The sequence below is a fragment of the Oncorhynchus tshawytscha genome, linkage group LG13 (genome assembly GCF_018296145.1).
Source record: "Oncorhynchus tshawytscha isolate Ot180627B linkage group LG13, Otsh_v2.0, whole genome shotgun sequence".
Classification (NCBI taxonomy): domain Eukaryota; kingdom Metazoa; phylum Chordata; class Actinopteri; order Salmoniformes; family Salmonidae; genus Oncorhynchus; species Oncorhynchus tshawytscha.
Window position 1 is genome coordinate 49,679,426 of NC_056441.1, and position 72,089 is coordinate 49,751,514.

The window sequence follows — 72,089 nt, forward strand, 5'->3', positions numbered from 1 at the left end:
TGTCTAACAACTACAACGTTTTATTAGAATGAATCTCAAGGGACAATGGAACCTACCTAAGATGCCACCTATTGAACAACTCCATGCAGACCAACCACTGTTCAAGACCATTTCCTGTGTTTACGATGCTCTTATGTCAGGACTACCACTGCCTGAGCTAGATAAACCCTGACTTAGATGGGGAAAAGATCTGAGTATTAATCTTGATGAGGGACTATGATCCAGTTTAATTTCTTCCATCAGCATTATATCACCCCATCTAGATTGCACAAGTTCAACCCTGATATCTCCTCCCTATGTTTTAGATGTGGCTCAGATGAAGGAACATTCCACTTGGCAGTGTTCAAAACGACAAAGTTTCTGGCAAGGGGTAAGCGATACCATATATGCTCAGTTCATGTGGCTGCATTCCCTTTAAACCCGTAGGTCTGTCTACTGGGTAACTTTACTCATTCCAATCTTAGGCAAAGCCATACTATAAAGCTAACAGAAATATTCCTAGCGATTGCTAAGAAATGTATTGCCTTGAAATGGAAATCGGATTCCCCCTGCCAGTTGCAGTGTGGCTGTCGGAAGTTAATAGTTGTATCCCACTGGAGAAAATCACTTACTGCTTGAGGAATAAGTTAAAGACATTTTACAGAATTTGGCAACCTTTTATTGATTATATGGAGAATCTCCCTCACATCACATTGATTGCATCTCTATATAATCCTCACGTAATGTTTCACACATAATGTATAATATGTAGCCTACGGCAGGTGACCATGTGATCCAATGTCTCATTCATTTTTTATTATTGTTTTTATATACTATATACTGTATTTTTTTTATTACATTTACATTATTGTCTGTTGTCTTGTAAGGTTATTTTCACTTTGTTATATTGTTGTCTAATTTCTTCTCATTTTTATTTTGAATGTTCTTAACTGGAAAATGCAAAAATAAAAATAAAATATATATTTTTTTTAGGCACCTGAGCAGAGTCCCAACATATGTTTTTCAGGGGAAACGGAAGTTAGGTTGAAAACCGGAAACATCTGCTTTCTTCCGTCCCTGCAGTGAGTGCCTCATTGCTGTTGCTCTAAGATGGCAACTCAGTGCGAATGCTCATGTGCCAATTGAATCTCATCAAGGAAACTATCAGTGATTGTATTTTGACTAACATTTCATTAGAAAGCATGGGTCTTAACAAACAAAGAAAGGCATTCAACAACAGAAAACAAACATAGGCACACGGTGAGGGTTTAAGAATTAAATTTTTTGATGTATCAGCTGCTAGCGACTTGAAAGAGTCGGAGCTTAAATTCTTGGAGTTGAGATCTTGGCTATATATTCCCCATGATCCCTGACAAACACATTGCAACACAATCATTATAAGTGAGTAAAATCTAAAGTCTTTATTGAAATACCAGCCATTTGCGATGCTGTACAGTGGAATTGAGAGAAATGTTTGTCATATAGCATAGGCTTTCAACATAGGGACGGCTGGTGGGGAGTAAGAGGTCAAAATATGTGAGATAATTAAAATATTTGAGGAATGTCACAGTTTATTGTAACTGAAAATTCAGAATCCAACTAAATTTTGCAACATAACCTACTGTAACTCATTCTCTTGGCTTGTTTTCCTGAAAACCGGGTATCCCAATTCCAACAACGGTCAAATATGCAACTCACACACACTCATAAGAATATCAAGCAAGTCCTATGAACTGAGACAGTGAATGCTTGTGCGCAAGGTGGCAGTTAGCCATGGATGACTAGACTGTAATGACGGTTTATATAAAACAAGCATTATATTATTAAAGGTCAAATACTGTCGTTTTTATCTCAATATCAAATCATTTCTGGGTAGCAATTAAGTACCTTTTACTGGGATTATTTTTTTTTACCAAAGAGCAATTTCTCAAGTAATAATTTTGCTAGGAATGTCTTGGAGTGATCTGAGTGGGGAGGGGAAAACAGAAAACTAGCTGTTATTGGCAGGAAGGTTTGGAACTCTCTTTCTTATTGGTCCATTAACTAATTTACCACCTGGTGATTTCACCAGGCAGGCCAAAACTCCATCCCACCAAAACTGGCTGAAATTTCAGGTGTTTTTTCCCCCCAAACAGCTCTTACACTAAGAGGACTATCATCATTTTCACAATTTCACAGTATTATTCCAACCTCATAGTGTGGAATTATATATAAAACACAGGAAGTAACGGTTTTGACTGCACTGGGCCTTTAAAGTCATCCATTGTTAGGTAGAAGTAAAGTTTGAATGTTGCATCTCTGGTTATACTATAAATATATACATTACTGTGGCAGTGGAGACAGGTTTAGGACTATGTTTGAGGATAATATTACCTCTAATCTATTACCCAAACTAAACTCAACAATGTTGCATACATACAGTACATCATGTAGGACGTGAACAGTTAATTGATTAGAGAAACCAAAAAATATATAATTAGGAGAATCATCCATTTTAGAGAGGTACATTTTTTCAGACAGTATAAAAACAGGGGAATAGCCTAATAATGTTTTCATACATTGTTATCAGGTAAAATAAGTCATATTTATTTTCTAGTTCTCAAAACTGTAACTAAAACGTAGATGAGAGTGAAAGATAGTCGGAAGAAAAGTGAATAGTTCCGTTCAGTTGAGGAAATTTAATCAACACTTGATTACAATACTGATTCATTCTGTCTTTAAAACCAGACACACTCCAGTGCAACAGTAGAATGTCCTCTGGCTATGCCAAGGCTAAATGATGTGTAAACGTTCTCTGTTTTTGGTTGTTCCGGCAGGTCAGTCCTTTGAATAGTCTGTGTGCCCTCATCAGTACTACCCTACTGTACATAGAGATGCTTGTAGATGTTTGGAGTCCTACTTGCTGAGGTAAAACATTTATGTTTGTTAGATGTCTCTTCTCTGGTCCCATCATGACTTCAACAGAGAAAAGTTATTTATTCCAGTTTTTCCAAGCAGCGATTTATGGTATTGATATATAAAACTGGATGTTGGGCCCACGTGGTACAGTACAATAGCTTTGCACAGAACAGGGTGGGGGCCTTGAGGGTGAGACCTATCGCTCTGACTTGACCTTGTAGCGCAGCACTAGGTAGGTGGCGAATCGGAGAATCACGAAGAAGATCCCCAGAACGATGAAGTCCATGTAGAGCTTGGCGTCCTCCACATCCAACAGTTGGAGGACCTCCTCAGGCTTCTGGAATTTACACACTTTCCCCGGACAATACAGATAGGTACGGTTCATCCCGTATATGGACAGGATCACCCCCTCAAAGCCGTACCTGGGAGGCAACACAGACTAATTGGTCTAAAATCTAGATTCAACCAGATGACAGGGACCTGTATTGTTATTATTTACAGGTCCCTTCAATGCAAAGATGGAAACAACCACAGTGTTCCTGTGCATTGCAACATATTACCCCCTCTCTCTTGTCATATTTTATTGAGATAAGCAGGCATGAAGTGAGTAGTGGAGACACATAGGTACAGTGGCAAGAAAAAGTATGTGAACCCTTAGGAATTACATGGATATCTGCATAAATTTGACATAACATTTTAGCTGATCTTCATCTAAATCACAACAATAGACAAACATAGTGTGATTAAACTAATAACACACAAATTATTGTATTTTTCTTTTCTATATTGAATACATCATTTAAACATTCACAGTTTAGGTTGGGAAAAGCATGTGAACCCCTAGGCTAATAAGTCAGCTAACCAGGAGTCCAATCAATGATGAGATTGGAGATGTTGGTTAGAGCTGCCTTGCCCTATAAAAAAAACACACAATTTGAGTTTGCTATTCACAAGAGGCATTGCCTGATGTGAACCATGTCTTGAACAAAATAGATCTCAGAAGACCTAAGATTAAGATTTTTTGACTTACAGTATATAAAGCTGGAAAGGGTTATAAAAGTATCTCTAAAGGCCTTGATGTTCACTTCGTCCACAGTAAGACAAATTGTCTATAAATGTAGAAAGTTCAGCACTGTTGCAACTCTCCCTAGGAGTGGCTGTCCTGCAAAGATGACTGCAAGAGCACAGCGCAGAATGCTCAATGGTTAAGAAGAATCCTAGAGTGTCAGCTAAAAACTTACAGAAATTTCTGGAAGATGCTAACATCTCTGTTGATGAGTCTACAATATGTAAAACACTAAACAAGAATGGTGTTCATGGAAGGACACCATGGAAGAAGCCACTGCTGTCCAAAAAAAACATTGCTGCACGTCTGAAGTTCGCAAAAGAGCACCTGGATGTTCCACAGCGCTAAAAATATTCTGTTAACAGATGAAACTAAGGTTGTGTTGTTTGGAAGGAAAACACAACACTATGTGTGGAGAAAAAAAGGCACAAAACACAAACATCAAAACCTCATCCCAACTGTAAAGTATGGTGGAGGGAGCATCATGGTTTGGGACTGCTTTGCTGCCTCAGCTTGCTATCATTGACGGAAAAATGAATTCCCAAGTTTATCAAGATAGAGAATGTAAGCCAAGAGAATGTAAGGCTATCTGTCTGCCAATTGAAGCTAAACAGAAGGTAGATAATGCAACAGGACACCAACCCATTAGACAGAAGTAAAGCAACAACAGAATGGCTCGAACAGAAGAAAATACTCCTTCTGAAGTGGCCCAGTCAGAGTCCTGACCTCAACCCGATTGAGATGCTGTGGCACGACCTCAAGAGAGCGGTTCACACCAGACATCACAAGAATATTGTGGAACTGAAACAGTTTTGTAAAGATGAATGGTCAAAAACACCTCCTGACCGTTGAGCAGGTCTGATCTGCAACTATAGAAAACGTTTGTTTGAGGTTATTGCTGACAAAGGAGGGTCAACCAGTTATTAAATCCAAGGGTTCACATACTTTTCCCACCCTGCACTGTGGATTTTTACACTGTGTGTTCAATAAAGATTATTATTATTAGTTTAAACAAACTGTGTTTGTCTATTGTTGTGACTTAGACGATGATCAGATCAAATTTGATGACCAATTTATGCAGAAATCCAGGTAATTCCAAAAGGGTTCACATACTTTTCCTTCCCACTGTAGAAGACGTAAAGCGTTGGACTCTGGGGGTCATGTCATGTGTAGTTCAAGGTCAGCAGGGTTACCACTAGACCCGGCTACAGCACGAGTGGGACATACCTGACATAGGACACATAAGAGCTCCATTGCAGGTACTTGGGAATGGTGTCAAAGTTGACAAAGAAGCCCGAGAAGAGAAGAACAGGAATGGCAGTGACGGGGCCGACAAAAGTGGCCACCTGTGGAAAGACAGACAGGTAGAGGGGCTAATGGTCTGCACACGTTGCAAGTGACCAGACATTTAAATGGTGCTCCTGGACAAAAGTAGATCTGGTTGTTCATGCAAAGGTTGCGCTAGGGTAGTACAGACTAGGAGACACATACCCATGAAGGCTACATGTGCCAGTGCAAAGTGTTAAGAAAATTAGCCAGATGGTGAAACATTAGCATTTAGTTAGTTCCAGCAGGTACCTGGAGGTTGGTGGAGGCAGCACCAACCAGGAGCCCTAGTGACTGGGCTACCAGGGCCGTGCAGATGGACAGGGCCAGGAAGAGCAGGAAGCGGGTGGCCTCCGGAGGCTGATCTGTCATCCAGTACACTATACTGCAGTACATGACGGGGCAGAGGACCTGGGGAAGAGTGGGCCGTACTGTACATTAACACTGGGTGGCACTGCTGTATCTATGTTGTATTATGCTGTTGGGGTTCTCTGAGACACAAAAACTTTCTCTTTCCCACTTACACACACACACTTTGCTGTGTGCCTGCTTTGTTTGGATGACCAACTCACCTGGAATGGAATGTCAGCCATAGTCTTAGCCAGATAGTAAGCCTTCAGGCTGTACCAGTAGTTTAGATGTTCCCTCAGAAAAATTGACATCTCCAGAGGAACTGCAGGTCAGACATTACAAAATGGCAAACAAGAATTAAAACAGCCTGCCTTCTTTAACATACTTACCAATGTCATGGATCCTAGGGGGTCCCTGGGAAACAATGACGTTCGTTGCTGAATGGACTAACCAATGGACTACGCTGACTAAATAAATCAAGGTGACTTGACATTGGTTTTAGTTAGCCTAGCAGAGTTAACAAATGCTTATGTGACCCTTCAGAGTAAGCTAGCTTGTTTAAACCCAGGGTTAATGATATCCCTCGGGCCTAGGCTAAGAACATGCATTGTGAAAAGACTTACAGAGACAGAAAACTTTGGTTACATCTCAAATGGCTTTATTATATTCTATTCTCTATTTAGTGCACTACTTTTGACCAGGGAATAGGGTGCCATTTAAGGACGAAACCATTGACTGCAAACACAGTCCCCCTCACAATTCGGTCAACTCACATGTGAGCACGGTGGGCATCAGAGCTCCGAACATGAGGAAGAGCATGGAGAAGAAGAGGAAGCCGGTGTTGTTGAAGACCTTGCTGGCGTCGTTGCCAATGTTCAAGTAGAGCAAGCCGATCAGTACTCCTATAGAGATGTGTGACATCAGCCTTAGGTGTGTCAACACCTGAAACAGAAACGCTCACAATGACTCACGGCATGCATGCCCCCCTCTCTTATACAATTCACTCATCCTCATGTCACTGATGTATGGATGGGGCGGGTTTATAAGCATGCTCAATGGAGGATCTCACTTAAAAAGTGACTTGTCCACTAATCCATGGCTTGGCTTAAGACTAGCCCCAAAAAGTTGATGTATACATACGTGCTATTGCTACCTGTTAGCGACCCAGCTACCCGAGGAACCAATTGTAACTCTACTCACATACCTGGTCTCGACATATTGTCATCAACGTTCTATTGAAGAGAATGCAAAACTGTGTCCAAGTGCTTGTAGCAAATGAATGGCTCTCAATGGCTCCTGAGTCCTGTGAAAAGAGGCAGACAGGGGGCATGTCAAGACAAAACAGAGTGCGCGCGAGTGGGAGTGCGCGTCAGTGAACGGGGCTTTATTCCTTAGCGATTCTCAGTTGTATGTAGCATTAGTACTCACCTTGAGGCACTTTGTTGGACAAACAGCGGATGTGTCATTTTTGTCACATGACTTCTCCTTCTCCTCTATGGCACACATTCCAGCCTGTGCCGCCTCAAACAGAACAGGATTCCAGTCTCCATACTCCCCCGATGCCACTTCGATGACTGGGACAGAGAAAATCCTGTTAACACTTTCTATGAATACCCTGTTACTAAAACACATTATGCATAGCTAGTAGGGCAATACAACTGTATTTTTAAGGCATTATGAAGAGGGTATTTAACGCAACCCGGCAGAGGTCTGCAATGTGGGGCAAAAGAGAAAGATATTTAACGGATATTAAGTGTGTGCGCTCTGTTCTGAGGTCCCATTGAACTCACTGAAATCTGCCGGGTTGTGGTAGGTGGGGCAGTGGAGCCCCAGGTTCTTCAGATAGGGGATGAGGTATGGGACGGTGCCTTTGTATATGCACTGGCCCTGACTCAGGATGTACAGCTGTGGACGGACGAGACAACACATCAGGTGGAGAGAAAGACACAGCTGGTGCGTGGGTGGGGACCTGGGTTTTTCCTGATCACGTGATGTAAGGGAGTGAGAAACTGGCGGCAGGGAAGTCAGGCACAGGAGAGCAAAACTGGGGAATCAACGGAGCAGTTTTATTCATAAAACCACTGGAAACCAGAACAAACAAATGGTTACAAAACCCGTCGCGCACCAGAGAAAACGTGCATATGCACTTGCAATAAACAATTCCGCACAAAGACATGGGGGGAACAGAGGGTTAAATACACAACATGTAATGAGGGAATTGAGACCAGGTGTGTGGGAAGACAAGACAAAACAAAAGGAAAATGAAGTGGATCGATGATGGCTAGAAGACCGGCGACGCCGACCGCCGCCCGAACAAGGAGAGGAACCGACTTCGGCGGAAGTCTTGACACGTGACCCTACCAGAAAAAAATGCAGGGCTTTTATACAACTAGGGGGGCCTGGAAATGTTGTGGTCTGGTCAGGTTACAGGGTTAGGAAAAAGTCCTCCCTACAACCAGGGGACAACTGCCACAGCTCTGTATGGTCTCTCAGTGTTCATGTGTTGTCTAATCATTTGATGGAAGTGGACATAGAGGCCTGTTTGTACCTTATCAAACATCTCAAAGAGTTTGGCGCTGGGCTGGTGGATGGTGCAGATTATGGTACGTCCCCCAGGGCTAGAGATTTCATAAGAGAAACCACTTGGTAACAGGAGGCACTGTCCAGTCCACTGGAAACAGACATAGATAGGGAGAGAGTTAGGGAAGCAGGACCAGCAGGATTCCGGTAGTTGACAAACAACCTCTATTTCAAATTAATATGGAATGTACAGTATAACACTACGGGGTTATTTGTCCAATTTACTCCGGCCCCAAAACTCAGTCTACTGATGGCTAAATAATTCAATTTAATTCAATTCCAGACAACTTTATTAATCCCTGAGGGGGCAGATAGAAAGGCACTTTCAGTGCATGGCTACATTTCACATATTCTGAGGGGGAAGGGAGATTTAATCTGTGGTGGAGGTCATGTTACATCATCAGTAGTGTCATAACTACTCCCGCTGCCCATCTCCATCGCTCGACATCGCCAGTCTACTAACCAGCGGTCCTGGCGCCATCATTACGCACACCTGGACCTAATCATCGTCTTGATTACTCTCCCTTTATTTAGCCCTCAGTAGCCTCAGTCATTAGGCAGTGCTGGTTTCGTTCACGTTCAGTACCCTTCTCCTGTTTTGTTTATCTCCCTTCTCTTATCATTAAAACATACCTTCTGCACCTGCTTCCTGACTCCAAGCGCATACGTTACAAGTAGAACCAGGAGTTTTTCCTCCAGGCCTTAGATCAAGTAACACTGCCACACTACACCAACAACAAGAATGTACAAGGGCTTATCTTGTCCCATAATTGATGGATCAGGTGGACATGATGACATAGTGAGCCTCTTACCTGGTTGGCTCATCAAAGAACATGACTGGGGGATTGTTGACTAGCTCAAGGGCGATTGCCAGCCGTTTACACTGTCCCCCAGATAGGGAGCTGGTGCGAGTGTGAGCACACTCCTGGAGCCCTAGAGCAGTCAGGATCTCATTCACCTACACACACACACACACACACAGTCTACTATTAGTAGGTAAACACAAATTACAGTCGTATAGTGGGGAGAACAAGTATTTGATAACCTGCAAAATCAGCAGTGTTTCCTACTTGCAAAGCATGTAGAGGTCTGTAATTTTTTATCATAGGTACACTTCAACTGTGAGAGACAGAATCTAAAACAAAAATCCAGAAAATCACATTGTATGATTTAAGTAATTAATTTGCATTTTATTGCATGACATAAGTATTTGATACATCAGAAAAGCAGAACTTAATATTTGGTAGAGAAACCTTTATTTGCAATTACAGAAATCATACATTTCCTGTAGTTCTTGACCAGGTTTGCACACACTGCAGCAGGGATTTTGGCCCACTCCTCAATACAGACCTTCTCCAGATCCTTCAGGTTTCGGGGCTGTCGCTGGACAATACGGACTTTCAGCTCCCTCCAAAGATTTTCTATTAGGTTCAGGTCTGGAGTCTGGCTAGGCCACTCCAAGACCTTGAGATGCTTCTTACGGAGCCACTCCTTAGTTGCCCTGGCTGTGTGTTTCGGGTCGTTGTCATGCTGGAAGACCCAGCCACGACCCATCTTCAATGCTCTTACTGAGGGAAGGAGGTTGTTGGCCAAGATCTCGCGATACATGGCCCCATCCATCCTCCCCTCAATATGGTGCAGTCGTCCTGTCCCTTTTGCAGAAAAGCATCCCCAAAGAATGATGTTTCCACCTCCATGCTTCACGGTTGGGATGTTGTTATTGGGGTTGTACTCATCCTTCTTCTTCCTCCAAACACGGCAAGTGGAGTTTAGACCAAAAAGCTCTATTTTTGTCTCATCAGACCACATCTGGATCATCCAGATGGTCATTGGCAAACTTCAGACGTGCCTGGACATGCGCTGGCTTGAGCAGGGGGACCTTGCGTGCGCTGCAGGATTTTAATCCATGATGGTGTAGAGTGTTACTAATGGTTTTCTTTGAGACTGTGGTCCCAGCTCTCTTCAGGTCATTGACCAGGTCCTGCCGTGTAGTTCTGGGCTGATCCCTCACCTTCCTCATGATCATTGATGCCCCACGAGGTGAGATCTTGCATGGAGCCCCAGACCGAGGGTGATTGACCGTCATCTTGAACTTCTTCCATTTTCTAATTTCCATTTTGTTGCCTTCTCACCAAGCTGCTTGCCTATTGTCCTGTAGCCCATCCCAGCCTTGTGCAAGTCTACAATTTATCCCTGATGTCCTTACACAGCTCTCTGGTCTTGGCCATTGTGGAGAGGTTGGAGTCTGTTTGATTGAGTGTGTGGACAGGTGTCTTTTATACAGGTAACGAGTTCAAACAGGTGCAGTTAATACAGGTAATGAGTGGAGAACAGGAGGGCTTCTTAAAGAAAAATGCAAATGAATTACTTAAAAATCATACAATGTGATTTTCTGGGTTTTTGTTTTAGATTCTGTCTCTCACAGTTGAAATGTACCTATGATAAAAATTACAGACCTCTACATACTTTGTAAGTAGGAAAACCTGCAAAATCGGCAGTGTATCAAATACTTGTTCTCCCCACTGTATGTATAATTTCACACATCTGCAAGTTGTTCATTTCTGTCCAACTCACCAGTTCCTTTTTCACTTCCATAGTTTCACTGAGCTTCAAGTTGGCCGAAACCTGAAACAACATCAAATCCATAGAATACAGTAATTTAGCTAAGTTTTAGCCATGAAAATGTACGATATCCACCGAAAATGTACGATATCCACTATTCACCCTGCAGTACATCAAAAGGATGGCAACAGTTATCTACACCTCACATTAGTCCATCATTTCTGCATAATAACAAACCACAAACATACAACCTATTCTCCCAATAAGAACATGTGTCTGGGTCATGGTCATTAGGCACCAAACGGAAGAAAACGGACTGAAACAGGGAGATTTGTCCAATAATAATTTTTAGTTTTAAGGTGCAACACATTTAAAAATCTTTTCAACTGTGTGCCCTAATGAACACGACCCTGTGCTCTCACCATCATGGCTTCCCGGACAGTGAGGTGCAGCAGCAGCATGTCATCCTGCATGATATAACAGGACATCTTACGAAACGTGCGGAGATCTCTGGGTTTCCCATTCACCAAGATCTTCCCTTTCATGCCTGTTTCCCTAAGGAGGAGACACAGGAGTGGAGAATGGACGAATACAAATGTATTAATTTGACTACTCCTGGTGCAGTGACATGATGATTGATAATAAACACACATGGGTTCATTTCCATCAAACCCACATTATCTGTGGCTCTTTTCCCATGGTCAAAACACATCCCACAATTGTTTAAAACACCCCGAAATGGTTTTGGGTACTGTGAAAACCTAATACTAGGTACTAGACCTTCCTCACAGTTACTTTAGATGCTTCCAGTTTTTACAATAATAATGTTATGTGTGCAGGCAGACGTTTGTAAACAAACACAATGGGTTAACATTCCAATCACAGTGGAATGAATCAGAGCGGGAAGACTTTTGGGGAAATTGATGTCAGACAAGAGGTGTTCGTTGAAAATGGGGATGAATACTTGAATAAGCAAAAAGAAGTGTTTGCAGGTAGTGTAAGCTATGCAAAAGCAGGGCAGAGCCGTTGCTGAGCGGTAACGTTACCCGCTCATATGCCCATGTAGGACCCGTTCAGACTAGGATTCAATTCCTGCCTCAACATTTTACCCTGTTACACCTATCTCCCTCTCGTGTTCTGATATATCTGAATAAAACATAAAAAAATATTGGTATGGTAGACTGGTGTTCCATTCTCATTTAAAACAAAAAACTATGCAAAAGAATGATAACAGCCCTCTCACCTGTAGCCAGCCAGGATGTTCATCAGAGTGGACTTGCCGGCCCCAGAGGGCCCCATGATTCCGATCAGCTCTCGGCTGCAGAACCTCCCCGACAGGCACTTAAGTAAGGCTTTAAAACCTGGAAAAAGACCAGACACTTAGAAAATCCCTCAGAGAGATCAGTGAGATTGTATTGTGTAAGGAATAGGTCCATCTATGCAGTGGTGTAAAGTACTTAAGTAAAAATACTTTAAAGTACTACTTAAGTAGTTCTTTTTTTGTATCTGTACTTTACTTTACTATTTATATTTTTGACAACTTTTACTTTATTACATTCCTAAAGAAAGTTATGTACTTTTTACTCCATACATTTTCCCTGACACCCAAAAGTACTCATCACATTTTGAATGATTAGCAGGACATGAAAATGGTCAAATTCACGCACTAATCAAGAGAACGTCCCTGGCCATCCCTACTGTCTCTGATCTGGTAGATTCACGGACTCACAAAACACAAATGCTTAATTTGTAAATTATATCTGAGTGTTGGAGTGTGCCCCTGGCTATATGTCAATAAAAAATATTTGCTTGATATTAAGAATTTGAAACGATTTATAATTTTATTTTTACTTTTGATACTTAAGTATATTTTAGAAATTACATTTACTTTTGATACGAAAGTATATTTCAAACCAAATACTTTTAGACTTTTACTCAAGTAGTATTTCACTGGGTGACTCACTTTTACTTGAGTTATTTTCTATTAATGTATCTTTACTTTTACTCATGTATGACAATTGGGTACTTTTTCCACTACTGTATATATGTCACAAATGGTATGAGTTAATGCACTGACAAGTTGATTCATTTCAGTAATAACTCAAATCAAATTATATTAGTCACATGCGCCGAATACAACAGGTGTAAAACTTACAGGGAAATGCTTGCTTACGATCCCCTAACCAACAATGCAGTTTAAAAAAAATATGGTTAAGAATAAGATGTAAAAGTAACAAGTAATTAAAGAGCAGCAGTGAAATAACAATAGTGAGACTATATACAGGGGGGTACCGGTACATAGTCAATGTGCAGGGGCACCGGTTAGTTGAGGTAATATGTAGGTAGAGTTATTAAAGTGACTATGCATAGATGATAACAACAGAGAATAGCAGCGGTGTAAAATAGGGGGAGGGGTAATGCAAATAGTCTAGGTAGCTATTTGATTAGAATATCAGGAGTCTTATGGCTTGGGGGTAGAAGATGTTTAGAAGCCTCTTGGACCTAGACTTGGCGCTCCGGTACCGCTTGCCGTGCGGTAGGAGAGAGAACAGTCTATGAATAGGGTGGCTGGAATCTTTGACAATTTTTATGACCTTCCTCTGACACCGCCTGGTATAGAGGTCCTGGATGGCAGAAAGCTTGGCCCCAGTGATGTACTGGGTCATTCGCAGTACTCTCTGTCGTGCCTTGCGGTCGGAGGCCGAGCAGTTGCCATACCAGGCAGTGATGCAACCCATCAGGATGCTCTTGATGGTGCAGCTGTAGAACCTTTTGAGGATCTGAGGACCTACAGTTGAAGTCGGAAGTTTACATCTTAGCCAAATACATTTGAACTCAGTTTTTCACAATTCCTGACATTTAATCCTCATAAAAATTCCCTGTCTTAGGTCAGTTAGGATAACCACTTTATTTTAATAATGTGAAATGTCAGAATAATAGTAAAGAGAATTATTTATTTAATATTTTATTTCTTTCATCACATTCCCAGTGGGTCAGAAGTTTACATACACTCAATTAGTATTTGGTAGCATTGCCTTTATATTGTTTAACTTAGGTCAATCTTTTTGGGTAGCCGTCCACAAGCTTCCCACAATAAGTTGGGTGAATTTTGTCCCATTCCTCCTGGCAGAGCTGGTGTAACTGAGTCAGGTTTGTAGGCCTCCTTGCTCGCACACGCCTTTTCAGTTCTGCCCACAAATTTTCTATAGGAGTGAGGTCAGGGCTTTGGGAAGGCCACTCCAGTACCTTGACTTTGTTGTACCTAAGCCATTTTCCAACAACTTCGGAAGTATGCTTGTGGTCATTGTCCATTTGGAAGACTCATTTGCGACCAAGCTTTAACTTCCTGACGGATGTCTTGAGATGTTGCCTCAATATATCCACATAATTTTCCCCCTCATGATGCCATCTGTTTTGTAAAGTGCACCAGTTCCTCCTGCAGCAAAGCACACCCAAAACGTGATTCTGCCACCCCCGTGCTTCACGGTTGGGATGGTGTTCTTCAGCTTGCAAGCCCCCCCATTCCCACCCCTTTTTCCTCCAAACATAACGATGGTCATTATGGCCAAGCAGTTCTATTTTTCTTCCATCAGACCAGAGGACAAAAAACTACGATCTTTGTCCCCATGTGCAGTTGCAAACCGTAGTCTGGCTTTTTTATGGTGGTTTTGGAGCAGTAGCTTCTTCCTTTGTCACGAACCGGCTCAAAGTTTGTAACAAAAAGGGAGACAACGTGGAGATAAGGAATAACAAAATATATTTGTTAACTGAAGTAAACTAAATACAATTAACAATGGTGTGTGTGGTCAGTAATCAGTAGTGTAAGTGAGTGTTTGCGTGCATAAATGTGATAATGAGGGGTGTTGAAAGGTGCCAAAGCAAACAAACAGCCGCAAAAATGCCACAACCAAAATCTATAAGTGTGTCTGCATGGAGAGTCTCCTCAATGAATGGGGAAGAGGTGTATTTATCCCGGGACACACCCGGTGTATCCCATGTCACTGACGACCCTCCCAGCTCCGCCGACAGGCATCCTATTAAGGAAAACAAGATCAAATAGAAAGAATACGGCAGACAAAGTGGGAGGGTCATCACACTTGCTGAGCGGCCTTTCAGGTTATGTCGATATAGGACTCGTTTTACTCTGGATATAGATACTTTTGTACCCGTTTCGCACCAAAGTACGTTCATCTCTTTGAGACAGAACGCGTCACCTTCCTGAGTGGTATGACGGCTGCGTGGTCCCATGGTGTTTATACTTGCGTACTATTGCTTGTACAGATGAACGTGGTACTTTCAGGCGTTTGAAATCGCTCCCAAGGATGAACCAGACTTGTGGAGGTCTTGGCTGATTTCTTTTGATTTTCCCATGATGTCAAGCAAAGAGACACTGATTTTGAAGGTATGCTTTGAAATACATCCACAGGTACACCTCCAATTGACTCAAATGATGTCAATTAGCCTATCAGAAGCTTCTAAAGCCATGCCATCATTTTCCAGAATTTTCCAAGCTGTTTAAAGGCACAGTCAACTTCTTATCGGCAGACTCAACAGCCTTTCTCAAATGACTGCCTCGCCTGGTTCACCAACTACTTCTCAGACAGAGTTTAGTTAGAATATGTAGTTGTCCACATATTCTAAGTCAGAACCGTTCAGAGTAGTGATGCCGGATGGGCGGGCAGGTGCAGGCAGCGATCGGTTGAAGAGCATACATTTAGTTTTACTTGTATTTAAGAGCAGTTGGAGGCCAAGGAAGGAGAGTTGTATGGCATTGAAGCTCGTCTGGAGGGTTGTTAACACAGTGTCCAAAGAAGGGCCAGAAGTATACAGAATGGTGTCGTCTGGGTAGTGGTGGATCAGAGACTCACCAGCAGCAAGAGCGACATCATTGATATATACAGAGAAGAGAGTCGGCCCAAGAATTTAACTCTGTGGCACCCCCATAGAGACTGCCAGAGGCCCGGGCAACAGACCCTCAGATTTAACACACTGAGAAATAGTTGGTGAACCAGGCGAGGCAATCATTTGAGAAAACAAGGCTGTTGAGTCTGCCGATGAGGATGTGGTGATTGACAGAGTCGAAAGCCTTGGCCAGGTCAATGAATACGGCTGCACAGTATTTTTTCTTATGGCGGTTAAGATATCGTTTAAAACCTTGAGCGTGGCTGAGGTGCACCCATGACCAGCTCTGAAACCAGATTGCATAGCGGAGAAGGTACGGTGGGATTCAAAATGGTCGGTGATCTGTTTGTTAACTTGGCTTTCGAAGACCTTAGAAATGCAGGGTAGGATAGATATAGGTCTGTAGCAGTTTGGGTCAAGAGTGTCCTCCCTTTGAAGAGGGGGATGACCACAGCTGCTTTCCAATCTTTGGGAATCTCAGACTACACGAAAGAGAAGTTGAACAGGCTAGTAATAGGGGTTGCAACAAGAAAGGGTCGAGATTGTCTAGCCCAGGTGATTTGTGGGGGTCCAGATTTTGCAGCACTTTCAGAACATCAGCTGACTGGATTTGGGAGGAGGAGAAATGGGGAAGGCTTGGGCGAGTTGCTGTGGGGTTGCAGTGCTGTTTGCCGGGGTAGGTGTGGCCAGGTGGAAAGCATGGCCAGTCGTAGGAAAATGATTATTGAAATTCTCAATTATAGTGGATTTATTGGTGGTGACAGAGTTTCCTATCCTCAGTGCAGTGGGCAGCTGAGAGGAGGTGCTCTTATTCTCCATGGACTTTACAATGTCCCAAAACTTTTTGAGTTTGTGTTGCAGGAAGCAAATTTCTGCTTGAAAAAGCTAGCCTTGGCTTTTCTAACTGCCTGTGTATATTGGTTTCTATCTTCCCTAAAAAGTTGCATTTCACGGGGGCTGTTCAATGCTAATGCAGAATGCCACAGGATGTTTTTGTGTTGGTTAAGCGCAGTCAGGTCTGGAGAGAACCAAGGGATATATCTGTTCCTGGTTCTACATTTCTTGAATGGGGCATGCTTATTTAAGATGGTGAGGAATGTCACGCCCTGACCTTAGAGAGCCATTTTATTTCTCTATTTGGTTAGGTCAGGGTGTGATGTGGGGTGGGCATTCTATGTTCTATTTTCTATGTTTTGTATTTCTTTGTTTTGGCCGGGTATGGTTCTCAATCAGGGACAGCTGTCTATCGTTGTCTCTGATTGGGAACCATACTTAGACAGCCCTTTTTCCCACCTGTCTTTGTGGGTTGTTCACTTTGTTTGTGGCACTATAGCCCTTAAGTGTCAAGGAAAATAAAGGAAAAATGTACGCTCACCACGCTGCGCTTTGGTCCAGTTCTTTCGAAGGCAGGCATTTAAGGAAGGCATTTAAAAAAATAACCTGGCATCCTCTACTGACGGGATGAGGTCGATATCCTTCCAGGATACCCGGGCCAGGTCGATTAGAAAGGCCTGCTCGCTGAAGTGTTTCAGGGAGCGTTTGACAGTGATGAGTGGAGGTTTGACCGCTGACCCATTACGGATGCAGAAAATCAAGCTTAGATTGTAGGATGGCCGGGGTGTTAAGCTTGTCACAGTTTAGGTCACCTAGCAACACGAGCTCTGAAGATAGATGGGGGGCAATCAGTTCACATATGGTATCCAGAGCACAGCTGGGGGTAGAGGGTGGTTTATAGCAGGCGGCAACAGTGAGAGACTTGTTTTTAGAGAGGTGGATTTTTAAAAGTAGAAGTTCAAATTGTTTGGGTACAGACCTGGATAGTAGGACAGAACTCTGCAGGCTAACACCACCCCCTTTGGCCGTTCTATCTTGTCTGAAAATATTGGCGTTAGGGATTGAGATTTCAGAGTTATTGGCGGTCTTCCTAAGCCAGGATTCAGACACGGCTAAGACATTCGGGTTGGCAGAGTGTGCTATAGCAGTGAATAAAAATAAAAAAACTTAGGGAGGAGGCTTCTAATGTTAACATGCATGAAACCAAGGCTTTTACGGTTACAGAAGTCATCAAAAGAGAGTGCCTGGGGAATAGGAGTGGAGCTAGGCACTGCAGGGCCTGGATTCACCTCTACATCGCCAGAGGAACAGAGGAGGAGTAGGATAAGGGTACGGCTAAAAGCCATGAGAATTGAACGTCTAGGACATACATACATACATACATACATCAATGATGTCGCTCTTGCTGCTGGTGAATCTCTGATCCACCTCCACGCAGACGACACCATTCTGTGTACTTCTGGCCCTTCTGTGGACACTGTATTAACTAACCTCCAGACGAGCTTCAATGCCATACAACTCTCCTTCCGTGTCCTCCAACTGCTCTTAAATGCAAGTAAAACTAAATGCATGCTATTCAACCGATCGCTGCTCGCACCTGCCCGCCCATCCAGCATCACTACTCTGAACGGTTCATCTCCAATCCAAAATGAAATCTAGAATTGGCTTCCTATTTCGCAACAAAGCATCCTTCACTCATGATGCCAAACATGCCCTTGTAAAACTGACTATCCTGCCAATCCTTGACTTCGGCGATGTCATTTACAAAATAGCCTCCAACACTCTACTCAGCAAATTGGAGGCAGTCTATCACAATGCCATCTGTTTTGTCACCAAAGCCCCATATACTACCCACCACTGGGACCTGTATGCTCTCGTTGGCTGGCTCCCGTTGGCTGGCCCTCGCTTCATACTCGTCGCCAAACCCACTGGCTCCAGGTCATCTACAAGTCTTTGCTAGGTAAAGCCCCGCCTTATCTCAGCTCACTGGTCACCATAGCAGCACCCACCTGTAGCACGCGCTCCGGCAGGTATATTTCACTGGTCACCACCAAAGCCAAATTGTCCTTTGGCCGCCTTTCCTTCCAGTTCTCTGCTGCCAATGACTGGAACGAATTGCAAAAATCACTGAAGCTGGAGACCCATATCTCACTAACTTTAAGCACCAGCTGTCAGAGCAGCTCACAGATCACTGCACCTGTACATAGGCCATCTGTAAATAGCCCATCCAACTACCTCATCCCCATACTGTTATTTATTTATTTGCTCCATTGCACCCCAGTATCTCTTCTGCCCATCTATCACTCCAGTGTTTAATTGCTAAATTGTTATTATTTAACCACTATGGATTTATTGCCTTACCTCCCTTATCTTACTTCATTTGCACACACTGTATATAGACTTTTTTTTCTATGGTTTTACCTGGTTTTATAAAGGTGAAATAAAAAAAAATTCAAACATTTTTTGGGGGCCTGTCATGGCAAGCATTTAGACATGCAAGTGTCTCTTCATATTGTACGATTTCTGTATCGTATTAATGTGGTTTCTGAGAATCTAAACACTTTTTCAGACATGTAGTACACACCTTCTTATGTGTTCAGACTTTCAAATCCAGGCGAAAGAGCACGACCTGGGCTATGGGTTCAGCTAAAAGTCCTACGGTACTAGGGGCTCAATTACAGAGCAGCACTGCAAACTCTTAGTGATCTCTCCAAGAGCTCGGACAAAATGTCAAAGGACTCGGAGCAGCAACCACCAATCACGGGGCGAGGTTTCCTTTTCGTTCTGGTCACAGCAAGTGATTACAGTCCACATCATCATCACCATCAGAATCACCTAGATGTGGTTTTTCTCAGCTTGGAAAGCTGATCCAGAACACAGAGAATGATTCCCTAGCCTAGAGAAGTATTGAATTGTATTAATGACCAGGAAAAATGGTATGAAGGGCTATAGGCACATTGTTTGGTAGTTGATGCGTGGTCAATAATGGTCTTTAAACACGGCTGACATAGCATCCCAATGCTATCCCAAAGGATAAGGGGGAATTCAAAGGATAAAGTTATTGTTGATGAAATGTGAGGTTAAAATGTGAGTGTTGAGTTGAGCTTATCCTGCAGCGACCAAACTATTTACTTTCTACATTCAGCTTTCAAGCTGGACGTTTTTTGTCGTTGTTGTTGTTGCATCCAGTCAATAAATCCTCCTTTAAAAAAATATATATCTATTTTTAATTTCTTTTCGTGGTATCCAATTGTTAGTAGTTACTATCTTGTCTCATCGCTACAACTCCCGTACGGGCTCGGGAGAGACGAAGGTCGAAAGCCATGCATCCTCCAAAACACAACCCAACCAAGCCGCACTGCTTCTTAACACAGCGCGCATCCAGCCCGGAAGCCAGCCACACCAATGTGTGTCGGAGGAAATACTGTGTACCTGGCGACCTGGTTAGCGTGCACTGCGCCCGGACCACCACAGGAGTCACTAGTGCGCGATGAGACAAGGATATCCCTACCGGCCAAACTCTCCCTAACCCGGACGACGCTAGGCCATTTGTGCCCGGTCGAGGCCGGCTGTGACAGAGCCTGGACTCGAACCCAGAGTCTCTGGTGGCACAGCTAGCATTGCGATGCAGTGCCCTAGACCACTGCACCACCCAGGAGGATAATAAATCCTCCTACTTAATGAAAAAATTAACACTTGTAAAACAAACTACAGCCCCCAGGAGGCAATGAAAAACGGTTGTGATCTCAGCAGGCAACTATGGCGGGAATATCCTTACAGTTGCCATAAGGTGTTCTTAAGGCGTTCATAAGATGTGTGTAAAGGTGTTCTTCTATCCTCAGTGTTAAGAGAAACTCACTCTACATGCCTTAATAGATTGGAAGTGGAGGGGAAGTACATTACCTGACCAAAAGTATGTGGACACCTCGTCGAACATCTCATTCCAAAGTCATGGGCATTAGTATGGAGATGGTCCCCTCTTTGCTGTTATAACAGCCTCCACTCTTCTGGGAAGGCTTTGGAACATTGCTATGAAGGACTGGCATCCATTCAGCCACAAGAGCATTAGTGAGGTTGGGCACTGATGTTGGGCGATTAGGACTGGCTCGCAGTCGGCATTCCAATTCATCCCAAAGGTGTTCGATGGAGTTGAGGTCAGGGCTCTGTGCAGTTCAGTCAAGTTCTTCCACACCGATCTTGAAAAACCATTTCTGTATGGACTTCGCTTTGTGCACGGGGGCATTGTCATGCTGAAACAGGAAAGTGTCTTCCCCAAAAGGTTCACACAAAGTTGGAAGCACAGAATCATCTAGAATGTCATTGTATGCTGTAGCGTTAAGATTTCCCTTTACTGGAACTAAGGGGCCTAGCCCGAACTATGAAAAACAGGTAGCGTTTACCTGGCACACGCCAAACCCAGATTTGTCCGTAGGACTGCCAGGTAATGAAGCGTTATTCATCACTCCAAAGAACTGGTTTCCACTGCTCCAGAGTCCAATGGCGGCGAGCTTTACACCACTCCAGCCGACGCTTGGCATTGCACATGGAGATCTTAGGCTTGTGTGCTGCTGCTCGGCCGTGGAAACCCATTTCATAAAGCTCCCGATGAACAGTTTTTGTGCTGACATTGCTTCCAGAGGCACTTTGGAACTCGGTAGTGAGTGTTGCAACCTAAGACAGCCGATTTTTACGCGCTACAATGTACTTGCTTCAGCACTCTTCGGTTCCGTTCTGTAAGCTTGTGTGGCCTACCACTTTGCGGCCCAGCTGTTGTTGCTCCTAGACGTTTCCACTTCACAATAACAGCACTTACAGTTGACCAGGACAGCTCTAGCAGGGCAAAAATTTGCCAAACTGACTTGTTGGAAAGGTGGCATCCTATGACAGTGCCACATTGAAAGTCACTGAGCTCTTCGGTAAGGCCATTCTACTGCCAATGTTTGTCTATGGCGATTGCATGGCTGTGTGCTCGATTTTATACACCTGTCAGCAACGGGTGTGGCTGAAATAGCTGAAACCACTAATTTGAAGGGGTGTCCACATACTTTTGTATATATAGTGTATGTATATTTATAGTGTATTTTCAATTAGCTAGTTCCACCTTGTCCTTGATCTCTGTCATGTGAGGTGATGACAGCATGTGATGTCATGTGAAGTGATCACAATACTAGGGCAGGGTCAAAATGTATTAAACACATGCACATGCATGCACACACACAGCTATGTTTACGTTACTTGTCAAGACTTTTTGGTGAGTAAAAATGTATTCCCATTCAAAATACTATTTTTCCAAATCCCTAAACATAACCCTAAAACTAACCCCTAACCCTAACCCTAACCCCAAACCTAACCCTTAAACCTAAAGTAGCATTTTCACTTTTCAGGACATGCAAAACGTCCAGATATTTCATAAATGTTCTTGTTTTCCTATCATGTCAGGACATTCTGGTCCTGACAAGAAAGGACAACAAGTCCACACACACACACACACACACACACACACACACACACACACACACACACACACACACACACACACACACAGAAAAAGAGGCTGGAGGTGTTTACATCTTAGTCTTTGCTTTGGAGAACAGTTTAAAAGAAACTGGAACACTAGCAGTGTAAGACATTGTCGCATGCCAAAATATAATGTTGCTATTATGCAGGAAAACAGGTACTTTTCCTGTCTCAGTTAGCTCCCCATAGCTTAAGACCTCTTTAAATTCCAGGAAGCACACTGTTCTATTCACCCTCCACGTTATATCCTCACACAGCACCGCAGCTTAGCTGTCTATTTTAAGGAACACCTTTGAGGCAGGATTTCAGCTAGGTTTCAGTATGCTACTTATTCACATGTCTTTGTTTAGAAAAGGGCTTATCAACAGCTAGCTGCACCACATCAATCAGTGTCTCACTGAGAGTGCAGTGGATGGATGGATGGATGGATGGATGGTGTGCGTGCGTGCGTGTGTGTGTGTGTGTGTGTGTGTGTGTGCACGCGTGCATGCGTGGGTGGGTGTGTGTGCATGTGTGTGCATGTGTCTGTGTGCATGTGAACCAGACTGAAATATGCATTATGTGCTCCGTGGATTTGATTGAATTGGAATCTGCCACTTACTCTCGAGTGCTCTCTCCAAAGTCTGATTCAGACTGCAATGCTAAATAAGGCAATGACATTTCAAACAACCTTCAATGCAGCTGACATTCCATTATGTGATATCAGACAGCCTGTGTAGAATGAGAGAACCAGCCTATATGACACAGACTGGTCCGGCACTGCATTTATCGAGGCAGTGATGCTGCTGGACCGAGGGCAAATGACAAAACACTGACAATGGAAAGTGTTTTATTCAAGGTTTGCTCATGGCTTTTGGGAAGGTGCCCAGTTAGTAAGGGGAGTGGAAGAGTATTTCTTTTTTTGTCAAAGATCAGGGCTTTGCCAGCCCTGAGCTACAGGTCTACTAGTCCCGGGGAGCTAGCATGAGATTTGATCATGGCTTTGAAAATTCAGATCTTCCGGTCTGCCGTTCATTGTTGTGCAACTAGGGCCAGGTCATCTGGTTAGGAAAAACTCCTGGAAAAACTCCTGGGCCTAATTGTGACTGGGTGATGATGGTCAATCCATGGGTTTCATAACAGATTACTAGTATGTCTGTGTGCTAGCTGGCATACCTCTGTGTCAGTCATCTGTGTTGACCTTGAACATAATGTCCACTAAACCTTCACCATGCATGCAGTACATAAACACAGTACAACATCTACACTCAGTCAATTAGTGTAATTCTCTGACCCAGGTATCTATTATCAAACGATTAGCTGTACTTAAATTCCGTGGCTGCCACACAGCCAAATTCATGTGACTTGTTGGGCAAGAATCAACTGATTTGTTGCTTTTTCATTGATGATGGGGGACATAAAACAGTTACTATATTGATCTATCCCTGTCTGCCAGCAATGTACATGCAGCCCCAGAGTGAGATTTGGATTAGGGGGGACATAGCCATTCAAAGCAACTGACAACTGTTTGCAAACCTGTCAAACTCCTAGGCTAGGCCAGGGGATACTTACACACTCAGTGTGTGGCACCATGGCACTTTTAATCACTATGTCTGATTCCCAAATGGCACCCTATTCCCTATATAGTGCACTACTTTTGACCAGAGCCCTGGTCAAAAGTAGTGCCCTCTGGTCAAAAGTAGTGCACTATATAGGGATTAGGGTGCCATTTGGGACGCAACCCTGTGTATACGGGTGTGTAAAGCCACAAGTCCCTTCCCCCAGTAATGATGAGGTCCCCCAAAATTAAACATATAGGAGCTGTGATCGGTGTTCCTGGATTTCAGAGACATCAAAGGCTGAATGAGACAGCTGTGTGTATTAGCATGGGGGCTGGCTGTGCTGGCTGAAGGGGATAGTTTCTCTACCACTATACTGCATGGTTTGTGAATGTGAGGAACAGTGAGAAGGTAGAGGGAGAGAGAGAGAGAGAGAGAGAGAGATAATGAAAAAGAGAGAGAGAGCCCACTGGGCACAGACTTCAATTGAATGTCTATTCCATGTTGGTTCAACGTAACTTCATTGAAAAAACGTGGAAATAACGTTGATTCAACCAGTGTGTGCCCAGTGGCGGGGAGAGAGAGAAAGAGAGGGGGAGAGAGAAAGAGAGGGAGAGAGAGCGTGCAAGAAAGATAGAGAATAAAAAGAGTAAACAGGAAGAGGTAAAGAGAGAGTGTACAGACAGTTCATTTTTAGCTTATCTTGCACACCTGAGAAAATTAAGATGTTACCCGCTCTGGATGTGGATTTCTTGCCATGTGAGAGATTTATAGAGAAAATGTCACGTGACTTTTCTAAATCCGAAATCCTGAGTCAATAGTCAATAGTCAATGGTTCATTTTGCCATGACACTTGTGATGGAATATCATTTTCTTGACCATAAAGCATAAACCGCTCAAACACAGCCCATTTCCTGCAGAGCATTCTGAGGGCCCACAGCTTAGTGTAATGGTGGTGAATTATTTACTGCAATTGCTTCGACAGAAGAGCACAGGCAGAACAGGACATTTCTGCCACTTTTCAACTTCCTATTCATCATCTCCAGCACCACACCAGTGTCTACATGTATTTTAAAGATAAGAAGAAAGTTCCTAAAAAGAAATGATTCTCTGTGACATCACAGGGTAGGATTAAAAGAAGGGGGGAAAAGATGCAACACGTTTCTAGCCAGAGGGAGTGTAATTGGTTTCTCCCCATGTCACCACATATCTCAAAGTGTTTGAAAATCACTGTTTTTGGGTAGAACGTTTCTTCTTTTCTACTTTTCTACAAAACATAGAAATGTGCAGTTTTCACCTATGTAGGTGGTATTGTGGAGATATTGAAAATGAGGTTGAAAAGTGGTTGAGTTGCCCTTTTAAGGTCACAGTCCTAGCGCATGAGTTATCCTCTCATTAGTGTCCTCAGAAGGACCACTCCCACTAGTACAGCACACTGGTAAGTGGAGAGCTCATCTGCTCACAGTCATTGCTTTTGTCAACATACATCTATTTAATCATGCAATGCAAATCTAGACACTGAGGTATCTCTAATTTGCACCTATTCTGACAGCTATCACCAAGAAACAAATAGTCAATCCAGCAGCCTACTACAAATTGGTCCTAAACGATTCAGGAAGCCTCAACTGGGACAAGGAGCTTTTACTGACAACAAGAACTGACTAGGAAAAGACTCAGGGCCCTAGTTCCAGGCCATAACCAAAGTCCAGAGTTTTTCCTGGTCACGGCACGTGGCCAGGAAGATCTCCTGCCCCATACACCTGTTCGTTTGAGGATCGCCGACAGACAATGTGGTGTATGTTACTGTACCTCTCTTTCTCCAGCACGGCCCTTCCCGGATGGTGTAGGAGAGCTCTGTGAATTCCAGGTCCACCGCCGAACGCTTGGGGAGATGGGAGAAACGCTGGGCCTCTGTGATGTGGTTCTCCACCTTCTTCAGATTTGTCAACAGAGAAGGCTCCTGCGTTCCCCCATTACAGATGGTTTCCTCCATCGGGATGCTGACTGATTCAGGTTCAGGAGGCTTGACAGCCGTTCCACTATCAGCCATACCACCGTTCTGCAACGGGGGTGTAGGGGTGTGTTTGAGGCCCTACAGGAGGGCGGAAGAAAAATATTTGCAATTTTTTCCCATATATCTTTATATTTATTTTGATTTACATTGCCTCTGTTTTGTATTGTGTGTTGTGTATTCATCCTGCCTGCAAACCAAATCTCCATATGGAATAATAAAGATTACCTTTAACCACATGGCGGTGCAATTCCGATAGGATATGGTGATCCAAATGTGCCACTCACACACACGCCGGCAATTGTGCAGCTGGTAAGAACATCATCCGACAAAATGTATTCTTCCATCCTTCCTATCCATAAAGTACAGGTCTGTAAGGTGGAGCTGGTCTAGATGTTGGTGCTCTGGCAAGAAGCACATACTGTATCTGGTTGCAGTCTAAAGGGGCTGTGCTGATGCATAGACATCACTGAGTAGCAGCAAGTCCCAGGAGGTTGTTTTGAGGAGAGGAAATACCACTGGCTAACTGCAGAGGCAATGAACAAACATGTTTGTCTGTCTGTCTGTCTACCCAATCCTCAGAGTCAAACACCATGGATTCGGTTCTGCTCAAGCTGTCAGGGGGATATGTGCTTGTGATAAGAACTAGCTGTAGTTTCACTTTGATAAGAATTGTAGATTTGTATAACGTTCCCTGGGAACTTCGGGAATTACATGTAGGGGTAACTGTATTCCTAGGACTCCCGTCTCGGGAGATGATGAGCGCCTGAGAAATGCAATATTTGCCGTGATGAATCGGTTATTATAAAGATGATGGAAATAGAGATATGTAATCTGGATTTTGTTCCGAGAAGAGTCCACTGTAAAGTTCCCAGACGAAGGTGGTATAGTAATTTGTCCTATTTTTCTGAAGACAGAAGTCACATCTAATCACTCATGGGTTCCTAATCCGTCGAGGATTAGCATTTACTTTCTTTTACCCTTGATCTGGGAGGGCTGGGAGCTGATTCTGGGAGCTAAGGCCTGGAGCTGAGTCTTGGGAAAGTTGTAGCCGTTACAGGTACACTGCCAAGCACGGGCATTCCAATAATGTATGGGAATGGTGTGATCCTCGACTTGCCCTTATTACAAATCTCGGCGCACACATTCTACTGACGGAGGGGAGAGAGGAAACCCTATTGTCCTCAAGGCACGCAGATTTGACAAAAGATACAGCCATGTTACGTGGGCCTAATATGTCACGAGTCATGACAGCCAAACTAGAAACTATGATACTCTAGGCTAATCCATGCCTGTCCTCTTCTGAACTGACCTCACTTACCAGGCCTTAGATCATTCAACCCAAAACATCCCATAGCAGGCCTACAGTACATATCTAGTTAGGACCTTATTATACCGTCATATGGATTACATAACACCTATATCTATTAACGTTCATACATTTTTGTTCAGGAAGATATTAACATACCTGTTATATTTGAATGCCAGGATAATTGTGATCATTTCACAAGTATTTAAAGTATTTAAATCAGGACCGTTTTTTTAGGTCCGATGTGCATTTCCATCTACACTTTTTTTTTAAAAGGTTCTAAATGGTTCTTCAGCTTGTCTCTGTAGAAGACCATGTAATGGTCCCAGGTAGAACCCCTAGAACCTTCTCGGGTGACAAAGGTTTCATGTAGAACCCTTGTCCCTGTGTAGAGAGGAACTGTTGGAGCCTTTTTTTCTAATAGTGCCAGACTGTGTGTAAACGTTGGTTAGTTCAGGAAATCAAGAAGGGTTCAATTAAGTTACTGCTGTTACAACATACCCTAAAGACAGAGCTGGCGAACACAATGGGGTGGAGAAATGGATCTACGGGTCTAACCTCTACTGTTGTCATATGAACCATATCCTATCACATATCCTTTCACATCACATCAATCTGACTACATTTATGAATTTGTTTGATCACTATGTTATCACAGGAAGGAGAGCAAAAGATGACCATATTTCAACTAAGAGCTGAGGAAGGTAAGCTTTTTGATAAGTAATGTAGAACCTCTGCCTGAAGAATAATGAGATCAACAGGGAAGTGGGCTTGGTCTCTTATGACTTACTGTGTAGTCTTCTAGTAAGACCTACATTCGTAGAAGAGTCTTTGGAGAAAGGCTCACATTCTAACTGTCTGTACAGCACAGTCCCCACCCCCCCCACATATAGATCACGCTGATTTGCCACGTTAAAACAGTGGTGTTGAAAGGAGTCGGTTAACCAATGTCATCATGTCCAAATCCATGGAAGTAAAACAAATAATGACACACCAGGCTAATCAATGCATCCCACTGATGTTATGATATCTTATGAACAGGTCCCTGATTGGCTCCATTTCTCACAATTAGACCCTATCTATGTGAATGAACCAGTCAAAATAGCTATATCTACATCGTAAAGGGGTTACCATGAATCTGACAGTATTTTACAGGCAGCTCGGGGCAAGTAAAAACCTGTATTTAATATTACAGTACACCTACTGTGATATAAAAACAGTATCAAAGCAAGTACTGAGTCATGACACATAGTACAATACCGTAGAATGTACTGTATTTTACTGTAAAAAGTAAATGCTACTGTAATTGGAATAAATTAATGGATGAATGAATGGATAAATTAACTAAATTCAGTGAGGGGAGAGGTTTGTATTTCACAGTATTTTACTGTAATTACAAGGGATTGATGCAAGCAGGTTGGCTGCTAGGTAAAGTGTTTACATTAGGCTACGCTGGGGCGTTAGAGCATTGGACTAGTAACCGGAAGGTTGTGAGTTCAAACCCCCAAGCTGACAAGATACAAATCTGTCGTTCTGCCCCTGAACAGGCAGTTAACCCACTGTTCCCAGGCCGTCATTGAAAATAAGAATGTGTTCTTAACTGACTTGCCTGGTTAAATAAAGGTAATTGTTTTTTTTGTAAATTACAGCATATTAATGACTTCTAGACGTCTTAACAAAGGCTTCCAAACTGGCAGCGACAACAGGGCAAAACAGGCCAAAAGGACCAAAATGCTCAACCATTTAAGGTTTAAGACTAGCTGCCACTCCAACCTGTCCCCTATAGATAGATATAGCTCTGTTTGTAGGAATTTTCTAACTATCATCCCGTGCCCAAGAAAGGGACAGTAACTGAACTGAATGACTACCGACCAGCAGCATTCACATCCGTCATCCGGAAGTGCTTCGAGAGGCTAATCAAAGACCACATAACCTCCTCCCTCCGCGACACACTCGACCGTCTCCAAATCGCCTACCATCCCGACAGATCCACGAACTGCGTAATCGCCATTGCACTGCACACTGCCCTCACCCACCTGGACAAAACCAATGCACATGTGAGGATGCTGTTCGTCGACTACAGCTCGGCCTTAAATACCATAGTGCCCTCTAAGCTCACCACAAAAGCTCAGGGCCCTGGGACTGAGCTGCTCCCTATGCAACTGGGTCCTAGACTTTGTGATGGACCGCCCCCAGGTGGGGAAAGTAGGCAACTATCTCTTGCACACTGATCCTCAACACGGGGACCCCGCAAGGGTGCATCCTCAGTCCCCTTCTGTACTCTCTGTATACCCACGACTGCATCTAACTCCATCATAAAGTTCGCTGATGACACGACAGTAGTAGGCCTGATTACCAACAACGACGCGACGGCCTACAGGGAGGAGGTAGGCACTCTGACGGAGTGGAGCAAGGTAAACAACCTCTCCCTCAACATCAACAAAACAAAGGAACTGATTGTGGACTTCAGGAGGAACCAGGCTGGCCATCCTCATCAACGGGGCCGCCGTGGAGACGGTCAAAAACTTTAAGTTCCTTGGTGTACACATCTCCGGAGGAGCTGAAATGGTCAAACTACACAGACACGGTGGTGAAAAAGGCACAACAGTGACTTTTCAACCTCAGGAAGCTGAAAAATGTGACCTGTCCCTGAGGGACCTCGCAGTGTTCTACAGGGGCACCATAGAGAGCATACTGTTGGGCTGCATCACAGCTTGGTACGGCAACTTGGTATCACTGCCGACCACAAGGCGCTACAGAGGGTGGTACGCTCAGTCGAATGCACCATTGGGTGCACACTGCCTGCCCTCCAGGACACCTACAACACCAGGTGTCGCAGGAAGGCCAGAAAGATCATCAGGGACCCCAGCCATCCGAGCCACGGACTGTTCTCTCTGCTTCCATCACTCAGACGCAGGCAGTATAGGATCATCATGGAAAAAAACCTGAAAGAATGGCCAATAGCTTCTACACCCAGACCATCAGGCTGCCTAATAGCCACCACTAATCAGATACCTGCTCTGCCTGTCCCCCTACTGCACCCCTGGGCTCCTCCCCTGTTGCTCCCCCTATGGAGATCCCCCCCCAACAGACATTTACCCTGCCCTCACCCCAATGATAATTTACCATGTTACAGTTGTAAATATGTATATATTATTATTTTTATTTTTTATTGTTCATTTACTTCCCTTTGATCTGCACTGTTGCAGATCAGAGTTTAAGATTTTCTCTGTACCCTGCATTTACATCTGCAACCTTGTGATTGTGATTAATAAACTCTCTAAATCTTTACATTTTAAATTGATCGGGCACTATAATCAGATAGGGTGTTAAATTGGTACAGCATTCCTCCCCTCATGGATGCAACAAATATAGCCTTATACAAGGCACACCTCAAAATGAATTAATGAGCCAGAAACAACAATACCATGCAACCACTAGAGGTCAAAAGGTTTTTGGTGCTCCAAAGATATGGTACAGTACTGTATTCTGTGGAGTGGAATTACAGTACCATTTTAAAAAGAGCCATTTTCTCACAATGCACCATAATATACCATAACTTTTCCCACAAAGCACCATAACGTTTCAGAGTTTTATTTATTTATTTACTGTTGATAATACCTAAAATTACCATTTCAATGACCGTTTTCTGTTAGTGTATATGTAATAAATGCATCTGATTAACTTTGATACAATGACAAATGTCATAATACTTCATAATAATAATTTTAAAAAATCGTTATAAAATAACTCACCTGAAGTTAACTCAGGATAAGAGGAATGTATTCTGTTCCTCTATCATGTGAATTAAGACAAGACAGGATTAATTTAACAGCTCTTGTATAAAATTTAAAAAAAGATTGAATCATACAAAATAACAGAAATGACAGGTGACGTTCGATGTCAAGTAGCACATGCGGATCACAATAACGTCTGGTCCGTGTTGATGCGTCCTTACGATTAGGATGTGAAGGTGGCAGTTCGCTCTCTTCTTCTAAATCCTTAGGTGCACTAGAACTGGCAGATCTGTCCTGAAATAGAAAGATCCGCTCTCATTTCCCGAGATGTGACGACTATCCGTCATTCAGAGACCCATTTCGGAAAGAGAATGAATGGATAGCCCAACCTGGGGTTCTGTGACAAAATGCAACGTTCAACTAAATAAAAAAAATGCCAACTGATACAATGACAGACCTTACATTCGCGGCTTCCCAATAAGTTTGCTTTTTCTGGCGGTATTCAGCCTATCTTCACACTGCGTACCGCAACATAGGCTGCTAGGCTACACGGTCGGCGGTATTGCCAGCTTCTAGCATTCAGCGCTCTCTGCCTGTGTCGCTAAGGCGTTCCTAGCGGGCGTTCTGGGTGTGGACCAGTGGTCCGTTTTGAGGCGAGATGTTAAAGCGTCAATCAGTAGTTGTAACAATATCAAAGCAACCCCCGCCACTGTTTAGCTAAAAAGTTGAGGGATGGGACTGGAGAAATGTAACCACTCTCAAACTCATAGACAGAGATATGGATGCTAGGACTATCAAGGCCATGCTGCCTGCTACATTGTTCTTGGAAATACAGATCCCTTCATCTTAATTCAGGATGACAGGGAAAGTGATGTAAACTGTATACTACATCAATGGATAATCTACAGAATAGTCTTATAGTAATAGTTTCTAATATCTTAGAAATGTATATTTAATGTAGCTATGCAGGGCCTATTTATATCTATTTTTAGCCTAAATCAGTTGTATCAGACCAGTCTTGTCCCCCAGCTTGCCCGCTTTCTCTGAAATGTAGGCCCACTGTCTGTTAGCCTACATCTCAAAACTATTGCAAACTATGAGGGCTGACAAGTGTGTGTGTGTGTGTATGTGTTTTAGGGTTAGGGTGTTTAGGGTGTTCATAATATTGTTGTTCCTTTAGGTTGTTGGAGACAACATCGAATTCCACGGATAAATGCAGGGATGTGATGATAATGGCAACGTGCCACAGCTGGTTGACTGGGGGCTGCATTTCTAAGAGACAGTCTCAGCCCTCTGAATGCTGCATGGCAAGTTGAGGCTTGAACACCTGAAAATGCACAAACGTCCACTGTTGCATTGTTTCGTTGTCATTTCGTGTCCCTCCACAGCTACAGGGCAGGAATTTGTCTGCATTGACTCCTGGCGTGTGGGGTGTGGGGAAGATGTACACTATAATTCAATCAATTGCAGATAAAGGAAACCACACTCCGGGTTCCCTCAGAATGTACATGCTTTATTCTGAGGACTTGTTGGTTTATGTCCACATCCAATGCCCCTTTAAGCCGGCACCTGTTCCATTGATGCTGATGCTGCAGAGTCTAGGTTACTTTGGGTGAGGCCTGAGGTTACTAGAGTTCAGATGACTTCTCAAGTGTATACACCAACACACTATCTAACAATAAAGCATGATCAGATCTACTATAGCTTCATAAGTGTGTACATAATGTACTGTAGGTTCATATTGAGATAAGATACAGTACGTACAGTGTATTCGGAAAGTATTCAGACCCCTTGACTTTTTCTACATTTTGTAACATTACAGCCTTATTCTAAAATGGATTAAATCCTTTTTTTACTCATCAATCCACAGTACCCCATGATGACAAAGCAAAAATTGGTTTAACATTAAAAAACAAAATAATAATAATAAAATTACTGAAATATATTTACATAAGTATTAAGAACCTTTACTCAGTACTTTGTTGATGCACCTTTGGCAGCGATTACAGCCTCGGGTCTTCTTCAGTATGATGCTACAAGCTTGGCACACCTGCATTTGGGGAGTTTCTCCCATTCTTCTCTGCAGATCTCCTCAAGCTCAGTCAGGTTGGATGGGGAGGCGTCGCTGCACAACTATTTTCAGGTCTCTCCAGAGATGTTTGATCGGGTTCAAGTCCGGGCTCTGGCTGGGCCACTCAAGGACATTCAGAGACTTGTCCCGACACCACGCCTGCGTGGTCTTGGCTGTGTGCCAAACTTCTTCCATTTAACAATGATGGAAGCCAATGTGTTCTTGGGGACCTTCAATGCTGCATAAATGTTTTGGTACCCTTCCCCAGATTGGTGCCTCAACACAATCCTGTATCGGAGCTCTACAGACAATTCTTTCAACCTCGTGACATGTTTTTTCTCTGACATGCACTGTCAGCTGTGGGACCTCATAAAGACAGGTGTGTGCCTTTTCAAATCATGTCCAATCAATTGAATTTACCGCAGGTGGACACCAATCAAATTGTAGAAACATTTCAAGGATGGTCAATGGAAACAGGATGCACCTGAGCTCAATTTCGAGTCTCATAGCAAAGGGCCTGAATACTTATGTTAAGGTATTTCTGTTTTCTATTTTTAATAGCTTTTCAAACTTTTGTAAAAACCTGTTTTTGCTTTGTCATTGTATGGTATTGTGTGTAGATTGATGAGGGGGAAAAAATATTTTATGAATTTTCGATTAAGGCTGTAACATAACAAAATGTTATGCTTTCAGAATGCACTGTATATTGCAAATGGTTGGAAATTATTATTATATCTAACAAATCAACATGCTCAATTTCATCATAAAAAATACATCTTTATTGAGCTAACTTTGAATGATTTGGAAGCATGCCTTTATTCTTTATCAAAATTGTTGTGGCCCTCCATTTAGGTTGTTACATACTGGAATGGTGACCCCTGGTGGAGAAGCAAAGTTAACTTAAAGAGCCCACTATAGATTTATTTACAATAATATTTGATGTAGGGGCATATTTTTTTTTTTTTTTTGGGGGGGGATTGACCCGCAGAATAATCAAGAACAATAAACAGCCTGGATAACTTCACATAACAGATAGTTCACGCAAATGAACCTTCTGTATATGAACTCTGTTTCCTTAACCAGACTATTCTGTGTGAGACTTAGATCCCTATACTCCACATAGCCAGAGCTCTAGGAATATAGTAATTGTAAAGTACAGTACAATACAGGTACCTCTATGGCCATAGCCAGTAATCACAAACATTAGCTTGTGTACATAACCAGAGACACTATTCAGTTTACATAAAATGGACCTAAGGTACCATGCTCTTGTTTGGATGGATCAACCACCTCAAAGTATTGATGCTGTTCTATAGAAATGAATTGACTGATTACAGCCCTTACCTCATTAAAAGGGAGTAGGCTGGAGGGAGGAGCACTGACACACGCGCAAGCACACACAGACACACACAAGGCATGCAAAGGCAAAGTGGTTATTTATTGGTAATTTGTTTAATACGGTCTTAGATTTAGCACTCCTACCACCAGGTCATGCATGGTTGGTGGTAGGAGTGCTCCTCTGCTTCCAATGTCAGAATGGAAGGTGTTCTTTGGATGAAAGGCTCTTCTGGGCGTAATGAAGCAAACAAGTTAAATGCCACTGTGTAATTCTAAAAAGCCCTCATTAAATTGGTTCATCTTTATTGAAAAAAGATGCGTGTAGATTCAAGAATTCTGTCACGCCCTGATCTGTTTCACCTGTCCTTGTGCTTGTCTCCACCCCCTCCAGTTGTCGCCCATCTTCCCCATTATCCCCTGTGTATTTGTACCTGTGATTTCTGTCTGTCTGTTGCCAATTCGTCTTGTTTGTTCAAGCCTACCGGCGGTTTGTCTCAACTCCTGGTTTTACCTAGTCGTCCGTCCCCATCCTCCTGGTTTTTGACCTTTGCCTGTCCTGAACCTGTACCTGCTGGCCTGTCTCTGACCCTAAGCCTGCCTGCCGTCCTGTACCTTGGCCTCTGCTCTGGATTATCACCCCCTGCCTGCCGTGACCTGTCGTTTACCTGCCCATGTGGTTACAATAAACATTGTTACTTCACACTGTCTGCACTTGGGTCTTACCTTGATTCTTGATGAATTCACTAATAAGGCTTACCTGCAGTGCTTCTCGAAGGTTTTGTGATCTATTGTGTGAATTCTCAATAAGAATAATGAACTGGTAATTAACATGCAATTATGTTCTTTAAACAACCGACAAACAAAAAAAACACCCTTTTTAGTAGGGTTCACAATATAGAGTGATTGTGATTTTTGTTTACATCAACATAACTTTTAATTTGCACTGTCCCTTTAAGACCGTTCCACTGATGTTGTTGCTGTAGCTTCTAGTTACTTTGCCCAGGTGAGACTTCTCTAGTGAGACTTACTAGAGTTCATATCCCTTCTCAAGTGTACGCAACAGAACAACACACTATCTAACAATAAACTATTATCCATAAGTTCATATGGAGATATTGTAAAAAATACATAATTCATTATTCATATAGTATTTAATTTATTCAACATGCACAATTTCAAAAAAGGGAAACATATTATTGAGCATATCTCGATTGATTTGTAAGCATGTCCACTGAATGCAAATATAAATGCAATATGTAAGGTGTTGGTCCCATGTTTCATGAGCTGAAATAAAAGATCCCTGAAATGTTCCATATGCACAAAAAGCTTATTTCTCTTATATCTGTTACTGGGCATGTTTCCTTTGCCAAGATAATCCATCCACAGGTGTGGCATATCAAGAAGCTGATTAAATAGCATGATCATTACACAGGTGCACCTAGCTGTGTTCCCATTCATGTGAAATCCATAGATTAGGTCCTAATTAATTTATTTGAATTGACTGATTTCCTTACATGAACTAAAATTGTTGCATGTTGAGTTCATATTTTTTTGTTCAACATGCTTTACCTTAATTGTTGTGACCCTCATTCTAAGTAATTGCTGAATGGTGACCCCCATTGGAGAAAGTGAAGCTAAAGCGCCTAGTCGATTGGCATCTAAAAATGGAATATTTGGCATGGCAATGTGTGACAAGGAGTTGGCATGATCACACTTGTAAACAGATAGGCACTCACGCCACATGCCAGTTCAAAACATACATTACACATACATTGCACAATAGCATCAGACAAAGGGAAGAGGAAGTACATCTTATTATTTTCTGTCCTTGCCATTCTACAGATAAGGAGTAGCTACTGGTTCAACATAAAAATGTAGTACTGTACACTTCCAATCGGACCTGAATACATGATGAGTATGAGGACCGTTGCACCTGTTCTCTCCACAGCTCTGCTGTTGCTGGTTCCTGGGATCCTGACTGAAAGTAATGTCAAATATCTTTACTTACTAAATCAAATCAAATCAAATTTTATTTGTCACATACACGTGGTTAGCAGATGTTAATGCGAGTGTAGCAAAATGCTTGTGCTTCTAGTTCCGACAATGCAGTAATAACCAACAAGTAATCTAACTAACAATTCCAAAACTACTGTCTTGTACATAGTGTAAGGGGATAAAGAATATGTACATAAGGATATATGAATGAGTGATGGTACAGAGCAGCATAGGCAAGATACAGTAGATGGTATCGAGTACAGTATATACATATGAGATGAGTATGTAAACAAAGTGGCATAGTTAAAGTGGCTAGTGATACATGTATTACATAAGGATGCAGTCGATGATATAGAGTACAGTATATACGTATGCATTTGAGATGAATAATGTAGGGTAAGTAACATTATATAAGGTAGCATTGTTTAAAGTGGCTAGTGATATATTTACATCATTTCCCATCAATTCCCATTATTAAAGTGGCTGGAGTTGAGTCAGTGTCAGTGTCAGTGTGTTGGCAGCAGCCACTCAATGTTAGTGGTGGCTGTTTAACAGTCTGATGGCCTTGAGATAGAAGCTGTTTTTCAGTCTCTCGGTCCCAGCTTTGATGCACCTGTACTGACCTCGCCTTCTGGATGATAGCGGGGTGAACAGGCAGTGGCTCGGGTGGTTGATGTCCTTGATGATCTTTATGGCCTTCCTGTAACATCGGGTGGTGTAGGTGTCCTGGAGGGCAGGTAGTTTGCCCCCGGTGATGCGTTGTGCAGACCTCACTACCCTCTGGAGAGCCTTACGGTTGAGGGCGGAGCAGTTGCCGTACCAGGCGGTGATACAGCCCGCCAGGATGCTCTCGATTGTGCATCTGTAGAAGTTTGTGAGTGCTTTTGGTGACAAGCCGAATTTCTTCAGCCTCCTGAGGTTGAAGAGGCGCTGCTGCGCCTTCTTCACGATGCTGTCTGTGTGAGTGGACCAATTCAGTTTGTCTGTGATGTGTATGCCGAGGAACTTAAAACTTGCTACCCTCTCCACTACTGTTCCATCGATGTGGATAGGGGGTGTTCCCTCTGCTGTTTCCTGAAGTCCACAATCATCTCCTTAGTTTTGTTGACGTTGAGTGAGAGGTTATTTTCCTGACACCACACTCCGAGGGCCCTCACCTCCTCCCTGTAGGCCGTCTCGTCGTTGTTGGTAATCAAGCCTACCACTGTTGTGTCGTCCGCAAACTTGATGATTGAGTTGGAGGCGTGCGTGGCCACGCAGTCGTGGGTGAACAGGGAGTACAGGAGAGGGCTCAGAACGCACCCTTGTGGGGCCCCAGTGTTGAGGATCAGCGGGGAGGAGATGTTGTTGCCTACCCTCACCACCTGGGGGCTGCCCGTCAGGAAGTCCAGTACCCAGTTGCACAGGGCGGGGTCGAGACCCAGGGTCTCGAGCTTGATGACGAGCTTGGAGGGTACTATGGTGTTGAATGCCGAGCTGTAGTCGATGAACAGCATTCTCACGTAGGTATTCCTCTTGTCCAGATGGGTTAGGGCAGTGTGCAGTGTGGTTGAGATTGCATCGTCTGTGGACCTATTTGGGCGGTAAGCAAATTGGAGTGGGTCTAGGGTGTCAGGTAGGGTGGAGGTGATATGGTCCTTGACTAGTCTCTCAAATCACTTCATGATGACGGAAGTGAGTGCTACGGGGCGGTAGTCGTTTAGCTCAGTTACCTTAGCTTTCTTGGGAACAGGAACAATGGTGGCCCTCTTGAAGCATGTGGGAACAGCAGACTGGTATAGGGATTGATTGAATATGTCCGTAAACACACCGGCCAGCTGGTCTGCGCATGCTCTGAGGGCGCGGCTGGGGATGCCGTCTGGGCCTGCAGCCTTGCGAGGGTTAACACGTTTAAATGTCTTACTCACCTCGGCTGCAGTGAAGGAGAGACCGCATGTTTTCGCTGCAGGCCGTGTCAGTGGCACTGTATTGTCCTCAAAGCGGCAAAAAGTTATTTAGTCTGCCTGGGAGCAAGACATCCTGGTCCGTGACTGGGCTGGATTTCTTCCTGTAGTCCGTGATTGACTGTAGACCCTGCCACATGCCTCTTGTGTCTGAGCCGTTGAATTGAGATTCTACTTTGTCTCTGTACTGACGCTTAGCTTGTTTGATAGCCTTGCGGAGGGAATAGCTGCACTGTTTGTATACGGTCATGTTACCAGACACCTTGCCCTGATTAAAAGCAGTGGTTCGCGCTTTCAGTTTCACACGAATGCTGCCATCAATCCACGGTTTCTGGTTAGGGAATGATTTAATCGTTGCTATGGGAACGACATCTTCAATGCACGTTCTAATGAACTCGCACACCGAATCAGCGTATTCGTCAATGTTGTTATCTGACGCAATACGAAACATATCCCAGTCCACATGATGGAAGCAGTCTTGGAGTGTGGAGTCAGCTTGGTCGGACCAGCGTTGGACAGACCTCAGCGTGGGAGCCTATTGTTTCAGTTTCTGTCTGTAGGCAGGGATCAACAAAATGGAGTCGTGGTACTACCGCTTAGTAAAGTCATCTCTATAACCTATACACTACAGTATAGTTGACTTTGTAAATGACCATTTCAACAGTCTTCCGTTGAGCTGGTCGTAGTCAACAGCATTTCAAACACACCCATCTCAAACACACTGCAGTACTGATGTCGCATTCAGAGGGATCCTTAGCGGTGCCACGAGAAGACTAACAGGAGACCAATGCAGGATTCAAGTTAGTAGATTACTAGGTTACATTGTCTCATTGTTAGATGCTGTATTGTTAGATTCTTAGCAGTTGATGTGTCAGTGATTGTATTGTATGTCAGATGTCATTGGTGAACACTGTTGTTTTTGCAGTTTCACTTACACAGACAACTGCAACTATGGTCCCTTCTTTTGGGGGGTGGGGGGGATTTTTGGCTTAGGGACAAGTCATCTGATGCAAATAATGGAAAAAGCATGCATGACGTTCATAAAATATAACAACACCTCTGTCACACAAATGCTGCACATACTGGATAACTACTCACACATTGACCTATTTGGACATTATTTCTGCAGGTATTGGCTGTTATATCCCAGAACCAAATGACAGCATCATCCTGAGATTTACAGTGGTCATCTCGGGCTCTCGCTCTGTGAGTGGCAACCGTTAGAATCCTGGGAACCTGGCAGCAAGAAGTCATGTAGAAAATGTCATGTTCTGTAGTGCAATGTGTCATTCGTTGCATTGCATGGCATGGAGTGATACTGCGTTTTGCACTTGTCTTCAATGTCAAAGATAGTTGTGGTATTCTGGCATTTCACAACGTCTCAAATTTAAAAAAGAAACGCGTTGTTTTTGCCGTTTCACTTACACAGAGGACACCAAACTACGGCCCCTTCCTGGTGAGTGTGAATGGTGTGGCTGGGAACAAAACTGAGAAAGCTTTCTGGGAGCTCCTTGTTCAGACTTGGGGGGCTACACTCAGATCTAATGTGGGTGAGTAATGGTGGAATGTTTTTTCGGTCGGTTAATACAATCGGTTGGACCATCTGTCTGTTTGCATCTTTCTCTCTCTGTAAAGCTACACATATACAGTAAGGAAAATACAGTAAGGAAAATACAGTAAGGAAAAAAGCATGCATGACTTCTTTTCCAGTCATTCCTCAGTCATTCATTAAATATATCAGCTGTCACAAACATTTGGTACATGCTGTATAACTACTCACACCATGACCTATTTGGACATTATTTCTGCAAGTATTGATTGTTACATCCCAGAACAAAATTACTGCATTGTCCAGAAAATTACAATGTACACCCCGAGCTTGCAATCCGCGAGTGGCAGAGGTACGAATCCGGGCGTGTTGTTGTTTCTGATGTGTTCGTTTTTTTGTTTTCTAAGCCTTTCCTCAGTCCCTACCATGCATAACTCTAAAACACTAACCCCATGCCGGAACCTTAGTCACTACCATACCACACCCTAAATCACTAACTAACCCCATACTCAACCCTAAATCACTTACTAACACCTAAATCATTAGCAGGGAGGTTCACTCGCTTAACGCGTCTTAATCGGCAGATAAATATTGGCTGGTTTCTGTGACAGTGATTTTCAACCCGTGTAAAAGTTATTTTATGTGATCATGTTGGAACAGACAGTAGCTTCTGATCAATACTGTATTGTGATTTGAAAACGTGCCACAGTTTGTGCTACAATTGATGTAATTTTTAAATTATTTTTAAACATGGTTATGAAATAATTCTCTAATTGTTTGAATTCCATTTAATTTTATGATGAACATTTACCCTGACATCATAGTAAATACGGAGGCAAAGGCATGGGTTCCTTGTTCTTTCTTGGTAAAGACCAAGAAGAATGAAGATTGAAGATGAGGACGAAGAAAATGAAAACACGTCTTTGAAGACTGTTAAACAAATGATGAATGAAGAACTATGAATAAGACACACACACCCATGTTACAACATCTAGTGGAAAGCCTTCCCAGAAGAGTGGAGGATGTTATAGCAGCAAAGGGGGTGACCAAATAGCTGATTTAGATGTCCCATTATGCTGATGGTGAGGAACTGCATGTCATATGACCGACATTGCCGGATCTGACAAGGAGCCATGTGGAAACTGCAGGGAGTAACTTAAAGTCAGTAGACAATTAAGCCTTGTTCATACTGCAGGCCTTAATGCTCAAATCAGTTTTGTTTCTCAAATCCATTTTGGAATACTGACTGTCCAAATAGCAAGTTTCAAGTGACAATATCGGATTTGTGTGTGTTCAGACAGCAGTCATTTGCTTACTTGGCTATGCTAGTTGTTATAGCAACTAAGGGTGTGTGGTCAGTGGTGTAGGCTGATTGGTGGTGGCGCTCGTGCTTCCTATCACTCAGAAGTTATGTTGCAATCTAAGGTGATAACAATGCCTGCCATGGACGTTTACCAGTTGCTTTGAATGTTGAAAATCATAGTGTAAGAACACTTTGAAAGCCTCAAAGGATAAGATTATCCATGTTCCAAAACGAGTACTTTTTGGCTATCCACAGCAGTGAACTAGCTAGCCACAGCAGTCAACTAGCTAGCTGGTTAGCGGTTTAACTTTCTAGCACATTCACTAATTTGTTTGTAAACAATTAACAAGCTAGTTAGCTACCACATGTTCTTGTCAAACTGTCAACAGATTCGAATCGGACAGGCAAGAAAATAGGATTTGAGTCACTTCAAACTGTCAATGTGAACAAGACGTTTCCATTGTCTGATGAACCTGCTGTGGTAGCCCCCACCACTTCTGTTGATTTTTAGCTTCGGTTCATTTGTAAAATAGTGAACTTTCCCTTTAAAGCTACAATCAGCAGTTGAAACAATAACTATGTGTTTTCCCCACGCCTGTTTTGGTAAAAAGCTGAGGGATAGGGTTGTAACCACTCTCAAATTCATAGACAGGGCTACGGATGCAAAGACTGACCATCCATGATATTACAATTATGGTTTTACCCATATTTTGAGGCATGTTTGTGTATATTTACTTTGTTTACAAACATTGGAGTGAAAAAAGCTTATATTATGGTTTCTAATGGGGTACGACAGTTGAACTAAGCTTGTGAGGTATTTCTAAGTTATATTCTTCAAGAATCAATGGGTACATTTAATTAACTCAGAAGTCCCAAAATGGTTGAAGCGCTTGCAGATTGCTCCTTTAAGACCCGAGAAGAACAAAGAGGATTAAGAAAATTAAAACGCTTATTTGAAAACTCTGCTGCTCTACCAAACATTGGTTGAATAATAAACTACGAATCAAATGAAATACTTTCAATGTACAAGCTAGAGAGTAACACGTGGCTTTAATTGAGGCTGCCTCCTTTTAATGACACAGAATTAACGAAGGTGGCAAAGCAAAAGCATCACCCTTTCAGATTGCAATACATTTCCACATTCTGTCATATCATGCTGAATGCTGCAATATTGAATGACTAGATGGTATGTCAAGTATCATTTGACCAGCGTCTCCTTAAAATGTCTGAGCACTACAGCGGAAAGCAGAAAGCTTGCAAAAACAGAAATATGGCACAACCACCCTCTCTACGCCTTCCGAGTATCGATAGTCAGACAACATAACGCCACTTAATATAACATGATGCAACATAATTGAATTCTGCAAAAATATAAGTTAGAGGGCTCACAATGGGGCGACACCCAGGAAAACCTGTGCAGGCTCAAGGGGTACAAGGGAAAATGCCTATTCGTAGTTCAAGGTAATAAGGTTGTAAGCAAAGCTATACACACAGCAGCCATATAGACAGAAACTAAAGTAAGGCACAAAACTATGCTATCTGACAGCATAAGGTTTGTTAACAAATGCCACAACATATCTAAAAGGTAGCCTACAACTATAGTACGTTCAATTAATTTCTCTATTTTCTTCATAACACACACACACACATAGTTACCATATGAGCAATATCTAGTGGGATGGTTATGGAATTCTTGTTCAATTCTGAAGTCGTGGAGTGGTAGGCTGGATCAAGTACACACAGTGAACATACCACACCTGATCTAGGATCAGATTTGAACATCATGAATAAGACCACATGGCCGGGGAGTACCTGGTCAGCTCTCCTACTCTGAGACGCTTCATGAATACAGGCCCTGTTTTGAAGTATGCGGAGGACGTTTGTTGGGTGTCATTTTACGCTGCTTTTACGTTCTTCAAATTGGTACAGCAAAACAAGTAAGCAATAAAAATCCTCCCAGGATCAAAACACATGAAACTTATGTGAACACGCTGAAAGGAAAGTGCCACAGGTATCCAACATTTGGTTTTTGTACGGCATCCAGTGTTTAGCGTTTGTTTATAGGCAGCGCTTTCCTAATTATCTTGACATAGTATTCCATTGATCAAGGGAAATAAAAAATATATACAAGTAATAATAATAGTGGCTCTGGTGTTGTAGACAGGTGGCCTCTTGGGCTTGGTCTGACAGTACTCATAAGCTAGAGTTTGTCACTGTAGCTTGCATGTTCTGGGTCTGGTAAACAGACATCACTAATATGTCACACACGTCATTCACCAAACAAGATTATCAGAGCTCTGTTGATGAAAGAGGTAGCATGATCCCAACAACAGTTAGAAATGGAGTCCCTCAACGTGTGTACAGGTAACTGCCAAAATAAAGGAAACACAAAGTGTTTCGAGAGGGCGTTGGGCCACCACTAGCCAGAACAGCTTCAATGCACCTCTATTAGCAGGAGGCGACAACCTTCTTCCACGATAAATTCCATCATTTGGTGTTTTGTTGATGGTGGTGGAAAACACTCTCAGGCGCTGCTTCAGAACCTCCCATGTGTTCAATTGGGTTGAGATCTGGTGACTGAGATAGCCATGGCATACGGCTTACATTGTTTTCATGCTCATCAAACCATTCAGCGACCATTCGTGCCCTGTGGATGAGGGCATTGTGATCCTATGGCCTGCCCAGTATTTTTATACATGACCCCTAAGCATGATGGGATCCTAATTACTTAATTAACTCAGGAACCAAACGTCTGTGGAAGCACCTGTTTTTAATATTAATATACTTTGTAGCCGTCATTTACTCAAGTGTTTCCATTATTTTGGCAGTCACCTGTACATTAATGTTCTGGCGCAGAAAGCAGGCTAAATCAAACTCTAAATGAAAACACATACTATTCGAACCCAGGTCTAGTGGTGCTATTCTATATCATGAGTCCTCAGTCAGCCATGTGTGGGCTTTAATATTAGTATGGACTACCGGTAAGTGCAGGTTACACCTCCAGACCCAGCTGGGGGCACAGAGTGAGTTTATCGCGCATCGTTGAGCTCCCTGGCCACGGTAAGGATCTCCTTAGCCCCTTTACTCAGCAGTAGATTGGCCAGGTCTAGACCTAGCTTCTCAGAAGCATCCTGGGCCGGGCCTGGCATGTTGTTCGCTGTGACGCCAACTCGCTGGACCCACTCATCCACTCGCTCTTCCACCTACCACAGAGGAAAGACGGCTTAAATAAACCATATAAATATGCCCTGAGAAGGGAGCCCCTTGGTGAGCTGACACGTTTAATGAGAAGAGGTTAATTTGTGTTCTGACTGGGAGTGAGAAATCAGTAGTCGGACCTTATTGTCTGAAGCAATGCTGGTCTGCATGGTCTCCTTGAGACTGTCTGAACCATCCAGGCTGTACACTGCACCCGTCAGGTAGAGCTGGGGTAAATAGAAAACAACAGTTGCAAAAGGCACACACGCAAGAACACAACCATGGATATGCGATGACACACGCGTACACGTTAGCAAATGTCATAAGCCCTCACCTGAGAGCCCTTGACTTCAGTGTGGACAGCAACTGGTACACTGCAACCCCCCTCCTACAACAAGCGAAAGTGATTACACTGGAGTGTAGACAGTCAAATATAATGGGACATACACGAAAATATTGACATTTGGTTAAAGGGGGCAATCTGCAGTTGCTGCATACATTTTTTTAATTGACAAATTAATGAAATAAAATAAAATAATATTTGTAACATGCTTCGTAAACAATAGGTGTAGACTAACAGTGAAATGCTTGACTACGACCCCTTCCCAGCAACGCAGAGACAAATAAAATAGAGAAATAATAGAAAAGTTACAACAAGTAATAATAAATACACAATGAGTAATGATAACTTTGCTTTCTATATACAACGGATTACCAGTACCGAGTCGATGTGCAGGGGTATGAGGTAATTGAGCTAGATATGTACATACGGTATAACTAGGAATAAAGTGATTATTCAACGGGACAGGTAATAAACAGTAGCATCGGTGTATGTGATGAGACAAAAAAAATGGTCAGATCGTTAAATAGTTAACCAATAGCTACCTGGACTAACTATACTGAACATAAATGTAAACGTAAACATGCAACAATTGCAAAGATTTTACTGAGTTACTGTTCATATAAGGAAATCAGTCAATTGAAATAAACTCGTTAGGCCCTAATGTGTGAATTTTACATGACTTGCAGGGCATAGGCCCACCCACTGGGGAGCCAGGCCCAGCCAATCAGAAAGAGTTTTCCCCCACAAAAGGGCTTTATATTACAGACAGAAATACTCCTCAGTATTTTTGTTCAGTTTATTGAGACAGTCTTATGGCTTGGGGGTAGAAGTTGTTCAGGGTCCTGTTGGTTCCAGACTTGGTGCATCGGTACCATTTGTCGTGCGGTAGCAATGAGAACAGTTTATGACGTGGGTGGCTGGATGCATGAAGTTTTAGGGCCTTCCTCTGACACCGCCTGAATGGCAGGGTGTTCGGCTCAGTGATGTACTGGTATACTGATGCATTGTAATGATTTATACCCATTTATTCTTGAGGAATATAATTTAGAAATGCCTCATGAGCTTAGTTCAACTGTCGTACCTAATCAGAACACAAAATATAACCGTTCTACTCCAATGTTTGTAAACATTGTAAATATATATATATTTTTAAACACTGTATTGCCTATAAGCATGTTTAAAACTATCATTTTTAAATCTTAGATGGTTAGTCATAGCTCTGTCTACAAATTTGTGAGTGGTTACATTTCTCCAGACCCCTCCATCAGCTTTTTACCAGAATAGAGGTGGGGTGTACGCGTTGTGATTGTTTCAACTCCGGATTGCCCTTTTAAGTACTGTTTATGTGACATAATTTTAAAGTCTACCATTACTTTATTATTTTTTTTAAAGTAAAGACTTCTACTTTCACTTGCAATTGTACCTCAAATGCCGGTTTCCTAGGCAAAGATTAAGCCTCGTCCTAGACTAAAAAGCCCTTTCAATGATGATTCTCCGTTGAGCATGCTTTTTAGTCCAGGATTAGGCCGAGGCAAGTCTGAGTCTGGGAAACTGGTCCTATACGAGTATCTACATTAAGTAGCATCAACAATCCACTAGCAGCCAACAATTCACAGATACACTGGACAAACACTATAATAAAACATCTAGGAGACAGAGTGAGACTTGCCAGTCGTCTGAGGAAGGCTCGCTCTGCTATACAGCGCAGGACCGTGTTGGGGTCGTGCAGAACAGACACCATCTCCAGGATGTCCTTGTCTTTGGCCCGCACCTCAATGGCAATAGCCCCCTGGAACACAGCCAAGCATTGGACCCTCAGTCAGTTAAGACCACGCTGAAAATTCTTACAGTTGAAGTCGGAAGTTTACATACACTTTAGCCAAATACATTTAAACTCAGTTTTTTCACAATTCCTGACATTTAATCCTAGTAAAAATTCCCTTTCTGAGGTCAGTTAGGATCACCACTTTATTTTAAGAATGTGAAATGTCAGAACATCAGTAGAGAGAATTATTTATTTCAGCTTTTATTTCTTTCATCACATTCCCAGTGGGTCAGAAGTTTACATACACTCAATTAGTATTTGGTAGCATTGCCTTTAAATTGTTTAACTTGGGTCAAACATTTCGCGTAGCCTTCCACAAGCTTCCTACAATAAGTTGGGTGAATTTTGGCCCATTCCTCCTGATAGAGCTGGTGTAACTGAGTCAGGTTTGTAGGCCTCCTTGCTCGCACACACTTTTTTAGTTCTGCCCACAAATGTTCTATAGGATTGAGGTCAGGGCTTTGTGATGGCCACTCCAAAACCTTGACTTTGTTGTCCATAAGCCATTTTGCCACAACTTTGGAAGTATGCTTGGGGTCATTGTCCATTTGGAAGACCCATTTGCGACCAAGCTTTAAATTCCTGACTGATTTCTTGAGATGTTGCTTCAATGTATCTAGATAATTTTCTTTCCTCATGATGCCATCTATTTTGTGACATGCACCAGTCCCTCCTGCCGCAAAGTACCCCCACAACATGATGCTGCCACCCCCGTGCTTCACGGTTGGGATGGTGTTCTTCAACTTGCAAGCCCCCCCCCTTTTCCTCCAAACATAACGATGGCCAAACAGTTCTATTTTTGTTTCATCAGACCAGAGAACATTTCTCCAAAAAGTACGATCTTTATCCCCATATCCCCATCCCCATTTATCCCCATTTGCAAACCGTAGTCTGTCTTTTTTATGCCGGTTTTGGAGCAGTGGCTTCTTCCTTTCTGAGCGGGCTTTCAGGTTATGTAAATATTAGACTTGTTTTACTGTGGATATTGATACTTTTGTACCTGTTTCTTCCAGCATATTCACAAGGTCCTTTGCTGTTATTCTGGGATTGATTTGCACTTTTCGCACCAAAGTACGTTCATCTCTATGAGACAGAACGCGCCTCCTTCCTGAGTGGTATGACGGCTGCGTGGTCCCATGGTGTTTATACTTGCATACTATTGTTTGTACAGATGAACGTGGTACCTTCAGGCATTTGGAAATTGCTCCCAAAGATGAACCAGACTTGTGGAGGTCTTGGCTGATTTATTTCGATTTTCCCATTATGTCAAGCAAAGAGGCACTGAGTTTGAAGGTAGGCCTTGAAATACATCCACAGGTACACCTCCAATTGAGTCAAATGATGTCAATTAGCCTATCAGAAGCTCCTAAAGCCATGACATCATTTTCAAGCTGTTTAAAGGCACAGTCAACTTAGTGTATGTAAACTTCTGACCCCCTGGAATTGTGACACAGTGAATTACAAGTGAAATCTGTCTGTAAACAATTGTTGGAAAAATGACTTGTCTCATGCACAAAGTAGATGTCCTAACTGATTTGCCAAAACTATAGTTAGTTAAGAAATACATTTGTGGAGTGGTAGAAAAACTAGTTTTAATGACTCCAACCTAAGTGTATGTAAACTTCCGACTTCAACTGTATCCAGTGCCAAAAGGGGTCTCGGACGAAGGCCTGGAGATAATGGGTTAGCAACTATGATATACCCTTTCAAGGTAAAATGTTCAGTTTTAATAACAGTTTAGCGTTTTTTGTTATTACACAATGGAATAAGGACCACAGGTATAAGAGTTAAAGTTGTAAATTTCTCCTTCATAAAATAAATCTACCCACCTGTCCAACAGCGTACATACAGTCCTCAGGGCCCAGGATCTTCAAATGCAAAGACACAAATTAAAGATACAATGAATGCGTAAAGTTTTCAGACCCCTTGACTTTTCCCACATTTTGTTACGTTACAGCCTTATTCTAAAATGGTTTCAATCATTCCCCCCCCCTCATCAAATCTACACACAATACCCAAAAATGACGAAGCAAAAACTGTTTTTATTTTATTTCTGCAAATGTATTAAAACTAAAAAACTGAAATATCACATTTACATAAGTATTCAGACCCTTTACTCAGTACTTTGATGAAGCACCTTTGGCAGCTGATATAGTCTTGAGTCTTCTTGGGTATGACGCTACAAGCAGGGCACACCTGTATTTGGGGAGTTTCTCCCATTCTTCTCTGCAAATCCTCTCAAGCTCTGTCAGGTTGGATGGGGAGCGTTGCTGCACAGCTATTTTCAGGTCTCTCCAGACATGTTTGATCAGGTTCAAGTCCGGGCTCTGGCTGGGCCACTCAAGGACATTCAGAGACTTGCCCTGAAGCCACTCCTGCATTGTCTTGGCTGTGTGCTTAGGGTTGTTGTCCGGTTGGAAGGTGAACCTTTGCCCTAGTCTGAGGTCCTGAGCGCTCTGGGGCAGGTTTTCTTCAAGGATCTCACTGTACTTGGCTCTGTTCATCTTTGCCACGATCCTGACTAGTCTCCCAGTCGCTACAGCTGAAAAACATCCCCACAGCATGATGGGGATGCCACCACCACCATGTTTCAAAGTAGGGATGGTGCCAGGTTTCCACCACACATGACGCTTGGCATTCTGGCCAAAGAGATCAATCTTGGTTTCATCAGACAAGAGAATCTTTTTTCTCATGGTCTGAGTGTTTAGGTGCCTTTTTGCAAACTCCAAGCAGGCTGTCCGGTGTATTTTACTGAGGAGTGGCTTCCATCTGGCCACTCTACCATAAAGGCCTGATTGGTGGAGTGCTGCAGAGATGGTTGTCCATCTGGAAGGTTCTCCTATCTCCACAGAGGAACTCTCCCTGACTCTGTCAGAGTCACCATCGGGTTCTTGGTCACCTCCCTGACCAAGGCCCTTCTCCCCCGGTTGCTCAGTTTGGCTGGGTGGCCAGCTCTAGGAAAAATGTTGGTTAATTACAAACTTCTTCCATTTAAGAATGATGGAGGCCACTGTGTTCTTGGGGACCTTCAATGCTTCAGAAATGTTTTGGTACCCTTCCCCAGATCTGTACTTCGACACAATCCTGTCTCGGAGCTCTACAGACAATTCCTTCAACCTCATGGCTTGGTTTTTGCTTTGTGACATGCACTGTCAACTGTGGAACATTATATAGACAGGTGTGTGCCTTTCCAAATCATCATGTTCAATCAATTGAATTTACCACAGGTGGACTCCAACCAAGTTGTAGAAACATCTCAAGGATGATCAATGAAAACAGGATGCACCTGGCCTCCATATCTGGTCTCATAGCAAAGGGTCTGAATACTTATGTAAATAAGGTTTTTCTGTTTTTATTTTTAATACATTTGCAAACATTTCTGAAAACCTGTTTGCATTTTGTCATTATGGGGTAGTATGTAGATTGCTGAGAAAAAAATATTTAATCAATAAGGCTGTAACAAAACAAAATGTGGAAAAAGTCAAGGGATCTGCTTTCCGAAGGCACCATATACAGTAGGCTTACATATTTTCTATAAACCACATACAATTGAATCTTTATTCATTAAGATTAATCTTGGTATGGACAAGGTGTTATGAAGTGGAATGTTGTAAGTAGCTACCTGGCTGACTCGGCTCTCCCAGCCCATGCGACGGAGTCCAGCTGCAGCCAGAATAATGGCAGAGAAGTCGTCCTTTTCATCCAGCTTCTTCAACCTCGTGTTAAGGTTTCCTCGCTGGAAAAACCCCCACTAAGGAAACAAACTCACAACCCTCTATAGATATAGTCATTACTGATATGATGTGCATCAGATTTGAAATGAAGATCCTGTTTTGACATTTCGCTATACTGTGAGTGGCGGTGAGTGAAAGGATACAATATCTTTAAACTCAAGGTGGGGGAATCTTTTCTTTAGCTGAGCAGCCCGTCGCAGCGAACTTGTGCCTATCACACTATAAAAATAAAAATAAATCAAGATCAATGTCAAGCCCCTCCTTTAAAAAAGATAGGAAAAGAATCTTCAAACAGTGTCATGAGTAAAATTCAACTGTGTTTCGTACCTCTTGTCGGGCAGGGTGTCGAGGGATTTGCCCGTGTTTTTGGGATGCAAGACCACTGCATCATGGGGGTTCTCCCGCCTTAAAAGAACAGGAAGCAAAACAAATATATATATTTCAAATACCTTTATTTAACTAGGCAAGTCAGTTCAGAGCAAATTCTTATTTTCAATGACGGCCTAGGAACAGTGGGTTAACTGCCTGTTCAGAGGGCAGAACGACTGATTTATACCTTGTCAGCTCGGGGATTTGATCTTGCAACCTTTCGGTTATTAGTCCAATGCTCTAACCACTGGGCTACGCTGCCACCACTCAAAACAAATATTTACCATTAAAATATCGGAGGCTACTTCATTCCACAGTTGTGGTGAAGACAATCCTACTTCAATAGTAGATATTCAGAAAGTGATAAACTCTAGTGCGCTCGGAGTATTCAAAATAAATGTCTACACACGTAGCTAGGCTAGCTAGATCATGATTTCAAATCTACATTGTCAATGAAATCTATGTGTAGGAACCTGTATACACTTTGAAAGAAAGATCTTTAAATATATTACAATATGTGAGTGTTGATAGTGTTTCACACCAAACCAGTGTAAGGTCTGAACACAAACAAAAGAAGCCCAGATGAATTAGGACAGTGTGTATGATTTCTCTGTGGATCCTTACAGAGGCACTATTGTGTTGACTTACTTTAGCACAGCTCCTATGGTAAAGCCAGGAGGCAGAGCCGTGGGCAAGTCCTTCAAAGAGTGGACCACCAAGTCTACCCTATAGGAGACATAGTACAACAGAGTAATTTATTTTGCAACACTTCAGAGCGAAGACTCTGGACATTAACACCTGCACAAATCAAAGTCTTGAAGACATCAATGGTTTTGTCTGAAGTGTTGAAGCTACTCAAAATGTATGCCATTAAGTTGTAATACAGAAAGTACTTCAACAATAGTAGCTTTCCAGATTCGGGCTAATAGTAATGTAGCCTACAGTTTGAATGTACAGTGCGTAGTGAATGTCTACACACCCCTTGCACAGTCTCCAAATTTTGCTGCCTTTAAATTACATATGAAAATGTATTAAATTATATATTTTTTCCTACAGATGTGCACAACCTACTGCATATTTCCAAAGTGAAAGAAAATTATAGAATATTTTCAAAATGTATGAAAAAATAAACTAAGATGTCTTGATGGCGTATATCTTTACACCCCAGAGTTAATACTTGGTGGAAGTACATTTGGTAGTAATTACAGCTGTGAAAGAATTTAAATCAGATTCTACAAACTTTGCACAACTCTTAGGGCAACATGTATCCACAGTTAAAATTGCTCAAGCTCAGTAAATTTGGTTGGGAGTCATTGATGGACAGCAATATTCCAATCTTGTCTCAGATTTTCAAGCAGATTTACGTCAGGACTGAGACTGGACCATTCAGGATCACTCAACAACTATTGTAAAGCCATTTTGATGTGTCTTTGGCATTACAATTGATGTAATTGTCCAGCGGAAAAATAAAACTCTATCCCAGGTTTAGGTATTCAGAAGACTAAGGCAAGGTTTCATGTAACTTTTTATCTGGGCTTTTCTCCTTTCATATTATATATATATATATATATATATATATATATATATTTTAAATATATATTTTACCCCCTTTTTCTCCCCAATTTTAATCTTGTCCCATTGTTTCAACTCCCCAATGGGCTCGGGAGGCGAAGGTTGAGTCATGCGTCCTCCGAAACATGATCCACCAAACCGTGCTTCTTAACACCCACCCGTTTAACCCGGAAGCCAGCCGCACCAATGTGTCGGAGAAAACACTATTCACCTGAAGACCGAGGTCAGCCTGTAGGCTCCCGGCCCGCCACAAGAAGTCAGTAGAGCGCGATGAACCAAGTAAAGCCCCCGGCCAAACCCTCCCCTAACCCGGACGATGCTGGGCCAATTGTGCACCGCCCGATCACGGCCGGTTGTGAAGCAGCCCGGGTTCGAACCCAGATCTGTAGTGGCGCCTTAGACCACTGCACCTCTCGGGAGGCACCTTTCATATTTTTTTCTCCTGAAAAACTCCCCAGTCCCTGCCGGTGACAAGCATACCCATAACCTGATGCTGCCACCACAATACTCAAACGCATATGATCAACAATATTGTATTCTCTCCACATTACTGACCTGTATGACAAAGTGAAAAAAATGAAGCCTATATTAGAAAAGCCATTTCAAATCATCCATTATGTTTGCAACAAGGCTGTGAAGTAATACTGCAAGACAACACTGCAAAGAAATTGACTTTTTGGCCTAAATTAAAAACTACAGGCTTAGGTCAAATCCAATACAAACACAACACAGAGTCAAGCATTGTGGTGGCAGTATCATGTTGTGGGTATGCTTGTCACCGGCAGGGACTGGGGAGTTTGTCAGGATAAAACAAAATATGAAAGGAGCAAAGAGTTAAACCTAACCCTAACCCAGGTAAAACGTTAGAGGAAAACCCCCCTCAGTCTTCTAAAAAGCTAACCCTGTGATAGAGTTTATTTTTCAGTGGGAAAATCACAGAATCTTTGGTCAGACACACCAGAATGCCTTTTCAAAAGGTGTCAAGTGTTCATGCGTGGTCCAGCCTCAGCCCTGACTTGAATTTACTTGGAAATCAGAGACAAGGTTGGAATATTGCTCCATGAATGACTCCCACTCAAATTTACTGAGCTTGAGTCATTTTGACAAAAACAATGAATAAATGTTTCCCTAAGAGTCATGCAAAGTTGGTAGAATCTTATTCAAAATGATTCACCGCTGTAATGGCTACCAAAGGTGCTTCGACCAAGTATTAACCCTGGGGTGTGAAGACATACGTTATCAACACATCAACAATTTTCTTATTCATTTTGATTTAACTTTGAAAATGTGGAGTAGGTTGTGTAGCTCGATAGGAATGAAATCAAATATATTCCCATTTGAGATGACATTTTAAGGCAGCAAAATGTGAAGACTGTGCAAGGAGTGTGTGGACTTTTACTAGCGACTGTGTATTACAAGGCTTATTCACACACAAGAGACCACTATAATCACCATTCTTGACAACATTTCTCTTGACAACACCAAAGCCTGACAAGTGGATCCAACTGAAATGCCAGTTCCAAATGACAAAATGAGACTTACTCGTTCCTCTCCAGAGCAGTCTCCAGTTCTTTGGTGAAAAGGCTCTTCTCTCCGATCTGCATTTCGAAAGCAAATAGGTTACTAACTGTTAACCCCATAACATTTTCAGTTCAGACCATAAGTTTATATGTACACAATGGAGAAAACACTGTAGATTTTAATGGCAGTGGTTTTTTGCACACTACTGAGTCAAGTAAAATGAACAATTTGGGCAACAATTTAGTTCTCATGAGGCACGCTTTAGTATATAAATAGATTTACCTTTGATAACGCTGTGTCAAGGATTTTGTCCCCTGTTGTTGTCATGCCAACTGAAACAGAAAGACAATGACGTCATCAAAGTGACATTGTCATTTAATTACTGTATTGTACATATCTTATTGGTGATGCATCTCTATAGTCAAATGAAAAGTACTGTACTATAAGTAACACAACATACAGGTAACTGCAAAAATAAACTGAGACGGACATGGCATACGGCTTGCATCATTTTCATGCATTTTCATGCTCATGAAACCATTCAGTGACCGCTCATGCACTGTGTATGGGGGCATTGTCATCCTATGGGTGCATAGCCATGGTAGCCCAAATATTGCCTAAATAATGGCCAGCCCAGCCTTTTTATACATGACCCTAAGCATGATGGGATGTTAATTGCTTAATTAACTCAGTAAACACATCTGTGTGGAAACACCTGCTTTCAATATACTTTTTTTATCTCTCATTTACTCAAGTGTTTCTATTATTTTTCCAGTTACTTGTATATACTCTATAAAACCGTTTTTTTCATACACTCTTAGAAAAAAGGGTTCCAAAAGGTTCTTCGGCTGTCCCCATGGGAGAACCATTATTGGTTTCAGATAAAACCCTTTTGGGTACCAAGTAGAACTATTTTGGTTTCCAAGTAGAATCCTTTGTGGAAAGGCTTCTACAGGGAACGCAAAAGGGTTCTCCTATGCGGACCGCTGAAGAACCCTTTTTAGGTTCAAGATAGCACCTTTTTTTTCTAAGAGTGTATTGCGGGACACCTGGACTCACCTATTTCTATGTGGACATCGGGGTACAGTCCCTTCAGCTTTTCTGCAACGCTGTCCGTCTGAATACAAGCCAGCTGAGGTCAACAAATGAACAGAAATCAATTCAATTTGGATTACATCATTTGTGTGTCTGCATTTTTGATGGTTGGTTTCTAGCTAGTTCACTTCTTGGATAATATTGAATATAATAGGCTATTCAAGAAGCAAATGTTCAGACGTGAGTAACTAAATCAGTGGGACATGAGTATAAGAAGCTGTAGTAAAAGGCTAGAAATTATTGGAGCAGTGAACAATCTATCTCTGATGCAGGAGGTGCAGACGTCCCTGACTGCTGTATCAGAGGGAACAGAGAGGGGAACCTTATCTGATAAGGAGTTGCCATGCTCTCTGCCCTCTCATTCAAAAGCTGTTTCGCCATTCCAAAGTGTAACTCTACAGTAGTTTCACTGACACTGGGAAAATAGTTAAAGTGAGAAATTATATTAACTGAAATCAACAACAACAAAAAATGCAATTTGATTCCACTCAACCACCAAAGGTATCATACCTGGCTCTTTCGGGTTCCAATTCGTATGACCCGGCTAACTTTCCCATTCCCATCCTGTTGGGAGAACATGAAAGCAATACATTTACAACAGCCATTTTTCCAATAATGGAGTTTTTAAACTTCTACTTGTAGTTGCAGTTCATGGAGGTTATTCCCTTCATATTGTGTCAACTCCTTTCACTATAAACAACATATAACTGCTCCATACAATAATATTTATATAAACTCTGCTTGAATTGCTTTCCTCTTACCCTGATGTACTTATAAGGTCCCTCCATAGTTCTCAGTAAACCTTAGCTACTACAAGCAGAGCAGCACGTTGTGTCGTCTGTAGAGCTGTGAAAGCCTGCTGTGTCTATGTGGGGAGCAGTGAACAAGTCATGTAGCCTAGCCCGAGAGATACAGAACAACTATGCATCTTAACTTCCTACACCCCCATTTCCCTGGTCCTAGCTGATAAGTCAAGAGTGCCGATTCATTGTGTCAGTTATTATGAGCAGGGAGGGGTAGTGATGGACTTTAGAAAGATAATTTGTTTTAGGCATTTTCCAAATGGTTACGAAATTGGCATGTACTGTATGTATGTGGAAAGCAACAATGTGAAAAGGATAGAGTTTTCTGTTTAAATCTGGTCCCGTTCCAAGCTGGCAACCTTTAGGTTTTATAGAAGACAGGAGTTGACACACTGGATATTGCAGGCGCGTAATACAGCAGCTGTATAAACTCTGACAGGCAGCAACATCATATTATGCTGTTATTTAGAGTTAGTTTAATGAATGAACGCACATCATTTGTACTGCAGGAACTGTCAATCTGCCGTTTAGAAAGGGACAGCTAAAACGTAACATGACATTAGCTTCTAATCTACAGGTTGGTGAGGCAGATATTATTTGTAATGAAACACTTTGATATATGAGATGTTTGTCCAATGGTAGAGCTCCGAGGTGCAGAAAGGCGCGTGAGTGAACCAATCAGAGCGTTCCGGCTTGGTTGTAAAAACGGCGCATGTCTCACTGCGCGGAATATTATCAGTGAGGTATGACTGTTATGCAGAATGCTAGCTAACTAGCCAAGTCTCTCACCTGGGAATTCTCCTCTCTCGACATCTCAGTGTAGCAATAACGATCCGCGAGTATTGTCTTTGTCAGTGACAATTGTTCGCGACATGCAAATCCATGAGAATATAGCTAATTCCTTGTAAACAGGGATGAAAAGGGCATTTGTAACTAGGGTAATTTATTTTTAAATGTTTGTATTATTCATAATACAAAAATCAACTTACATTGCTACATCAAACATGTCTAACAAAACAAAACACAGGTATTAACAAGAAAACACTAAAACATACATACTAAAAAATATCAATAAAATATTTTTTTAATTAACAATTCTAGTGCAATTGTATTCATTCTGAAAAAAAACGAATTATAATGATTCAGGAATATGTTATTCTTGTTGTTATTAACTAGGGATAATGTCTTAACAAGATGATTAAATTCAATCAAAAACATGTGTAATTTTGGTATAGAATTCTGTACTTTTTGTTTGTGTATAAAGTATTTGGCAACAAGAATAAGAAAAATCACTATTATTTCAATGGTCTTGTTATCATTACAAAAGTAACATACTGTATCCTTCGTGTTAAAAACATTGGTAGTGTTCAAAATGATAAATAAGTATTCTGCAAGGTTTTCCCAAAATTCTGACACAAATTTACATTCAAAGAACAAGTGAGTCAGATTCTCACCTTTTTCACAGAAAACACAGATATCAATAGGCACAAATATGGACAACATAGAATTACATGGATATATCTTATGTAGAATTTGAAAGTGTACTTCCTTACATTTGTTTGGTATACAATATTTGCAAGGCCTTAACCAAGCTTTTTTTCCAGACAGTTGGTTCTGTCACGTCCTGACCATAGAGAGTCCTTATTTTCTATGGTAGAGTAGGTCAGGGCGAGACTGGGGGGTTAGTCTAGTTTATTATTTCTATGTGGGGTTCTAGGTTTGTTTTTCTATGTTGGTGATTGTGTATGATTCTCAATTAGAGGCAGCTGGTAATCGTTGTCTCTAATTGGGGATCATATTTAAGTAGCTGTTTTTCCCACCTGGGTTTATGGGATATTGTTTTGAGTTAGTGCATGTAGCAGCTCTGTTGTCACGGTTCGTTGTTAGTTTATTGTTTATTTGTTTTTGCTTCGTTTCACTTTCTATTAAATAATGTGGAACTCAACATCCTCTGCACCTTGGTCCGATATTCATTCCAACGAATGTGACAGAATATCCCATCACAACAGGACAAAGCAGCGTGCCCAGGAGGAGAGGGTAATATGGACTTGGGAGGAGATTCTGGACGGGAAGGGATCCTGGACTTGGCAAGAAATCCTGGGAGGACAGGATCGCCTTCCATGGTGGGAGACTCAAAGAGAGAAGGGAGAACAGCGACGAGGCCGGGGTTCGCAGCCACAAGGAAAGCCCAAAAGACAGCCCAAATTTATTTTGGGGGGGAGCACGGGGTGGTCGGTGGAGCCGAGGTGTGAACCAGTGACAACATGGGACGAGGTAGAGGTGGTCGGTCGACCCAGGGAGAGTGCCAGAACCCTCCTGGGGGTCACTGGAACAGTGCGAGGAGGGATACCGGAGAATGGAGTTGGCAAGGAGTATGCGGCAACGCAGGCGTTTGGAGGAGCATGTTACCAGTCCGGTGCAATCTGTGCCAGTCCCACGCATCAGGCCTCCAGTGTGCCTCCCCAGTCCGGTACGTCCTGTGCCTGCTCCTTGCGCTCACCCTGAGGTGCGTGTCACCAGTCCAGTACCACCAGTGCCGGCCCCACGCACCAGACTTCCGGCGACGGTTCCCAGTCCAGAGCTTCCGGCGACGGTTCCCAGTCCAGAGCTTCCGGCGACGGTTCCCAGTCCAGAGCTTCCGGCGACGGTTCCCAGTCCAGCGCTTCCGGCGACGTTTCCCAGTCCAGCGCTTCCGGCGACGTTTCCCAGTCCAGCGCTTCCGGCGACGTTTCCCAGTCCAGCGCTTCCGGCGACGTTTCCCAGTCCGGAACCTCCTGCGACGGTCAACGGTCCGGAACCTCCAGCTCCATGGCCGGAGCCTTCCCCTTGCCATTGCCCAGTCTGAGTACGGCGTCCAGTTCAGCTCCAAGGCCAGAGACTTCTTCTGTGTTGGTGCCCAGTCCAGGCACAGCGTCCAGTTCCGCTCCATGGCGGGAGCCTTCCCCTGCGCCGATGCCCAGTCCAGACACTGCGTCCAGTCCAGCTCCATGGCAGGAGTCTTCCTCTGCACCGATGTCCAGGCCAGGGACGGTGTCCAGTCTCGCTCCTCGGAATCTAGGTCCAGTCCAGGCACAGTGTTCAGCCTGGGTCCCCCCACCCCTAACCCTCCGTTTTGAGTCCGCACCTTTGGGGGGGGTGGTACTGTCACGTCCTGACCAGAGAGTCCTTATTTTCTATGGTAGAGTAGGTCAGGGAGAGACTGGGGGGTTAGTCTAGTTTATTATTTCTATGTGGGGTTCTAGGTTTGTTTTTCTATGTTGGTGATTGTGTATGATTCCCAATTAGAGGCAGCTGGTAATTGTTGTCTCTAATTGGGGATCATATTTAAGTAGCTGTTTTTCCCACCTGGGTTCATAGGGTATTGTTTTGAGTTAGTGCATGTAGCAGCTCTGTTGTCACGGTTCGTTGTTAGTTTATTGTTTATTTGAACTCCACATCGCTGCGCCTTGGTCCGATATTCATTCCAATGAACGTGACAAGTTCTGTGAACGGAAAATTTGTCTTATATATTTACTACAACAAGATTTCTCAAGTAAGCCCACGCCTTCCAAACTAAGTTCTGGATAAAATTTGTGATCATTACCAAAGCTTAAATTAGTTTTCATTAGTGTAGTTAGACCACTGGGAATGGCTTTGATCACAGAAATAAACTCTCTGAAAGGTATTGGAAACTCATTCAATGTTATGAATTGTTCATATGTAAGAATATTACCCCTGAGAAATGTCTGCTTTCAACTCACACTCTCAAAAACGTAGATCCCCTGAACACAGCTCACTCTCCAGATCCCTCTCCAGATCCCAATCACATGAATTCTGACCACATTTTCACACACCTGTATGTCATTTACACACACTATTTGGTTCAGTTCTTTGCACCCCATCAATGTGAGGTATTGTTTGTTTTTATTACAAGGTCTACTTGGAGCGCTGTTCATTTCCATATTAGTCCTCCTGTGTATCGTCGTTTTTGGCCGTCCTCTTTTGGCCGCCTTTTTGCCTATTCCCTGCCTGTCAGATTTCCTGTCGTATACCTCTTGCCTGCTCTCCAGGACTTCATTAGCCTTTTCGCTGCATGTACTGTTTCTGTTTTGGAGTCCCTGTGTATGATCTTCTGTCTGTCCCTGGACACAGCTACCTGCCTCTTCCTGGGTTCCTTTGCCAATAAACACCTGCTGCGCCTTGCGCTAGAAACCAGCACTCTGTCTCCCATCGTATTCATTACACCCTGTTGTCAAAAACATCAAGAACAACGTCAACATTCCTCTTCCTTACAGTTATGTCTGAATTATTTCACAAAAGAGCTTTATGCTGGGAAAAATTGTGCAGGAAACATATTTTCCAGGCCATTAAAGCTTATTGGTGACACCTAGCCAATTTAGTGGGTAATCTTTCAGGAATATAATTAAGTTTCAGTACAAATTGAAGACCTCCCAACTTATTAAACACATTATTTGGAACGAAATACCGTATTGAATCAATATTGATCAAACATCCTTTCAACCAGTTGATCTTAAATGTTATTTATGTCAACAAAACCCAACACTTCCAAACTGCTTTCAGCTCTTCTATTAGAGAGGACTGACTTTTTCAGTTTGAGACTTATTTTCCCAGTCAAGAAAGGTCTTGTTGATCTCTTTACAAGTAGAGGGATTTACAAATAAAGATAATGAGGGGTACACAAAGCGAGACAGTCCCTCTGCCTTGGACAGAAGCACTCTCCCATGTACAAAAAGATCCCTTTGTAGCCAATTCTTAAATATATTTAGGGTTTTCTTAATTTTAGGAGAGAAATTCATAAGTGTTTGTTTTTGACAGATGTATTCCTAAATATTTAATACAGTCCTTTTAAAGGAATATTTTCTATTTCTCATCAGAGTCATATAAACATGTGATTTCACATTTAGAAACATTCAGTTTTAATCAGTTTTAATTCAGTTTTAATTTGATGCAATAGAGAATGCAGTGATCGCATTAAGGGCATGGGCAACCTGGTCTTGGTCTCTTAAAAACAGTATCATCAGCCAGTTGGGAAATGTTGATTTCTTTGTTAAAAATGGTTAAGCCATACAGATTTGCAATATTCAGAATATCTAGACATAGAAGTTCCACAACCAAAAGGAATAGAAAATGGCGAAATTGGTCATCCCTGTCAAACACTTCTGTTGATACTGAATCTTTTGGATGTATTAAGGTTAAGTAACGCAGAACTATTTATGTCTTTGTAAAACATGCGAATGACTTTAATAACATTTTCACCAAAGCCAAAAAGTTTAAGTGACCTGAAGAGAAATTAATTTTCAATTGTGTCAAAGGCTTTACAGAAGTTCAAAAATAAGACAACCACATCTGAGTCAATTGCATCTGAATAATCTAGAAGGTCCAAGACTAACTGAATGTTAGAGCATATGTGACGGCCCTTCATAAATCCTGTTTGAGTCTCATTTATAATGGTACATATTCCTTAAATCTTTTGGCATAAACCAGAGGAATCAATTTGTAATCAATAATTAATCAAGTAATTGGTCTCCTTGCCATGGCTAGCTAGCATGCCTGCCGTCTTCTGTTGAGGCTTGGATATTCCATCTGCTGCCTACTGTGTTCTAGGGTACTGTGTAGCTAGGGTAAATTCTGCCGACTGCCGGTGCCCTTCTGACGTCACGCCATGGAACGTCATTTAACTTCTTTGTATTTTGGCTGCGTTCACGAACATCTAAAAATGGTACTTGCAAATGTGTTCTTGGTCACACACTGAAACCTTTTGGAAAAGAAACCTCCCTTTTTCAGGATCCTGTCTTTCAAAGATGATTCGTAAAAATCCAAATAACTTCACAGATCTTCATTGTAAACGGTTTAAACACTGTTCCCCATGCTTGTTCAATGAACCATAAACAATTAATGAACATGCACCTGTGGAACGGTCGTTAAGACACTAACAGCTTACAGACGGTAGGCATTTAAGGTCACAGTTATGAAAACTTAGGACACTAAAGAGGCCTTTCTACTGACTCTGAAAAACACCAAAAGAAAGATGCCCAGGGTCCCTGCGTGAACGTACTTTAGGCATGCTGCAAGGAGGCATGAGGACTGCTGATGTGGCCAGGGCAATACATTGCAATGTCCGTACTGTGAGAAGCCTAAGACAACGCTACATGGAGACAGGATGGACAGCTGATCATCCTCGCAGTGGCAGACCACGTGTAATAACACCTGCACAGGATCGGTACATCCGAACATCACACCTGCGGTACAGGATGACAACAACAACTGCCCGAGTTACACCAGGAATGCACAATCCCTCCATCAGTGCTCAGACTGTCCGCAATAGGCTGAGAGAGGCTGGACTGAGGGCTTGTAGGCCTGTTGTAAGGCAGGTCCTCACCAGACATCACCGGCAACAACGTCGCCTATGGGCATAAACCCACCGTCGCTGGACCTGACAGGACTGGCAAAAACTGCTCTTCACTGATGAGTTGCGGTTTTGTCACAACGGGGGTGATGGTCGGATTCATGTTTATCGTCGAAGGAATGAGCGTTACACCGAGGCCTGTACTCTGGAGCGGGATCGATTTGGAGGTGGAGGGTCCATCATGATCTGGGGTGGTGTGTCACAGCATCATCGGCCTGAGCTTGTTGTCATTGCAGGCAATCTCAACGCTGTGCGTTAAAGGGAAGACATCTTCCTCCCTCATGTGGTACCCTTCCTGCAGGCTCATCCTGACATGACCCTCCAGCATGACAATGCCACCAGCCATACTGCTCGTTCTGTGCGTGATTTCCTGCAAGACAGGAATGTCAGTGTTCTGCCATGGCCAGCAAAGAGCCCGGATCTCAATCCCATTGAGCATGTCTGGGACCTGTTGGATCGGAGGGTAAGGGCTAGGGCCATTCCCCCCAGAAATGTCAGGGAACTTGCAGGTGCCTTGGTGGAAGAGTGGGGTAACATCTCACAGCAAGAACTGGCAAATCTGGCGCAGTCCATGAGGAGGAGATGCACTGCATAACTTAATGCAGCTGGTGGCCACATCAGATACTGACTCTTACTTTTGATTTTGACTCCCCCCCTTTGTTCAGGGACACATTATTCCATTTCTGTTATTCACATGTCTGTGGAACTTGTTCAGTTTATGTCTCAGTTGTTGAATCTTGTTGTGTTCATACAAATATTTACACATGTTAAGTTTGCTGAAAATTAACACAGTTGACAGTGAGAGGACATTCTTTTTTTGCTGAGTTTATTTGCTGGTTTTCTTATTAAGGTGTTTTATCGATTTAAAGTACATTTCACTAGCAAAATGAGCCAATTCAGTAAGAATGGACTTTTTTGTGCATTGACAATTTATGAGTAAAATGTGTGCAGTTGACCACTGTCTTCTTCAAGACCAATATCATTGAGCTATAAAAGAAAGGATCAAGACTGGAGAGCAAGCTACTTTCCAAGCCCAATCCTCTTTTCTGAAATGTTGGATTACCTATCTAGCCTATTTCTAGTTTTTTTCTCTGTTCAAAAACGTGTTCAAGCCATAGAGATAGTAGTAGTTATAAACTGTTTAAGCATGGACATTACCATTGAGGGCTTCCACCATTTAAAGTCATCATGATTCGACCTTGTTTTTTTCCGAGTTCCAAGTTGTCTTGAAAGCACCATAAATCCAGAGCATGCCAGACTTTGATGACAAAATTTGCCCACGAAGGACCCTCGGCACCTTTCTGATCAAGTAAGCACAACACAACAACGTGAGTCCAAAAATGTCTTGTATGCAGCTGCATACATTATGTAATATACCAGAGAGATATTTATACTGTAGCTAAGAAAGTAATACTAAGTGTATGTTCTGTAGTAAGCTGTTAGTTGCCCGTGTGCTTCACCCTAGTAATTTTGTATATTTTCACCTCTTCATTTCACCTACTGTTCTGACTTAGTAGTGCACATGTAGCCTATAACCTGTTTTAGAGAAATGTGATCATCGAATATTGTTAGAGCGATCATTGTCTGCTTTATATCCCCTTTATTTATCATACGGTTCTGACTTGGTGTACACAGAGAACACTGCAAGAATGGCCCATGTTCTGAATTCTGTCCCTGTACATTTCAAAAGTGCTGAACAAATAGTTATTTTGATTATGTCATCCTAGCTCGCTCATTAATGTCTTAATCGAAATTATGGATCACCTCTTATCTGCTTGTCATCCCCTTATGCCATAGTTTGTACATCTCAATTGTCAGTAGAAACCACATTTGTTTAAGCAAGTCAGTCATATCAGCCATGTTTCTTTTAAAGGCAGTAAATTAGACTGAATGAACTGTTTCGCTGCCAGACAAGGCTCTGCTGATAGCCAGGTGTATCAGTGGTAAGGTGTTGAGACTGCTGAGATCTTTATGTACAGTTGGCCCTAACAGTTTGTGGGCATCGTTTGTCACTGTTTTCGTGCAATTAGTGTATTGTTTAGTGTAGTGGCTTTGCTGGCATGCATCCCACATTTTTTGTTTTTGTTTGCCACTGGCGTCATGTGCAAAAAGAGGGATACATGCTCCAGTAGTTCAGAGACGGAACCTGGCGAAAGTGAGGATGAAGTACCTGCGGTGAGGACCATCGAGTTCAGTCCTCATCCTGGGGAGAATAAGGATGATTCTGGCTGAGTGTGAGTAAGATTTATAGAGAATGAATCCTTGCATTTTGGCTGATCCATATGTGGTGTCAGATTGGGTGGAGAAGAGGTTGGTGAAGGTGACTCGGAGTGGACTCGTGATGATTTATCGTGTTTCCTCCGCCCAGAAGGAGCGGGCGCTCTGGATTACACGATTAGGGACAAGATTTGCAACTTGCTTTGCTCTTCGGAGCAGGGCGCCGTTGAAAGGAGTGATAACGGGGTTGCATTAAGTGTTGAGGCGGAGCAGTTGAAATGGAAGATTCCGGTGGAGAGCATGGGGAAACGGAGAAGACATTATCTGTCATGTTGAGTCTATACCAGATTATGTCAAGGTAGGAAGTGTCAATTTCCTGTGAGAGTTTTTGTTCCGACAACACAAAAAAAAGTGTTTTAGGTGTCAAGTTTATGGGCATGTTGCAGCAGTGTGGAGGGAGATGCCTCGATGTGAGAAGTGTGCCGGTGGGCATGAGATGAAGGATGTGTGGTATCGGTGGAGAAAGTTATATGTCTCAGTTTTGGGGGTGACCATGGGGCTGGCGTTCGGAGGTGTCCGGTGAGAGAAAGGCAGATTGAGGTAGCCAGAGTTATAGTAGTACAGAAAGTGTTGTATGCCGAAGCAGTGAAGAAAGTGGTAGAGAAAGATGGGTACTAGGTGAGGGATCCTGAGAGGATTCGTGTGAGTAGGCAAAGACCTAGAGAGAGTGATGGGAAGCATATGTGCCTCAGTAAGGTGGACTTTATAGCATTTATAGCCATGGCTGTCAATTGTATTGCAGAAGTGGATCGAAAGTCACAGAAAATAGAGTTTGCGGTGGCGAAGAAGTACTTGGGATTGGGGGATTTACTGCAGAACAGTTGTAGGGGGTGTTAGTGTCATGTACTCTCAGACCATCGGTCTGGAGTAAGACTAGATATGGTTAAATAGTGGAATGGGATGGTGGATTTTTTTAGAGTGCTAATAGTTGGCAGGGCAACTTTCCTTTTCCTCAACTTGTATTACCACATCAAATAATTGAATGTTGGTAGTCCATGAATTGCCTCACGGACCAGTACAGTAGGTGGCGGTGTATGCATTTACAAGTTGGATGCGATCCAAAGAGTTTTATAACTAAACCAAGGTAGTCATTTCCAATGGGAACAAGTGCGTCATCGTGGGAAGAACAAGTAAGGAGGTGGGCAGAAACAAGCATGAGCTAGTGAGATCCTATTGGCGAGTTCTAGCATGTATCTGCATATTTTCGTTAGGGAACGCTTACTCTGTGAAGTGCACACGTGCAATAACTCAATTGCCCTTTGCACTCCTTCTAAATAACGCAATTTAAAAAAAATACATGTTGTAAAGGGTAAAGTCTACAAAACTTACTCCACTCTGTTCATAACAGATTTTAGTGTTGGGAACAGAAAACTATATTGAGCTCAAATGTTTCATCGATGAGAAAATGTGCAGAATCTCGGCCAAAATCCACCTGGTTCCATCTTCTCCCACTGCTGGCCAGTGGGCTTCCTCTCACTACCATATTTGGTAGTGAGATGAAACGACAAGCGGATGCTTCACATTTCTACATCCGGGGAAATATCGGTCTCGTTCTATCTGTGCTCGATCTCTTTGGTTCAAGCACACATCGCGCAACTTTTGACGTTCTGAAGTTTTCTACGACAAAGCGAACGAGTGGTTTATCAAGGAAGCAACTCCGCTGGTTGGAGACGTGGCTCTGCTTGGCTGCCATATTGAAGTAACTCACAGTGAAGCACTACAAGCAACAAGCAGTTTAGCTAGCTATCCAACTATATTTTCTTTCTAAAAGCGCTTTAGATTTACTGGAACTCGACTGAGCAAACACCAACGGAGATTGAAGATCGTTTTACTAACCATCTGAGATTAAAGATTGTTTTCCTAAAGAGAGACCAACAATGGTGAGCACAGTCACATTTCAAGTCTTCATCTTTTCCGCTTAGCTTAATCATAACAACAAACGTTAGCTTGCTATCATTAGCTAGCCCCTTGGCACAATGAATTGAGAAGCAAATCAAACTTCACTTGACAAACAACCACAAAGGTAGCCACTCAAGGTTATTTGCTAACTTATTAACTATATAATGCTACTATTACTTAGCAGCGTTGTAATGTAATGTAACGTATCGATGTTAGTAAGCTAGCTAAGTTAACTAGCTAACGTTACCACAAGTGTCAGCTACTAGTGCTTGGTGACAGTTCAGTTAGCTAACGCTAGCTGGCTAAGTTTACTAGGTAACTAGGTAACTAGCTAGCTACAATTTAACTAAGTTAGCTAGATTGATCTTTACATTTCACTGGTTGTCTACTGTTTGCTGTCTGCTAACTGTGTTAAGCTATGTTGGCTGGTAACGTTAAATACTTGGCCTTGGTAGGCTAGTTAACTAACTAGCTAACATTAGTTATCGTGATATGTCAACCAATGGAACTTGGCTGTATGACATTGTGATTGATTTGCATTGCGTAATCTAGTAAATTTAAGTCTAGTAAATTAAGTAATTTGGATCAATGCGTTTTCGTGCCTTGGTCCTGGTATTCTGTGATGGTAAGTGATTTTTCACATATAGCAAATTGTAGCCAGCATAGGGTGGGCATATCTTTACACTTGTTTACACACTGAACTTCACTGGGGTCAGAACGCAATCATGGTTACATTAAGACACCATGAAGCTTGTGTGAGATATGGGTCAGAAAACGTACCTCAATGCAGGGATGGGATATGCCACTGTACTCCAAATTTGACCTTTACACCCTGATAGATCAAGAAAATTAAAATACTGCTTTTTTCCCCCCTGGGAAACTACCCTTTTGTCCTCATGCTAGCTAGCCTTAGAATATCCCGTCCCTGCATTGAGGTATGTTTTCCGAACCATATCATACGCTGGTTTCACGGTGTCTTAATGTAACTATGATTGCTTTCTGACCCCAGTGCAGCTCAGTGTGTAAACAAGCTTAACGATAGGGTCGGAATCTGCTTTCTAAGTAAATTGGCACATAACTACCTTTCTTGGCCCACATATTTGTACCACATATGGTTACCCTGTCTATCACTCTGTCATCCATTAATGGAGACATCCCACTTATTAATGGATGTTTGTGATTCTCTCTGATCGCTGCAGGTGCTTTTGGCAGCGGCGGTGTGCACCAAGGCAGGCAAAGCCATCGTGTCACGGCAGTTTGTGGAGATGACCCGGACGCGTGTCGAGGGCCTGCTGGCTGCTTTCCCCAAGCTCATGGGCTTGGGCAAGCAGCACACGTTTGTGGAGACGGAGAGCGTGCGTTACGTCTACCAGCCGTTGGACAAGCTCTACATGGTGCTGGTCACCACCAAGAACAGCAACATCCTGGAAGACCTGGAGACGCTGCGGCTCTTCTCACGCGTGGTACGATCCGACACATCTTTATTGGTCCATTACACAGAGATTTTGCAGCCATAGTATCCAGGACCCACACACACACGACAGGCTGGGAGCAGCACAGGGGATAACCCTACGCTATAGCAGCCCATTGCTGCTTACGAGTTCAGAGTTTATCCATCTCACCAATAACTTCAAATGGGATCATATCCCACTAGAAACTAGAACGGTATTATGACTTTTGGTTTGATATGGAAGCATTCAATTGTGGTTTTCTGTTTTCAGATCCCAGAGTATTGCCGTGTGCTGGAGGAAGGGGAAATCTCAGACCACTGTTTTGACCTGATATTCGCCTTCGACGAGATCGTGGCCCTGGGCTACAGGGAGAACGTCAACCTGGCCCAGATCCGCACCTTCACCGAGATGGACTCTCACGAGGAGAAGGTGTTCCGGGCAGTCAGAGAGGTGAGACACTTGTTGCTAAAACGCCCAGAGGACGTGTGGCATTAGCTTATAGCAACCACGATTTAAACGTTCTTCCTCATCTGCTCGGGCCCCACAGACCCAGGAGCGAGAGGCCAAAGCAGAGATGCGGCGAAAGGCTAAAGAGCTGCAGCAGATCAGGCGAGACGCCGAGCGCTCGGGGAAGAAGGTGCCGGGCTTCGGCGGCTTCGGCAGTGCCGGGATGAGCAGCATGTCCTCGGGGTCCATCATCACAGACACCATCATCGAACCCGAGAAACCCAAGATGGCTACCGTCCCAGTCAGGTACGGAAATGATGGAATTTCGGTGTTGAATTTGATTGTGTGTATAATTGTCTTAGACTGTGCTCCAATACACAGTGATTGGCAGTTAGGGCCCAGTTTGTCCTGATAATGTGACCAGGGTGGGAAATTTTATTTTTGGTCCAACAGCCACTGTGGCAGTTAGATGATAAAATCGACCAGCCACCTCTTTTGTGTTGTTTCTAAAACAAGAAATGTATTCATAGTAAGAAGTAATGTGGTATATTGCTCCATTCAATTTCATTTTTGTGACCTAAGTCTTTTAACCGATGTATGTTTAAAGCAATCATTTAGTTAAAATAGTGAAACAAATAAACTGTTCTACAACTGAACATCAACAAAGTGCCTGCCCTGCCACAAAATGCTGAGTGAAACGGCATATTTATTGTTATTAGTTCAGAGCTCTGACACTGCCATTTTTTACAAAGAGTACATAAGTTGATATTTATGAGAACACAAATAAATTGAGCACAATTAAAATATGTGAGTGTTTTAATGATAAGACATGACATAAAGTTTATGAATAAAATGGTTTTGGAGTGTGTAACCCAGACACATTTGAGTCATTAGGTGAGACAAATGTTCAGCTGCCTCTTCAAGGGGGGCCATTACCATGGTAACTGTTATTGAGAATCTCTGCATCTGCGTTAGCAACAGACAGTTGCAGCAAAATAATGTTGGAAAAACAACTTGGCATTGGAACAAAAATGATGTAACTAGACAAGAAACACTTTAGTAGCCTTTCGTCAATTCGACAAACTTCTACCAGCCACCAATGTGGCTGGTGAAAGACATTCTTTCCCGCCAATGCCCAAAATTCTGCCCGCAAATAGCGGGTGTTCATTTCTCACCCTGAACGTGTCCTGACTAGGGCTGTTGCGGTGACCATGTTACAGCCACACCGGAGGTCAACGAGTCATGAAGGCAGTCAAATTCCACATGACCATTTAGTCACGGTAATTAGGCTTCTCCAAGCTCTGATGCTGGTCATCAGCGGCCTACCAAACTTGCTAACAGCCTGGTACTTAGCACTCTTTTGTCCCTCTAATCACTCTAACATCAATGCAAATGTATTCAAAAATCTAATCAAACAGTTAATGAGAGCCCATCAGCTCATGTTTTGCAACATTTCTATAGGCTATGCAAATAGGGAGAAAACAGTGTGATGGCTGCTAATAAAAAGAAGAGGATCCCATCAGCTTTCTATAAGCTAGGCCTATTATTGATTTCTCAACTTTCCTAATATTAAGCACATTGCTTATATTTAGATCAGGAGTATGGCCTAGCTGGCTGCCATGAAAATAAACCACTGGGAAATGCGTCGTCTGTTCGCTATTTAAGCGCAAAGATGACATGTATTTATTCCCCGCTGCCCCTGTTTCGATACAGGTGCATGTTAATGGTCCATTCGAACAAATATCACACACACATTATTATTTAGTATATGTAAAGATGAGATTAAACCAAGAATAGTCTGATGGGTGACAATATTAGCCTATCACTTGTGAATGATGCTCAGCATAAGAAACAATGCCTTTGCCTTTTTTTGCTGCCTTCCTTCGAACCATGGTCGCACACCTTATGTAGCCTAGCCTATAGGCCTAAATGTTTTAATACGGTTTGTATCACAAGTAAAGTGGCCAAATAACGTCTTAAAAATTAAGCACATTAATCCGCTTTACAAGGGGTGTAGTGCCTAACTGGCATATATAAGCAGCGCATGAGTTTCAAGTTTGGTGAAGTTAATTTTCACCATAAAAATGCACCTTTATAATAATAGCATTACATGCATAATTAAATTTTTCGGTCACTTTTGATAATGGTGTTTTCCCGGGAAACATTTGCGCCTTTAGCCTACTACCATGCGCACATTGCTGTGCTTATAATGTGAAGAAATAGCCTAATAGTTTATCAACATTTTAAGCTAAATGTTCTGATCTGTTGTGTCAGCCACATTGCATAAAACATTTTTTTAAGCTAGTGGTTGTATTATTTTGGGATCTATCGCATTCCATAACTGTCCCAGACTGTTTGGAATACTTATTTCCTGCACAAAATAGGTCGACGTTTGTACTATGTGGGATAGTAGATGACTTTGGCTAGTGCTTTTGCTGTTCGTTAGGCCTACTCATCTTGTTGGCTGACGAAAAGTAAATGTGGACAGTTCATCCAATATCTTCAATATGCATCTCGGAATTGGATAAAAGCGTGTGCAGTTGCGTCCCCGATGTCTGTCTTCACTTGTAGCCTGTGAGAAATAGCCGACCACGTGACAGCGAGCCATGTGAGTGAGAGACGCTTTGGATTGCGCAGCACACTCTGGGAGCAGGGTACAACGCACTAGTCCGGGCCTTTTTTTAAAGGAATGTATTTTTTTGGGGTGCGTTACGGCCATAAAAGGGGATGCCTCCGTGAAATTCGAGGCATTATCAAGTGCTTGGGAAATTGTGAATTCGACTTTTGCGCAAAAAAACAAAGCAGAGCTCATGCCTTTCAAGCAACTTTTTTCAAATCATCATTAGTCTCATCCTGCAGCCTTACAATGTATTAAAAATAAAAACATATAGCCCAACCTTTGTAGAACAACTAAAGTTACATGAATAACTCTAAATTAAGCATATAGGAGTACCTATTTCTTTGTTAACCGCTCAACACAGAATAGTGTGCGTGCTCCCTCAAATCGTTTTGGAGAAAATATCATATTTTATTTAGCTTTGTTCAATTGTATTCTTCATACTATAAAATAATGCCATGGAATTCTAAGCAAATCTTGTCTGCTAAATTAACTAGTATAGCCCACAGCCATTTGGCATAGCCACATAAGTACCTTTTCTTCTGAAATAGACTGCATTTTCTTCATGTCATACTTCTTTAGACCTGTCTAATATAATACTGGATTTATTGGGAAGGTGTAGTAGGCAATATTACATGGATTTATTAGACTTTTTAAAAATGGCTTATTAATAGGTGGAAGCCAGGAGATCCTAAATGTGTTTGTTAATTAACGGTCAATTACTGTGAGACCGATGGTTATTTGCGTGACAATCACCGGCTGACAATTTCGGGAAAGCCCTAGACCTGACCTTGAAAAACTCTGGGCCACAGATACAGAGGCTGGTACTGATGATCGTGTGTCTCCCACAGGCCGACCGGATCCAGCAAAGCCCTCAAGCTGGGCGCCAGGGGGAAAGAGGTGGACAACTTTGTGGACAAGCTCAGGGGGGAGGGGGAAACCATCACGTCCAACACAGGGAAAAGGCCTTCGCTTGCGTCCAATGTCCTACCGCCACCAGTTAATGTGGAGAGGTACATTATTCCTCTTAAGTTTTAATCTTTGATAGTAAGCCAAGATTTATCTTGCATTCAATGTCTGTGCATGTGCTTTACTATTGACATAATTCCCGTGTGTGATTGCAGTGTGTGTGATGATAAAACCTCAATCTTGACACCTGTGTATGTTTTCCTCAGTGTCCACATGAGAGTTGAGGAGAAGATCAGCCTGACCTGTGGACGTGACGGCGGTCTACAGAACATGGAGCTCCTAGGCATGATCACCCTGAGAGTGACCGACGACAAGGTCAGCCGCATCCGCCTGATGGTCAACAACTACGACAAGAAGGGAGTACAACTGCAGGTGAGTTGTTCAGATCCTGACTGACCCATGACCTTTTGTTTAAGACTCCTGGATGGTGTCCAGTAGGGCACAACGTTGTGGAAAAATCCAGTGTTCTTATTTGACTAATAACCTCAGCACGATTACAAAATGTTTCTCCCCGTGTGCTCCTTCTGAACACGGCCCAATGTATTCGAAGATTTCTGTAACAATTCATCCCATATCAGAGATATGTACTCTACCGGTCAAAAGTTTTAACACCTACCCATTCAAGGGTTTTTCTTTAATTTTTTAACTATTTTCTACATTGTTGAATAATTGTGAAGTCGTCAAAACTATGAAATGAAATTACACATGTAATCGGTTATGTAATAACCAAAAAGGTGTTAAACAAATCAAAATA

At 42.6% G+C, this 72,089-nt stretch overlaps 3 protein-coding genes across 4 annotated transcripts in view; 1 reads left to right on the plus strand and 2 right to left on the minus strand.

Moving 5' to 3' along the window:
* Nucleotides 1–1,374: 1,374 nt before the first annotated feature.
* Nucleotides 1,375–31,217, minus strand: LOC112244689 (ATP-binding cassette sub-family G member 4). The gene is given in 19 exon segments (XM_024412427.2): nucleotides 1,375–3,299; nucleotides 5,171–5,289; nucleotides 5,522–5,680; nucleotides 5,842–5,942; nucleotides 6,394–6,562; nucleotides 6,825–6,923; nucleotides 7,049–7,194; nucleotides 7,411–7,525; nucleotides 8,169–8,236; nucleotides 8,239–8,291; nucleotides 9,013–9,158; nucleotides 10,775–10,825; nucleotides 11,185–11,317; nucleotides 12,006–12,123; nucleotides 25,363–25,645; nucleotides 25,793–25,916; nucleotides 30,629–30,668; nucleotides 30,832–30,904; nucleotides 31,068–31,217. Coding segments are annotated over 16 exon segments (1,998 nt in total). The 5' UTR covers nucleotides 25,805–25,916; nucleotides 30,629–30,668; nucleotides 30,832–30,904; nucleotides 31,068–31,217; the 3' UTR covers nucleotides 1,375–3,073.
* Nucleotides 31,218–41,840: 10,623 nt separating this feature from the next.
* Nucleotides 41,841–55,414, minus strand: LOC112244707 (porphobilinogen deaminase-like). 2 transcript variants are annotated; one of them, XM_024412452.2, is made up of 14 exons: nucleotides 55,228–55,414; nucleotides 54,977–55,030; nucleotides 54,431–54,503; nucleotides 53,654–53,703; nucleotides 53,393–53,448; nucleotides 50,927–51,004; nucleotides 50,237–50,314; nucleotides 50,053–50,128; nucleotides 49,798–49,911; nucleotides 48,005–48,043; nucleotides 46,020–46,139; nucleotides 44,342–44,395; nucleotides 44,148–44,234; nucleotides 41,841–44,012 (listed from the first exon to the last, which is right to left on the minus strand). In XM_024412452.2, exons 1-14 carry the CDS (start codon nucleotides 55,252–55,254, stop codon nucleotides 43,839–43,841), a joined length of 1,080 nt encoding a protein of 359 aa, XP_024268220.1. In that variant the 5' UTR covers nucleotides 55,255–55,414; the 3' UTR covers nucleotides 41,841–43,838. The 2 variants fall into 2 exon arrangements, with proteins under 2 accessions (XP_024268220.1, XP_042151778.1); XM_042295844.1 differs by lacking the exon at nucleotides 55,228–55,414 and adding an exon at nucleotides 54,789–54,881 and having other exon boundaries at nucleotides 54,977–55,027.
* A 10,102-nt stretch (nucleotides 55,415–65,516) lies between these two features.
* Nucleotides 65,517–72,089, plus strand: part of LOC112244681 (coatomer subunit delta) — a 9,548-nt gene continuing 2,975 nt past the window's right edge. The window contains exons 1-6 of the mRNA XM_024412410.2: nucleotides 65,517–65,832; nucleotides 67,051–67,314; nucleotides 67,573–67,752; nucleotides 67,850–68,055; nucleotides 71,218–71,379; nucleotides 71,542–71,707. Coding sequence (XP_024268178.1) covers nucleotides 65,830–65,832; nucleotides 67,051–67,314; nucleotides 67,573–67,752; nucleotides 67,850–68,055; nucleotides 71,218–71,379; nucleotides 71,542–71,707 — 981 coding nt within the window. The 5' untranslated portion in view covers nucleotides 65,517–65,829. The remainder of the gene's footprint in view (nucleotides 65,833–67,050; nucleotides 67,315–67,572; nucleotides 67,753–67,849; nucleotides 68,056–71,217; nucleotides 71,380–71,541; nucleotides 71,708–72,089) is intronic.

Excerpts from the sequence above, each read along its gene's own strand:
- LOC112244707 (XM_024412452.2), bottom strand. The coding sequence starts at position 55,254 with ATGGAGGGACCTTATAAGTACATCAGG. Across the intron at positions 44,396-46,019 it reads GAGCCTTCCTCAGACGACTG|GAGGGGGGTTGCAGTGTACC; the intron begins GCAAGTCTCACT and ends CGCTTGTTGTAG. Across the intron at positions 44,013-44,147 it reads GCATTGCTTCAGACAATAAG|GTGGAAGAGCGAGTGGATGA; the intron begins GTCCGACTACTG and ends CCTCTGTGGTAG.